The following is a 72,089-nucleotide window of genomic DNA, read 5'->3' as shown; positions in this document are numbered from 1 at the left end:
CGGCCCTTAACATTTGGCCTGAAAGTGGTGTTTATTCGACTTTTTACAATATTTGCCCCTACGCCCCTTTCAAACGCATATGAGGGTCAGGGTTGATCTCATGGCATGTAGAGACATTTATTCTGAGGAAACTAGCCTATTTAAATATTTGAATTTTTTCGGCCAAAATGCTGGACCACCCCGGCCCTTAACATTTCGGCCTGAAAGTGGTGTTTTTCAAAATTTTACAATATTTGCCCCTACGCCCCTTTCAAACGCATATGAGGGTCAGGGTCCATCTCATGGCATGTAGAGACATTTATTGTGAGGAAACTAGCCTATTTAAATATTTGAATTTTTTCAGCCAAAATGCTGGACCACCCCGGCCCTTAACATTTCGGCCTGAAAGTGGTGTTTATTCGTCTTTTTACAATATTTGCCCCTACACCCCTTTCAAACGCATATGAGGGTCAGGGTTGATCTCATGACATGTAGAGACATTTATTGTGAGGAAACTAGCCTATTTAAATATTTGAATTTTTTCAGCCAAAATGCTGACCACCCCGGCCCTTAACATTTCGGCCTGAAAGTGGTGTTTATTCGTCTTTTTACAATATTTGCCCCTACACCCCTTTCAAACGCATATGAGGGTCAGGGTTGATCTCATGGCATGTAGAGACATTTATTCTGAGGAATTTAGCCTATTTAAATATTTGACTTTTTTTAGCCAAAATGCTGGACCACCCCGGCCCTTAACATTTCGGCCTGAAAGTGGTGTTTTTCAAAATTTTACAATATTTGCCCCTACACCCCTTTCAAACGCATATGAGGGTCGGGGTCCATCTCATGGCATGTAGAGACATTTATTCTGAGGAATTTAGCCTATTTAAATATTTGAATTTTTTTAGCCAAAATGCTGGACCACCCCGGCCCTTAACATTTCGGCCTGAAAGTGGTGTTTATTCAACTTTTTACAATATTTGCCCCTACGCCCCTTTCAAACGCATATGAGGGTCAGGGTCCATCTCATGGCATGTAGAGACATTTATTGTGAGGAAACTAGCCTATTTAAATATTTGAATTTTTTCAGCCAAAATGCTGCACCACCCCGGCCCTTAACATTTCGGCCTGAAAGTGGTGTTTATTCGTCTTTTTACAATATTTGCCCCTACACCCCTTTCAAACGCATATGAGGGTCAGGGTTGATCTCATGGCATGTAGAGACATTTATTGTGAGGAAACTAGCCTATTTAAATATTTGAATTTTTTCAGCCAAAATGCTGGACCACCCCGGCCCTTAACATTTCGGCCTGAAAGTGGTGTTTATTCGTCTTTTTACAATATTTGCCCCTACACCCCTTTCAAACGCATATGAGGGTCAGGGTTGATCTCATGGCATGTAGAGACATTTATTCTGAGGAATTTAGCCTATTTAAATATTTGACTTTTTTTAGCCAAAATGCTGGACCACCCCGGCCCTTAACATTTCGGCCTGAAAGTGGTGTTTTTCAAAATTTTACAATATTTGCCCCTACACCCCTTTCAAACGCATATGAGGGTCGGGGTCCATCTCATGGCATGTAGAGACATTTATTCTGAGGAATTTAGCCTATTTAAATATTTGAATTTTTTTAGCCAAAATGCTGGACCACCCCGGCCCTTAACATTTCGGCCTGAAAGTGGTGTTTATTCAACTTTTTACAATATTTGCCCCTACGCCCCTTTCAAACGCATATGAGGGTCAGGGTTGATCTCATGACATGTAGAGACATTTATTGTGAGGAAACTAGCCTATTTAAATATTTGAAATTTTTCAGCCAAAATGCTGGACCACCCCGGCCCTTAACATTTCGGCCTGAAAGTGGTGTTTATTTGGCTTTTTACAATATTTGCCCCTACATCCCTTTCAAACGCATATGAGGGTCAGGGTTGATCTCATGGCATGTAGAGACATTTATCTGAGGAAACTAGCCTATTTAAATATTTGAATTTTTTTCAGCCAAAATGCTGGACCACCCCGGCCCTTAACATTTCGGCCTGAAAGTGGTGTTTATTCGTCTTTTTACAATATTTGCCCCTACACCCCTTTCAAACGCATATGAGGGTCAGGGTCCATCTCATGGCATGTAGAGACATTTATTCTGAGGAATTTAGCCTATTTAAATATTTGAATTTTTTCAGCCAAAATGCTGCACCACCCCGGCCCTTAACATTTCGGCCTGAAAGTGGTGTTTATTCGTCTTTTTACAATATTTGCCCCTACACCCCTTTCAAACGCATATGAGGGTCAGGGTTGATCTCATGGCATGTAGAGACATTTATTCTGAGGAATTTAGCCTATTTAAATATTTGAATTTTTTTAGCCAAAATGCTGGACCACCCCGGCCCTTAACATTTCGGCCTGAAAGTGGTGTTTATTGGCTTTTTACAATATTTGCCCCTACATCCCTTTCAAACGCATATGAGGGTCAGGGTTGATCTCATGGCATGTAGAGACATTTATTCTGAGGAAACTAGCCTATTTAAATATTTGAATTTTTTTCAGCCAAAATGCTGGACCACCCCGGCCCTTAACATTTCGGCCTGAAAGTGGTGTTTATTCGTCTTTTTACAATATTTGCCCCTACACCCCTTTCAAACGCATATGAGGGTCAGGGTCCATCTCATGGCATGTAGAGACATTTATTCTGAGGAATTTAGCCTATTTAAATATTTGAATTTTTTTAGCCAAAATGCTGGACCACCCCGGCCCTTAACATTTCGGCCTGAAAGTGGTGTTTATTCAACTTTTTACAATATTTGCCCCTACGCCCCTTTCAAACGCATATGAGGGTCAGGGTTGATCTCATGACATGTAGAGACATTTATTGTGAGGAAACTAGCCTATTTAAATATTTGAAATTTTTCAGCCAAAATGCTGGACCACCCCGGCCCTTAACATTTCGGCCTGAAAGTGGTGTTTATTTGGCTTTTTACAATATTTGCCCCTACATCCCTTTCAAACGCATATGAGGGTCAGGGTTGATGTCATGGCATGTAGAGACATTTAATCTGAGGAAACTAGCCTATTTAAATATTTGAATTTTTTTCAGCCAAAATGCTGGACCACCCCGGCCCTTAACATTTCGGCCTGAAAGTGGTGTTTATTCGACTTTTTACAATATTTGCCCCTACACCCCTTTCAAACGCATATGAGGGTCAGGGTTGATCTCATGGCATGTAGAGACATTTATTGTGAGGAAACTAGCCTATTTAAATATTTGAATTTTTTCAGCCAAAATGCTGGACCACCCCGGCCCTTACCATTTCGGCCTAAAAGTGGTGTTTATTCGACTTTTTACAATATTTGCCCCTACGCCCCTTTCAAACGCATATGAGGGTCAGGGTTGATCTCATGGCATGTAGAGACATTTATTCTGAGGAAACTAGCCTATTTAAATATTTGAATTTTTTCAGCCAAAATGCTGGACCACCCCGGCCCTTAACATTTCGGCCTGAAAGTGGTGTTTTTCAAAATTTTACAATATTTGCCCCTACGCCCCTTTCAAATGCATATGAGGGTCAGGGTCCATCTCATGGCATGTAGAGACATTTATTGTGAGGAAACTAGCCTATTTAAATATTTGAATTTTTTCAGCCAAAATGCTGCACCACCCCGGCCCTTAACATTTCGGCCTGAAAGTGGTGTTTATTCGTCTTTTTACAATATTTGCCCCTACACCCCTTTCAAACGCATATGAGGGTCAGGGTTGATCTCATGACATGTAGAGACATTTATTGTGAGGAAACTAGCCTATTTAAATATTTGAATTTTTTCAGCCAAAATGCTGCACCACCCCGGCCCTTAACATTTCGGCCTGAAAGTGGTGTTTATTCGTCTTTTTACAATATTTGCCCCTAACCCCTTTCAAACGCATATGAGGGTCAGGGTTGATCTCATGGCATGTAGAGACATTTATTCTGAGGAATTTAGCCTATTTAAATATTTGACTTTTTTTAGCCAAAATGCTGGACCACCCCGGCCCTTAACATTTCGGCCTGAAAGTGGTGTTTTTCAAAATTTTACAATATTTGCCCCTACACCCCTTTCAAACGCATATGAGGGTCGGGGTCCATCTCATGGCATGTAGAGACATTTATTCTGAGGAATTTAGCCTATTTAAATATTTGAATTTTTTTAGCCAAAATGCTGGACCACCCCGGCCCTTAACATTTCGGCCTGAAAGTGGTGTTTATTCAACTTTTTACAATATTTGCCCCTACGCCCCTTTCAAACGCATATGAGGGTCAGGGTTGAACTCATGACATGTAGAGACATTTATTGTGAGGAAACTAGCCTATTTAAATATTTGAATTTTTCAGCCAAAATGCTGGACCACCCCGGCCCTTAACATTTCGGCCTGAAAGTGGTGTTTATTTGGCTTTTTACAATATTTGCCCCTACATCCCTTTCGAATGCATATGAGGGTCAGGGTTGATGTCATGGCGTGTAGAGACATTTAATCTGAGGAAACTAGCCTATTTAAATATTTGAATTTTTTTCAGCCAAAATGCTGGACCACCCCGGCCCTTAACATTTCGGCCTGAAAGTGGTGTTTATTCGTCTTTTTACAATATTTGCCCCTACACCCCTTTCAAACGCATATGAGGGTCAGGGTCCATCTCATGGCATGTAGAGACATTTATTCTGAGGAATTTAGCCTATTTAAATATTTGAATTTTTTTAGCCAAAATGCTGGACCACCCCGGCCCTTAACATTTCGGCCTGAAAGTGGTGTTTATTCAACTTTTTACAATATTTGCCCCTACGCCCCTTTCAAACGCATATGAGGGTCAGGGTTGAACTCATGACATGTAGAGACATTTATTGTGAGGAAACTAGCCTATTTAAATATTTGAAATTTTTCAGCCAAAATGCTGGACCACCCCGGCCCTTAACATTTCGGCCTGAAAGTGGCGTTTATTTGGCTTTTTACAATATTTGCCCCTACATCCCTTTCAAACGCATATGAGGGTCAGGGTTGATGTCATGGCATGTAGAGACATTTAATCTGAGGAAACTAGCCTATTTAAATATTTGAATTTTTTTCAGCCAAAATGCTGGACCACCCCGGCCCTTAACATTTCGGCCTGAAAGTGGTGTTTATTCGACTTTTTACAATATTTGCCCCTACACCCCTTTCAAACGCATATGAGGGTCAGGGTTGATCTCATGGCATGTAGAGACATTTATTGTGAGGAAACTAGCCAATTTAAATATTTGAATTTTTTCAGCCAAAATGCTGGACCACCCCGGCCCTTACCATTTTGGCCTAAAAGTGGTGTTTATTCGACTTTTTACAATATTTGCCCCTACGCCCCTTTCAAACGCATATGAGAGTCAGGGTTGATCTCATGGCATGTAGAGACATTTATTCTGAGGAAACTAGCCTATTTAAATATTTGAATTTTTTCGGCCAAAATGCTGGACCACCCCGGCCCTTAACATTTCGGCCTGAAAGTGGTGTTTTTCAAAATTTTACAATATTTGCCCCTACGCCCCTTTCAAATGCATATGAGGGTCAGGGTCCATCTCATGGCATGTAGAGACATTTATTGTGAGGAAACTAGCCTATTTAAATATTTGAATTTTTTCAGCCAAAATGCTGCACCACCCCGGCCCTTAACATTTCGGCCTGAAAGTGGTGTTTATTCGTCTTTTTACAATATTTGCCCCTACACCCCTTTCAAACGCATATGAGGGTCAGGGTTGATCTCATGGCATGTAGAGACATTTATTCTGAGGAATTTAGCCTATTTAAATATTTGACTTTTTTTAGCCAAAATGCTGGACCACCCCGGCCCTTAACATTTCGGCCTGAAAGTGGTGTTTATTCAACTTTTTACAATATTTGCCCCTACGCCCCTTTCAAACGCATATGAGGGTCAGGGTTGATCTCATGGCATGTACAGACATTTATTGTGAGGAAACTAGCCTATTTAAATATTTGAATTTTTTCAGCCAAAATGCTGCACCACCCCGGCCCTTAACATTTCGGCCTGAAAGTGGTGTTTTTCAAAATTTTACAATATTTGCCCCTACACCCCTTTCAAACGCATATGAGGGTCGGGGTCCATCTCATGGCATGTAGAGACATTTATTCTGAGGAATTTAGCCTATTTAAATATTTGAATTTTTTCAGCCAAAATGCTGCACCACCCCGGCCCTTAACATTTCGGCCTGAAAGTGGTGTTTTTCAAAATTTTACAATATTTGCCCCTACACCCCTTTCAAACGCATATGAGGGTCAGGGTCCATCTCATGGCATGTAGAGACATTTATTCTGAGGAATTTAGCCTATTTAAATATTTGAATTTTTTTAGCCAAAATGCTGGACCACCCCGGCCCTTAACATTTCGGCCTGAAAGTGGTGTTTATTCAACTTTTTACAATATTTGCCCCTACGCCCCTTTCAAACGCATATGAGGGTCAGGGTTGAACTCATGACATGTAGAGACATTTATTGTGAGGAAACTAGCCTATTTAAATATTTGAAATTTTTCAGCCAAAATGCTGGACCACCCCGGCCCTTAACATTTCGGCCTGAAAGTGGCGTTTATTTGGCTTTTTACAATATTTGCCCCTACATCCCTTTCGAATGCATATGAGGGTCAGGGTTGATGTCATGGCGTGTAGAGACATTTAATCTGAGGAAACTAGCCTATTTAAATATTTGAATTTTTTTCAGCCAAAATGCTGGACCACCCCGGCCCTTAACATTTCGGCCTGAAAGTGGTGTTTATTCGACTTTTTACAATATTTGCCCCTACACCCCTTTCAAACGCATATGAGGGTCAGGGTTGATCTCATGGCATGTAGAGACATTTATTGTGAGGAAACTAGCCAATTTAAATATTTGAATTTTTTCAGCCAAAATGCTGGACCACCCCGGCCCTTACCATTTTGGCCTAAAAGTGGTGTTTATTCGACTTTTTACAATATTTGCCCCTACGCCCCTTTCAAACGCATATGAGAGTCAGGGTTGATCTCATGGCATGTAGAGACATTTATTCTGAGGAAACTAGCCTATTTAAATATTTGAATTTTTTCGGCCAAAATGCTGGACCACCCCGGCCCTTAACATTTCGGCCTGAAAGTGGTGTTTTTCAAAATTTTACAATATTTGCCCCTACGCCCCTTTCAAATGCATATGAGGGTCAGGGTCCATCTCATGGCATGTAGAGACATTTATTGTGAGGAAACTAGCCTATTTAAATATTTGAATTTTTTCAGCCAAAATGCTGCACCACCCCGGCCCTTAACATTTCGGCCTGAAAGTGGTGTTTATTCGTCTTTTTACAATATTTGCCCCTACACCCCTTTCAAACGCATATGAGGGTCAGGGTTGATCTCATGGCATGTAGAGACATTTATTCTGAGGAATTTAGCCTATTTAAATATTTGACTTTTTTTAGCCAAAATGCTGGACCACCCCGGCCCTTAACATTTCGGCCTGAAAGTGGTGTTTATTCAACTTTTTACAATATTTGCCCCTACGCCCCTTTCAAACGCATATGAGGGTCAGGGTTGATCTCATGGCATGTACAGACATTTATTGTGAGGAAACTAGCCTATTTAAATATTTGAATTTTTTCAGCCAAAATGCTGCACCACCCCGGCCCTTAACATTTCGGCCTGAAAGTGGTGTTTTTCAAAATTTTACAATATTTGCCCCTACACCCCTTTCAAACGCATATGAGGGTCGGGGTCCATCTCATGGCATGTCGAGACATTTATTCTGAGGAATTTAGCCTATTTAAATATTTGAATTTTTTCAGCCAAAATGCTGCACCACCCCGGCCCTTAACATTTCGGCCTGAAAGTGGTGTTTTTCAAAATTTTACAATATTTGCCCCTACACCCCTTTCAAACGCATATGAGGGTCGGGGTCCATCTCATGGCATGTAGAGACATTTAATCTGAGGAAACTAGCCTATTTAAATATTTGAATTTTTTTCAGCCAAAATGCTGGACCACCCCGGCCCTTAACATTTCGGCCTGAAAGTGGTGTTTATTCGACTTTTTACAATATTTGCCCCTACACCCCTTTCAAACGCATATGAGGGTCAGGGTTGATCTCATGGCATGTAGAGACATTTATTGTGAGGAAACTAGCCAATTTAAATATTTGAATTTTTTCAGCCAAAATGCTGGACCACCCCGGCCCTTACCATTTTGGCCTAAAAGTGGTGTTTATTCGACTTTTTACAATATTTGCCCCTACGCCCCTTTCAAACGCATATGAGGGTCAGGGTTGAACTCATGACATGTAGAGACATTTATTGTGAGGAAACTAGCCTATTTAAATATTTGAAATTTTTCAGCCAAAATGCTGGACCACCCCGGCCCTTAACATTTCGGCCTGAAAGTGGCGTTTATTTGGCTTTTTACAATATTTGCCCCTACATCCCTTTCGAATGCATATGAGGGTCAGGGTTGATGTCATGGCGTGTAGAGACATTTAATCTGAGGAAACTAGCCTATTTAAATATTTGAATTTTTTTCAGCCAAAATGCTGGACCACCCCGGCCCTTAACATTTCGGCCTGAAAGTGGTGTTTATTCGACTTTTTACAATATTTGCCCCTACACCCCTTTCAAACGCATATGAGGGTCAGGGTTGATCTCATGGCATGTAGAGACATTTATTGTGAGGAAACTAGCCAATTTAAATATTTGAATTTTTTCAGCCAAAATGCTGGACCACCCCGGCCCTTACCATTTTGGCCTAAAAGTGGTGTTTATTCGACTTTTTACAATATTTGCCCCTACGCCCCTTTCAAACGCATATGAGAGTCAGGGTTGATCTCATGGCATGTAGAGACATTTATTCTGAGGAAACTAGCCTATTTAAATATTTGAATTTTTTCGGCCAAAATGCTGGACCACCCCGGCCCTTAACATTTCGGCCTGAAAGTGGTGTTTTTCAAAATTTTACAATATTTGCCCCTACGCCCCTTTCAAATGCATATGAGGGTCAGGGTCCATCTCATGGCATGTAGAGACATTTATTGTGAGGAAACTAGCCTATTTAAATATTTGAATTTTTTCATCCAAAATGCTGCACCACCCCGGCCCTTAACATTTCGGCCTGAAAGTGGTGTTTATTCGTCTTTTTACAATATTTGCCCCTACACCCCTTTCAAACGCATATGAGGGTCAGGGTTGATCTCATGGCATGTAGAGACATTTATTCTGAGGAATTTAGCCTATTTAAATATTTGACTTTTTTTAGCCAAAATGCTGGACCACCCCGGCCCTGAACATTTCGGCCTGAAAGTGGTGTTTATTCAACTTTTTACAATATTTGCCCCTACGCCCCTTTCAAACGCATATGAGGGTCAGGGTTGATCTCATGGCATGTACAGACATTTATTGTGAGGAAACTAGCCTATTTAAATATTTGAATTTTTTCAGCCAAAATGCTGCACCACCCCGGCCCTTAACATTTCGGCCTGAAAGTGGTGTTTTTCAAAATTTTACAATATTTGCCCCTACACCCCTTTCAAACGCATATGAGGGTCGGGGTCCATCTCATGGCATGTCGAGACATTTATTCTGAGGAATTTAGCCTATTTAAATATTTGAATTTTTTCAGCCAAAATGCTGCACCACCCCGGCCCTTAACATTTCGGCCTGAAAGTGGTGTTTTTCAAAATTTTACAATATTTGCCCCTACACCCCTTTCAAACGCATATGAGGGTCAGGGTCCATCTCATGGCATGTAGAGACATTTATTCTGAGGAATTTAGCCTATTTAAATATTTGAATTTTTTTAGCCAAAATGCTGGACCACCCCGGCCCTTAACATTTCGGCCTGAAAGTGGTGTTTATTCAACTTTTTACAATATTTGCCCCTACGCCCCTTTCAAACGCATATGAGGGTCAGGGTTGAACTCATGACATGTAGAGACATTTATTGTGAGGAAACTAGCCTATTTAAATATTTGAAATTTTTCAGCCAAAATGCTGGACCACCCCGGCCCTTAACATTTCGGCCTGAAAGTGGCGTTTATTTGGCTTTTTACAATATTTGCCCCTACATCCCTTTCGAATGCATATGAGGGTCAGGGTTGATGTCATGGCGTGTAGAGACATTTAATCTGAGGAAACTAGCCTATTTAAATATTTGAATTTTTTTCAGCCAAAATGCTGGACCACCCCGGCCCTTAACATTTCGGCCTGAAAGTGGTGTTTATTCGACTTTTTACAATATTTGCCCCTACACCCCTTTCAAACGCATATGAGGGTCAGGGTTGATCTCATGGCATGTAGAGACATTTATTGTGAGGAAACTAGCCAATTTAAATATTTGAATTTTTTCAGCCAAAATGCTGGACCACCCCGGCCCTTACCATTTTGGCCTAAAAGTGGTGTTTATTCGACTTTTTACAATATTTGCCCCTACGCCCCTTTCAAACGCATATGAGAGTCAGGGTTGATCTCATGGCATGTAGAGACATTTATTCTGAGGAAACTAGCCTATTTAAATATTTGAATTTTTTCGGCCAAAATGCTGGACCACCCCGGCCCTTAACATTTCGGCCTGAAAGTGGTGTTTTTCAAAATTTTACAATATTTGCCCCTACGCCCCTTTCAAATGCATATGAGGGTCAGGGTCCATCTCATGGCATGTAGAGACATTTATTGTGAGGAAACTAGCCTATTTAAATATTTGAATTTTTTCATCCAAAATGCTGCACCACCCCGGCCCTTAACATTTCGGCCTGAAAGTGGTGTTTATTCGTCTTTTTACAATATTTGCCCCTACACCCCTTTCAAACGCATATGAGGGTCAGGGTTGATCTCATGGCATGTAGAGACATTTATTCTGAGGAATTTAGCCTATTTAAATATTTGACTTTTTTTAGCCAAAATGCTGGACCACCCCGGCCCTGAACATTTCGGCCTGAAAGTGGTGTTTATTCAACTTTTTACAATATTTGCCCCTACGCCCCTTTCAAACGCATATGAGGGTCAGGGTTGATCTCATGGCATGTACAGACATTTATTGTGAGGAAACTAGCCTATTTAAATATTTGAATTTTTTCAGCCAAAATGCTGCACCACCCCGGCCCTTAACATTTCGGCCTGAAAGTGGTGTTTTTCAAAATTTTACAATATTTGCCCCTACACCCCTTTCAAACGCATATGAGGGTCGGGGTCCATCTCATGGCATGTCGAGACATTTATTCTGAGGAATTTAGCCTATTTAAATATTTGAATTTTTTCAGCCAAAATGCTGCACCACCCCGGCCCTTAACATTTCGGCCTGAAAGTGGTGTTTTTCAAAATTTTACAATATTTGCCCCTACACCCCTTTCAAACGCATATGAGGGTCGGGGTCCATCTCATGGCATGTAGAGACATTTAATCTGAGGAAACTAGCCTATTTAAATATTTGAATTTTTTTCAGCCAAAATGCTGGACCACCCCGGCCCTTAACATTTCGGCCTGAAAGTGGTGTTTATTCGACTTTTTACAATATTTGCCCCTACACCCCTTTCAAACGCATATGAGGGTCAGGGTTGATCTCATGGCATGTAGAGACATTTATTGTGAGGAAACTAGCCAATTTAAATATTTGAATTTTTTCAGCCAAAATGCTGGACCACCCCGGCCCTTACCATTTTGGCCTAAAAGTGGTGTTTATTCGACTTTTTACAATATTTGCCCCTACGCCCCTTTCAAACGCATATGAGAGTCAGGGTTGATCTCATGGCATGTAGAGACATTTATTCTGAGGAAACTAGCCTATTTAAATATTTGAATTTTTTCGGCCAAAATGCTGGACCACCCCGGCCCTTAACATTTCGGCCTGAAAGTGGTGTTTTTCAAAATTTTACAATATTTGCCCCTACGCCCCTTTCAAATGCATATGAGGGTCAGGGTCCATCTCATGGCATGTAGAGACATTTATTCTGAGGAATTTAGCCTATTTAAATATTTGACTTTTTTAGCCAAAATGCTGTACCACCCCGGCCCTTAACATTTCACCTGAAAGTGGTGTTTATTCAACTTTTTACAATATTTGCCCCTACGCCCCTTTCAAACGCATATGAGGGTCAGGGTTGATCTCATGACATGTAGAGACATTTATTGTGAGGAAACTAGCCTATTTAAATATTTGAATTTTTTCAGCCAAAATGCTGCACCACCCCGGCCCTTAACATTTCGGCCTGAAAGTGGTGTTTATTCGTCTTTTTACAATATTTGCCCCTACACCCCTTTCAAACGCATATGAGGGTCAGGGTCCATCTCATGGCATGTAGAGACATTTATTCTGAGGAATTTAGCCTATTTAAATATTTGACTTTTTTTAGCCAAAATGCTGGACCACCCCGGCCCTGAACATTTCGGCCTGAAAGTGGTGTTTATTCAACTTTTTACAATATTTGCCCCTACGCCCCTTTCAAACGCATATGAGGGTCAGGGTTGATCTCATGGCATGTACAGACATTTATTGTGAGGAAACTAGCCTATTTAAATATTTGAATTTTTTCAGCCAAAATGCTGCACCACCCCGGCCCTTAACATTTCGGCCTGAAAGTGGTGTTTATTCGTCTTTTTACAATATTTGCCCCAACACCCCTTTCAAACGCATATGAGAGTCAGGGTTGATCTCATGGCATGTAGAGACATTTATTGTGAGGAAACTAGCCAATTTTAATATTTGAATTTTTTCAGCCAAAATGCTGGACCACCCCGGCCCTTAACATTTCGGCCTGAAAGTGGTGTTTATTCGTCTTTTTACAATATTTGCCCCAACACCCCTTTCAAACGCATATGAGGGTCAGGGTTGATCTCATGACATGTAGAGACATTTATTGTGAGGAAACTAGCCAATTTAAATATTTGAAATTTTTCAGCCAAAATGCTGGACCACCCCGGCCCTTAACATTTCGGCCTGAAAGTGGTGTTTATTCAACTTTTTACAATATTTGCCCCTACACCCCTTTCAAACGCATATGAGGGTCAGGGTTGATCTCATGGCGTGTAGAGACATTTATTGTGAGGAAACTAGCCAATTTTAATATTTGAATTTTTTCAGCCAAAATGCTGGACCACCCCGGCCCTTAACATTTCGGCCTGAAAGTGGTGTTTTTCAAAATTTTACAATATTTGCCCCTACGCCCCTTTCAAACGCATATGAGGGTCAGGGTTGATCTCATGACATGTAGAGACATTTATTGTGAGGAAACTAGCCTATTTAAATATTTGAATTTTTTCAGCCAAAATGCTGCACCACCCCGGCCCTTAACATTTCGGCCTGAAAGTGGTGTTTATTCGTCTTTTTACAATATTTGCCCCAACACCCCTTTCAAACGCATATGAGGGTCAGGGTTGATCTCATGGCATGTAGAGACATTTATTGTGAGGAAACTAGCCAATTTTAATATTTGAATTTTTTCAGCCAAAATGCTGTACCTTCCCGGCCCTTAACATTTCACCTGAAAGTGGTGTTTATTCAACTTTTTACAATATTTGCCCCTACGCCCCTTTCAAACGCATATGAGGGTCAGGGTTGATCTCATGACATGTAGAGACATTTATTGTGAGGAAACAAGCCTATTTAAATATTTGAATTTTTTCAGCCAAAATGCTGGACCACCCCGGCCCTTAACATTTCGGCCTGAAAGTGGTGTTTATTCGTCTTTTTACAATATTTGCCCCTACACCCCTTTCAAACGCATATGAGGGTCAGGGTTAATCTCATGACATGTAGAGACATTTATTGTGAGGAAACTAGCCTATTTAAATATTTGAATTTTTTTAGCCAAAATGCTGGACCACCCCGGCCCTTGCCATTTTGGCCTGAAAGTGGTGTTTTTCAAAATTTTACAATATTTGCCCCTACGCCCCTTTCAAACGCATATGAGGGTCAGGGTTGATATTATGGCATGTAGAGACATTTATTGTGAGGAAACTAGCCAATTTAAATATTTGAATTTTTTCAGCCAAAATGCAGGACCACCCCGGCCCTTACCATTTAGGCCTCAAAGTGGTCTTTATTCAACTTTTTACAATATTTGCCCCTACACCCCTTGCAAACGCATATGAGGGTCAGGGTCCATCTCATGGCATTTACAGACCATCGGCGTAAATCCTTACGTAATACCTATTGTTCAGGGGGGGATGAATAGATCATCCCCCCTGAACAATAGGTATTACGTAAGGATTTACGCCCATGGTACAGACATTTAATGTTAGGTAACTAGCCTTTAAAAATATTTTACAATAAAGTAGCAGCAGCATCACTCTCATCATCACCATTAACAACAACTATCTACCAAAATCAACATCAATAATATTTTATTTTTATACTAAACTGCAAGAAGGGGATATGAAACATCAAATGTAGTTGGACCTACCTCGGCATATTCCAGTATTTTTTCTGTAGTTAGAGGGTCTCTGTTCCACAGCAGATCTTCACATAGTTGAAGTAGCTTGGGCTCAATATCTACATAGAGAGGTAAATTTCCTGCATTCACGATACCCATGTCCATACCAGCCTGTTGGTAGATCACAACAAAATGGGAACAATCTAAGTATGAACAATCTGATGTTTAAAAGGTGAAATACTTGATGAAAAGTAGCTTTGATTTGATACAGACAAAGAATGAATAGACATTTTTTAAATATTTGTCAAACAACGATATTTATGCTTCAATGTTACCTCATAAGATGAGGGATGGGAACAGGTATCTCAATAATGACAAGCCCATTATTTTTGTTAATAAACTTTTTAAGACGCGTCTGAAAGTATTCAACAGTATCACAGTTTTTTAGATTTTCCGGTAGTTTATTCCAAAGTCCAGCCGATGTAACCTGAAAAGAACAAGACCCGTAGAATTTAGTATTTATTTGTGGAATGGTGAGAAGAGACTTTGGGAAGATCGGAGGGTTCTGTTTCGAACATGGGTAAGTAATTCCGTTAAATAAGTAGGAGCCAATCCTTGAGGCACTCAAGGTTAGTAGACCTACCTTGATGGCATGGTATAGGAATACACTATGCATGGCTTCACGAATGACATCCTTTCCTCTGAAGGAGAACGACAGATTGGACAGCCCTCCACTGATTCTGCATCCCGGTAGACTTTTCTGGAATGAGACAAAACAAATATCCTGACATTACATACACAGTTCAATTCAATTCAATTCATTTATTTTTCCTCTTTCAATTTTTCATATTTACAATGATGGTACATCTTTACTATATTCACATATTATAGATATACATCAATTTGCACAATACATTACGTTAAAAAACATGAAATCGAAAAGGAAGGAGGGCCGACTAAAAAGCAAAGCTTGTAGGGTGTAGGCCCCCTGTAAAAGTAATTATTAACATTAAAAATAACTGATTCCGTAATACCAAAATCATTTTTAAACGCAAAACAATGATAAATACTTACATAAAAAGAAACAATCAAAGTTAAACAAACATCAAAGTTGCATAAAGTCACAACACAAATTACATTTGATTGGGGAATGCATGATAATTTTTTACATAAATTATTATTTAAATAGAATATTATGCAATCCAAAGATATAACCGTATATTTTTTGTAAGGTAAATGATTCATCAAATCAAATAATTCATGAAATGTTTATTGACATCACTAGAAATGTTGAAGATGTAACCAATGAATGAACTGTTTTCGAGTCGAAAATGCCACCATATTACCAGGGGGAGATCCGGGGAAGATCCATGCCAGCAGAAAACCGCTAACATGGAACTGTGACGACAGGGCCAGATATACAGCATATACAACTGATGATCTGGCCCTGCATGTGAACATGGCACCTGATTGAAAGCACCTGATTGAAGTACGCCCGTGATATTTGGCATATTTGATTTATTTAAAACATGCTATAATTTTTGAAAATTGGAGTGGACTTGGGCATTAAGCAACTGTTTCTTGCATACAATGGCTGTTGTTATGCTAGGAAAAGCTGTATCCAATGCCGCCGCACTAATGTCCATTGGCAAGACATTGATCTACATTTGCCACACTCCACCCAGGTGAAGTAAATGGGTACCTGGTAGGAAGTTATTCCTTGAAATGCTAGAGCGCCGTATGGCAGCCGTGCTAAAGCCAGGGTAATAATCGGGAGCGCCAGGAGGGTCAAATCTGACTGACATGAGCGCTATACAATAACCCATTATTAGTATTATTATTATTATCTAATATCCAGTGACACCTTCAAGGAAAAACGTAAATATCTTTGTGTTTTGAGAATTTTTTTCAGGATTTTTTTGCATGTTAGAGGGTTATTACAGTAAAAGGAAATTAATAAGTAACATTTCATACAAAAATGACGCAGTTTTTTCATCAACCTTCAACAATGTTACCGAGTCACTTTAATGAAACATTAAAAAGAGTGGGACTTCAAAGCATCAACTCTTATAATTTCGTTCTAGAGGCAATGCGGTCCATAAACTGTGATACCCCTTTCAGTCATTGATTTGATGGTTGCACAATGTCTAGCACACATGAATCACTTACCTTGATAATTTTAGTAGCTTCAATGAAGTTGATGCCATACTCATTATGCTCCTCCATTCCTGTTGCTATGGTGAGGATGTTGGGGTCAAAGATGATGTCATTGGGATCAAAGCCAACCTTGTGGACCAGTAAGTTGAATGAGCGAGAGCAGATCTCAATCTTCCTGTCAACCTCCACGGCCTAGAATGAAAAGAGGAAAAGATGTTTAAGGAATTCTAGTTAAAAGCATGCTGTTGGTGTACATCGATTCATCTTTAGAAATCACAACCCCACCCCCCCCCCAAAAAAAAGCAATATATTCACAATATGAACATGTAGGAAGATCTTATTCCTCTTCAGTAGACAAAGCAAGTATTTGTCTCAATAATTCACTAGCTGCCATATAAGTTTTGATTTCTTCTATTTTTGTAATTCATGAATGTCGATGTCTGACTAGAAGATGACAATTATTGGACATTGCCATTAATCATTACAGTATATATAATATTAAGTTAGAGAACAAAATGTGCAATTCTATGACCTACGATGTCTGAAATTATAAAAACTAACTCTAGGGTAAATGGCCTTCTTCATCTCACAAAGCACTCTCACAGTTTGAAGTGCCAGACAGTTCAAAGTTGAAAGAAGAGCTATTACAGCAATTTACACCCTGTAACACTCATTTTCAACTGCTATATAACAGTGCTGTTGACTTACCTGTCCCGTCTCATCAAATGCCATGACAACCACCGCAGCTCCATGTTTCTTGATGACTTGAGCCTTCGCCAGGAAGTCTTCTTCACCTTCTTTAAGACTGATGCTGTTGACGATGCACTTTCCCTGGTTGCACTTCAAGCCAGCCTCTATCACGTGGAACTTTGAGGAGTCGATACACAGAGGCACCTGGATAGATAGATGAAATCAATGAGACAGCTTTTAATAAAAGAAAACACTGATATATTTTCATTCCACTTGTTGCAATATCACTTTCTTTAATTTCAAATTGTACATGTATAGTGACGAATGAAGCCACTTCTAAGGCTTGTTCATATATGCCGCAGTATAAGTGTTATAAGATACAAAGATGCGAAGTGCAGAATTTTTAATTGCGATGTGGTCTCTGTCTTCACTGTTGAATAAGTGTGATAGCGGCTGTGTTGCTCCCATCAAGCAGGTTAGAATTACAGCTGCCTAACAACTACATTTAAGGGGAATCCCCACATGAGCACAGACATTACTGCAGAACATCCTCAAAGCATGTACCCACTAACGATACCATCCAATCAATATCAATTCACCTTGCAGATGTCTGGCTCTGATGTGATGAGGTTGACAAACTTGGTCATAGCCTGGACTCCATCCAGCATGCCTTCATCCATGTTGATATCCAGGACCTGGGCACCAGCTGCTACCTGGTCTTTAGCTACATTCAGAGCTTCCTATAATCAAAGGGTATTACACAAGAGAGATGTATGATGTCTTGGTGGTGCCAATTCTTATTCAAATGAAATCAAATGTGTAGGACATGATTATTAGTGCGGTCAAAAATAAACCCCCATTTTACATACTGTTATACTGTACAGTCATTTTTTGTTTCCACAATTGACATCACATCAGCAATACGAGCAAATTTGAACACTGATAGATGAGACAATGTGTTTGATTTGATGAAGCGATATGCTTTCTTGAGTCAACACATATTCAAAAGAGATTATTTTCATTTTTTCAAACCTCTTGCCCATCAATCAGAATGAAGTTAAGAATAGCCAGAAGGGCAAATGGCAGAAAAATTATGATTTATTTTCGGAATGACATAATGGAATATAAAAGTACTCTATGATCATCACAACTCCCAAAACCTGTCATTTCAATTTATTTGATTGGATGTTACCCCCTTTTTCCCCTTTAAAACCAGGTTTGACTTACATCATATTTGTTCTGCTTGATCAGCTTGGCAAACCGCTTGGAACCACTGACGTTACAACGCTCTCCAATGTTTACAAACAAGGTGTGTTTGCTGACAACCATTGGCTCCAATCCTTTCCATGGTTTATGAATTATGAAATATAAAAAAACATAACATTAGACATACTGTTTTCTTCATAACATTTGTTTCGCAAATCTGTACAGACTACATGAAATTATTAAGAATTCAGTCGGTTAAGAAGACATTATCAGAGCATAATCACAAAATTAAAGTAAAGCAAGCATTCTTGGAACTATTGATGTGTAGAATACCTATAATCAACGGCCTGCATTGTTTCATAGAAATTTGCACAAAATAACATTTACACTGAATGTAAACAAACTGTCCATGATGCTATTTCAGTCATTATATATATTTTGTATAAAATTCTTTAAGAGAATGTATGTTAAGATGGAAAAAATAACTCTAAACATGCCACAAAAAGATAAATTAAGCCACTGAATACAAAGTTTTATGGAAAATGTAGGCCTATGTATATTTAACAATGGAAATGTGTGTATACCAAAATCAATCCGTATACCACTGGTTCATTCGACAATGAAATTTATATAACCCACTTTCCCAAATAATCATCAACAACCATAAACCAACCAACTCACCTGAAAGCATCATTGAATTTGGGTGGACCTCTGTAGGGGGAATCCTTGGTTTATACTGCCTAACAGTGTCTGCGATCGCCTTGATGTGAGCGGGTGTAGTCCCACAGCAACCTCCAACAATGTTGACCAGTCCATCACGAGCAAAGGAACCAAGCTGGTCAGCGGTCATTTCAGGCGTCTCGTCATAGCCACCAAATGTGTTGGGTAGACCTGGGGTCAAGGTGAAATATGTATAAGTTACAATTACACAAGTGACTGTTTCCTATCTATCAACAATAAAATATAAGCATTTTGTGGTTTTAAAAGCAAACAATGTCTAGCAAGGTTGGCAGTTTCCCTCCCGGGTGGGCAATTCTGGTTAATACAGGGAAATACTTGGGAAATACTTTTATGTGTACCATTGAAATGTTATAATGGGCAGTAGCAATCATTGGGATCTGACTAAATTCCATCTGCCGGTATTAGACTTAAACGTTTCTTACTTGTTTATTTTCATTAACTTCATGGGTTTTTTAAAACTTGATATACCTGTAGTCTGTTTTTATATTCTATTCCTATTTTAAAGACAGACATTTTACAAGACATGCTGGACCACTTTCTCTTGTAGGCTACCAATGAGCTGTCAATCTCCTGGCAGTACTTGATCAACAGTTTGCAGCTTCATGTGCATTTTGACAATTTATGTGATTGAAAAATTACATTCAAGTACATACATGTAATTTCAAAATTAGATTTTGATTCAACTACTTTATTTTTATATTTTATGTTTCTGTAAAACAAATTCTTTTCATATTTTATATTCAAGACTATTCATAATCAAAGTGATTAGTGTTTTTTTTTTCTTTCTCTCTCTCTCACTCTCTCTCCACAGTATCATTCCTTTTTTAATTTTGCATTATTTCTGGAAGAACCTCTAATTACTCCAATCACTTTCTGTGACTGGTCTGGAGAAGAAAAAGTCTATATTCAACACTTAGACATGGAGCGGTACATCCAGTAAACTTACACCAAAACCATAGAAATATCATGTGTATACTTCCAAAGTGAGAAGGGGAGGAGTGTGTGAGATATGAGAGAACATTTGAGCATATAATCATGCTACACACCTGCATTAGGATAGCATATGACATATGAAGGTGTTGCTAGACCGATGGCTTCTATGAACGGCCTCATCTCATTGGCCCCGAGGGCGCAATTTAATCCTAGACACATGGGGTTCACATGAGAGACACTGACGACGAACGCTTCGCCCATCTGACCAGACAACGTGCGTCCACTCTTGTCCACTATGGTCCCAGATATCTGCAAGAAACCATGTATATACCTTGATTAACAAATCCACATTAAATGTAGGGAATTTAGAAAGCTGTAAGTAGCACCTACATAGAAAGATCCTCCCCCCCCAAAAAAAAAAAAAAAAAATTAAAAAAATGATTTACTAAAAGTTTAAAGAGAAGTCATCATTGATATTGTTCTAGGCGAAAATGGTTATGTGAGCACAGGCGTGAAAAGGATGGGGTGTAGTTCCCAATAATTTTCACAATGGAACTAAAAGATTTATTTAAACTGGCAATGCCTAAATAACAAGGAGACAGTGGATAATTTGTTTCTGCCTCTACTGAAAAAGCGTATATAAAGTATACACCATAAAATAGTATTACAAAGTCTTTCTGTAGAAATTGGCATAAGAGCTCAGGGAAGAAGAAAACAAACTTTGTATAAAAGTGATATTTAATGTAGCAACAAAGACATGTTCAAGGAAACCTTACCCCAAGAAATAACTTGAGTTATTCTAAGAGACTAATCATATTCTTGCCCATTAATCAACAAGATTTCCCATCAAAGTGTACAAGAGAGAGCCATTAGATAATGTACAGTTTCTCAACACGACATGGGCAACATGACGTCCTATGCGAAGCCATAAATTTATGAAGCAAATTTATTCATATATTAAATAGTTTTGCTGTCAACATATCACATATTGTTTCATATTAACATCAATAATCTTCCATATTTTCTTTATATACTTACAAACACAGGTACTTTTTCATAATCCTTCTCAAAGAGATTCTGAATAGCATAGAGAGCTGCCCTGGCATTGAGGGTATCAAAGATGGTCTCTACTAGGAGAACATCAGCTCCTCCATCAAGAAGCCCTCTGGTTTGCTCTTCATATGAAGCAACCATCTCATCAAATGCTAAGAGAAAAAGGATTAGAACATGAATGATTGTTTTTTTTTTAAATATGGTATTGAAATATGCTTTCACACATTTTTGATCAAACCCCCTTTTAAAATTACTAAATAAGGAAGTTAGAGGCAATTGACCAATGACGCTAAAAAACCTCTTTGATAAAACGATAGATTCGAATCAATTGTACATGGCTATTGGATTTTTTTTTTTCAATGGAAAAATTAAACTCTCCTGTGGACCAAAGATATTTTTCAAACTGATTCTCTACATTCATTAAAAGGTTGTTTCATAAAACTTGCCCCGTTTCATAAAAAAACTTGTTCTTTATAACAGGTTACAACAATTGATTTGGGAGCAAATTTCTCATAGATTTGTGGCAATTTCTTATAGAAATATGGCTATAGTTATTAACTTGCTAAAACTTATTCAATTTTAGAAGAAGAAAGAAGATTCTATAGACGCCAGACCAATTGATCCCAGGCTCAGTATTTGAAGGGTTATAAACAAGGACCCTCAGGGATAGCAGTTTGTTAAAGATAAAGTTGAGTTCTGGTCATGCGATTGTATTGTGAAAGAAACAGTGTGGAATCGTTCAGAAAAGGTTGATCATTTAGCATATAAGTATTGGTGTGTACTGCAAGGTTCTGGAATCATCAAAATGATAAAAAATTTGGCCCAGTTTGGGTACAGTTTGGACTTTGGAACTTAACCTTCTTTTTAACTGAAGAAGCAACCTTGCTTAAATAAAACTGTAAATAAACAGTAAACATACAGAAACATGTCCCACATGTATATGGGACTACACGAACGTGTGGCGTAAAAATCTGTCCCGATTGTTATGCTGTTATGTGCCATATTTAGTTTATTAGGGCATTTGAAGAGCAATACTTTTAAGGGAACATTTTTTATCTGATGTTTTCCACACTTGCATAATAACAATGATAATCACTATGAACATGACTGACAAAGAAAGCGGACAAAATATACAGTTCCTCAGGTAGACAAAGGAACATCCCTTCACTGCTATTATGTAAAAATGTGTAGAACAGGTGTCACATGCATATTCACCTTTTTACATAATAGCAGTGAAGGGATATTCCTTTGTCTACCTGAGGAACTGTATATTTTGTCCGCTTTCTTTGTCCGTCCTATTCATAGTGAATGCTCACAAAATATTTTTCACTTCTTCCCAGAACTTAACCTTCTCTTTAACTGAAGAAGCAACCCTGCTTAAATAAAACAGTAAATATACAGAAAGGTGTATATGGGACTACACGAACGTGTGTCATAAAAATCTGTCCCGATTTTTATGCTGTTACGTGCCATATTCAGTTTATTAAGGCATTTGAAGAGCCATGCTTTTCAGGGAACATCTTTTTATCTGATGTTCTTCCACACTTGCATAATAACAATGATAATGCTCACAAAGTATTTTTCCCTTCTTCTCAGAACTTAACCTTCTCTTTAACTGAAGAAACCCTGCTTAAATAAAACCATAAATAAATTGATAAATATACATAACAGGGCCTGAAAAGAATACATTGTATCCTCACTGATATTTCTGAAGTCAGGTCTTTCTACTGATGGTGAGATGGAGAGGGTTCTGTTGGTTGGACCTATAGCACCAGCTACATAGCGTCTAACACCTGTCTCTGCCATTGATGCATTCACCGCCTTCTTGGCAAGCTCAGCTGCCTGCTTGTTCAGGCGATATACCTAGACATAAAGTAGGAGAGTAAATTGTGATATATTTGTTGAAGATATCAGTTAATTATTACATTTTTTGAAGTCTACTTTGGCAATATTCTACATGAATCTTTTAGGTTTTGAAAAAATACATATTTTTGTTCTCTCATTAAAATATTCTATAACTCACAAAACCTGCCAAGAAACTTGCCATTCATATTTGTATGCCTGTTCATTACAAAATTTTAATGTTGTAATCAGCAACAGCAGCACCATCAACTATCTTCATCATCTAGATCATCATCATCACCATCAATCATCATCATCATCATCATCATCACCATTATCATCTCCATTATAATTTATGTCAATTCTGATTTTTTTTTCTCACCACATGTTCCAGGCCATAATCTGATTGTGCTATTGATGTTCCACTGAAGGTGTTTGTTTCAATAAAGTCAGCACCAGCATCCAAGTATGCCTACAAATAAACATAAGCATTTAAACTTCATATTTGAATGAGCAGATTTGATTTCACTTTAAAAAATAAATACTGTTCAATTGTAAACGATAGCAACTTACAGTATCAAGAGATAATTGTTAACAGCTGGCTAAAGGGATAGTTGAGTTTTGATATATAGAGAGTTCAGTTTTGGTCATACTGAATTTTATTCAACTTTATTCAACGTCATACGGACAACTACGATACAAACATTTGCGCTACATTTGCCGATTTCTCATCAGCATTCAATACCATGATTGCAGCAAAGCTGATTGGAAAGCTTAGGGATCTTGGTTTTGACCCCACACTAGTTCATTGGATTGGTGATTTCCTCGTGAACAGACCCAACAGGTGTCGGTTAATGGTGTTCTCTCGCGACCGATGTCAACGAGCCCTGGGTCACCTCATTCTAACTATTTAGTACTCAATGAAGAGAAAACAAAGGAAATTGTATTCGATCATAGGAAAAGGCAAAATGTTGCCATAACTTATAAGTCCAGTTATCCTCCAAAATTTAGTCATTGAAATTTTTCCAAAACATAAGTATCTTGGTGTAGTAATTGATGAGAAGCTAAATAGGGAAGAACAGAGTAAACATGTTTTGAAAAAAGGTCATGGAAGACTTCACTTCCTGAGGAAACTCCAATCTTTCCATGTTGATAAGACCATTCTAAAACTCTTCTACACCGCAGTCATCGAGAGTTCCATCCTTTATGGCTGCCTCTCTTGGTATTGTAGTTTAAGAAAGTGCGACCAAACAAAAATTCAAAGGTTGTTGAACCAAGCAGGTAAAATAGTTGGTGAAAATTTCAGTCTTGATGATATCTGCTTTGTCCGTGTTCTTAAGAAAGTTAAGAATATCATAAAAGGATTCCTAACACCCCCTTCATCCATGTTTCTGCTGGATGAGATCAGGCAAGCGACTTCAGTCTGCAAAATGCAGGACAAATCATTATTCAAATTCTTTCATTCCATTTCGGAGTGATTGTGTTTCGGTGGGCGGGGTGTGGGTAGCGCACATTGGTTGTTGCTAGGTTTGGCAAACTTTATAGCTTGCCCAGCCTGGCAGTGGCTAGTGTGTGCAATTCGCGCTCTGTCTTTCAGGGTGTGGTCACTCTTGGCAGGTGGGTGGAGTCATTCGTGTCCTGGCGCCTCACGGGGATCTGTGCATTCGGTTTGAATACGTTGCGAATCTGGTCTTTTGTATCTCCTTGACATGCATGAATGAATGACCAAAAACCTGTCCTCACTACTGTATGTGCAATATCCATGTCTTAAACCCGGTAGGTCTGTACTTTCCTGTGTCTTATTAATATTATTAAAATGAGTTCCCATTGCAGTATGTACGTTTTTTTAAAAAAAAAGCTAAATTATTGAATGTAATTGTTTTTACTTGGAATAGCTCACACCTCTATCTTCACATTTTAAAATATAGCCAAATTAGCCAGTGAATGTAAATGTGCAATTATTTCCCGAACTGTGGGTTGGGGTTTCTTCCCTGCCACTGTCTCCTTCCCTTCGACCTCTCCCTCTCTCTCTCTTCTTTGCAGAATTATTATTTGCAGAATCAGTAATTAAGGATATATGGACGTCCTGCACATTTATTTTACACTGTTAATCTGCCTATTTAACCATATACCAGTACTGATATCAGCAGTAGTGATCTCTGGTATGTTTACGGTTATAACTTAGTTGTGTCATTATGTTTCTGTACCAAAGCCTACACCATTCTGTACTATGTTCTATTGTGTGTTGTATTTATTCCTGATTTTGTATTTTGTATAAATTGATAGTACATGTACATGTATGTTAATTGATGTTATATAAATTGAGTAACAGTCGAAAAATGATTTGTATGCCGTGTCATTGTGCATGATCAATAAAATTGAATTTGAACACGAACTTGAACTTTGTCTCTAGTTTTTTCTCACTGTCCCTGTTTCTCTATCTATGTCTCTCTGGGCATGCACCGGCTTGGGATGAGTCTCAAGGGGGCGGGGGGGGGGGGGGGGGTGCAGGGATCGGGGTATTGTGTAGTGTCTACTAACGTTATGTTGAAAATTTTGAGGCCTTTATACTATGTATATTTGTGTATTGTGTGGATATCATGTTATGTGTTACCAATTTTTCACCGGCTCTATGTTTTAATGTAATTATTTCTCATTTCAATGTCATGCTTTTGATGTCTTTTTATGTATGATTTTAATGTAAAATGCAATATGTGATATTGTACTATCATGGCCACTAGATTTTGTAGAATTAAAGGTGTTGAACTACATTAATAATTTCATAATCATTGGTTGGAGTAAGAAATAAGGAATTTTCACGTGGGAAATTCAAGGACTTATTGTAGTCCATGTCATCGGAATCAATATTAGCTGCTAAATTAGGGCCTACATCTATATAATACTCATTAAAAGCTTTTGAAATTTTAATTGGATCCGTTATTTGTTGTTCATTAATTAAGAAACATTTATTACTTTCTGTATTTTTCTTGTCTTTTTTTCCTTTACAGTTTTCCATAATTAATTATTGTTACTTTTATTACTTTCTATGTTGTTAGAATAATATAACTTCTTAGAAAAGGGAAGACACATGCTCCAGCAAGAATTGCTCCATGGTCACTTTCTTACACTATCTAGTTGCATTCAGAAGTTCAACCCTAGACCCAAAATTATACATAACCAAAACACTAACCCAAAACATCTCCTTATCTTTATCTTTGTCAAGTCTGACAGACATGAGTGCCATCCAAGAACCCACTATTAGTATTATTATTATTAGTATTATTATTATTATATCAGAAGAGATGAATGTAACTTAAAGACAACATTCTGTATTCACAAAATAGTTAAAATACCCTACAAATGTATTAATAAGTTATACATTTGTAGGGAGTTTGTGCATGCAGAATAACAGAATAAACAGTTTTTTATAATGAAGGAAATATATTCAACACTATAATCCCTTTGAAAGCTCATCTCTCCCCTCTCTCCCTCCCCTACTAACGGTACCTAGATTGAGTTCTACCTTGTGGATTGCATAGATTGCATCAGGTTGAGTGAAGGTCAGAAGGTCGTTGTTTCCTCTCAGGTCCTTGGGATGATCACGAAACTCTTCCCCGCGGAAAGCCTTCTCGTCAAACTTATAGCCTTGAATCATGGATCCCATAGCACCATCAAATATCATGATGCGCTCCTTCAGAGCTGCAGTTATCTCTGCAAAGACTAAGTGAAAGAAGGAGATATTCATAGGTTGTAAGTCATTATCAAGTCAAAATTAACCATGGAGTGGACACTTAAACAGAGAATGGGAATCCATATACCCACTTTGCACTTGTAAAGATACTGTACATCAGTCTTCAATACATTGCAAACAGCGCTCAAAATACACGGGGGCAGTGGGCGATTTGCCCCCGTGAGCTACATAATCGCCCCCGTCAGGTTGCTCACGGGGGCGATTGCAAAATTAAAAATCGCCCCCCTTGGAATTATAAAATAAAGATTATCTTTTCTGTTATAACTTTAACACAATATTGAGTTTCAATTTTCAAACCTTAAACCAATGAAATGGAACTTAGATTAGCGTGCAAGATTTCTCGTTTTATGAGTAGGCCTAATTATTACCGATTCAGCTCGCAGTGCAGTGCCGCCGTCAGCAGTGGTTATAGGCCTACTGCGCCGTTAGTAGCGGTACCTTTGCACGCTGCCGTGCCATGTCTGCTGGAGCTGGAGGCGATCGCGCAAGGGCAGAAACATGGTCATGGAGAAGTTTTTCGTTGTGAAAGCGTTAACCCGCTGAAATCTGGTGATTTCAAATGACCAGCAAATAATGAACCTCGACCAGTAAATCAATATTAGGGACTTTTAGATTTGCACGATGAGAACGTGGACTGCAACGTGTGACCTCCTTTTAAGGCAGTGCCAGTGCTTAAAAGGACGTCACATGTGACTGCCAGTGCCTTAAAAGGACGTAACACGTCCACGTCCACGCAAATCTAAAAGTCCCTATTGAGAAGAAGAGGAAGACCAAGATGTCGTGGAATGATATGGTAACATGGGCAGATCTACGGGGGGGGGGGGGGGGGGGGGGGTTAGGGGGTTTAACCCCTCCTCCCACCCCCGGCCCCTTGGACTGCCAAGTGAAAATGTGGGGGAGTGAAGCGCATGACTTTCTTTTTAACTCTTACTTTCACCTATCTCAGATAACCCTAAGTTTTTGGTTGCTGCTTTATATGCAAGACTGCCAAGTGAAAATGTGATATTAAAGCAGGGGGGGGGGAGGGGAGATGCTGGAGAGGAGGACTACTAATCTACATGTATTTTATTTTTTTCAGGGGGGGGGGAGTGAAGCGCATGACTTTCTTTTTAACTCTTACTTTCACCTATCTCAGATAACCCTAAGTTTTTGGTTGCTGCTTTATATGCAAGACTGCCAAGTGAAAATGTGATATTAAAGCAGGGGGGGGGGAGGGGAGATGCTGGAGAGGAGGACTACTAATCTACATGTATTTTATTTTTTTCAGGGGGGGGGGGAGTGAAGCGCATGACTTTCTTTTTAACTCTTACTTTCACCTATCTCAGATAACCCTAAGTTTTTGGTTGCTGCTTTATATGCAAGACTGCCAAGTGAAAATGTGATATTAAAGCAGGGGGGGGGGGGGGGAGGGGAGATGCTGGAGAGGAGGACTACTAATCTACATGTATTTTATTTTTTTCAGGGGGGGGGGGAGTGAAGCGCATGACTTTCTTTTTAACTCTTACTCTCACCTATCTCAGATAACCCTAAGTTTTTGGTTGCTGCTTTATATGCAAGACTGCCAAGTGAAAATGTGATATTAAAGCAGGGGGGGGGGGGGAGGGGAGATGCTGGAGAGGAGGACTACTAATCTACATGTATTTTATTTTTTTCAGGGGGGGGGGGAGTGAAGCGCATGACTTTCTTTTTAACTCTTACTTTCACCTATCTCAGATAACCCTAAGTTTTTGGTTGCTGCTTTATATGCAAGACTGCCAAGTGAAAATGTGATATTAAAGCAGGGGGGGGGGAGGGGAGATGCTGGAGAGGAGGACTACTAATCTACATGTATTTTATTTTTTTCAGGGGGGGGGGGGGAGTGAAGCGCATGACTTTCTTTTTAACTCTTACTTTCACCTATCTCAGATAACCCTAAGTTTTTGGTTGCTGCTTTATATGCAAGACTGCCAAGTGAAAATGTGATATTAAAGCAGGGGGGGGGGGGAGGGGAGATGCTGGAGAGGAGGACTACTAATCTACATGTATTTTATTTTTTTCAGGGGGGGGGGAGTGAAGCGCATGACTTTCTTTTTAACTCTTACTTTCACCTATCTCAGATAACCCTAAGTTTTTGGTTGCTGCTTTATATGCAAGACTGCCAAGTGAAAATGTGATATTAAAGCAGGGGGGGGGGGGGAGGGGAGATGCTGGAGAGGAGGACTACTAATCTACATGTATTTTATTTTTTCAGGGGGGGGGGGAGTGAAGCGCATGACTTTCTTTTTAACTCTTACTTTCACCTATCTCAGATAACCCTAAGTTTTTGGTTGCTGCTTTATATGCAAGACTGCCAAGTGAAAATGTGATATTAAAGCAGGGGGGGGGGGGAGGGGAGATGCTGGAGAGGAGGACTACTAATCTACATGTATTTTATTTTTTTCAGGGGGGGGGGGGAGTGAAGCGCATGACTTTCTTTTTAACTCTTACTTTCACCTATCTCAGATAACCCTAAGTTTTTGGTTGCTGCTTTATATGCAAGACTGCCAAGTGAAAATGTGATATTAAAGCAGGGGGGGGGGGAGGGGAGATGCTGGAGAGGAGGACTACTAATCTACATGTATTTTATTTTTTTCAGGGGGGGGGGGGGGAGTGAAGCGCATGACTTTCTTTTTAACTCTTACTTTCACCTATCTCAGATAACCCTAAGTTTTTGGTTGCTGCTGTATATGTAGTTGATAATGCATGATTAAAATAAAGAGAGAGAGAGAGAGAACCACCATCATTTTGCAATGGTTCAGGGTTCGTGTAATGTACATTTGAAACCATTTCTTAGCGTCTCAACCCTAAAAAAATAACATAACTATTTTTGAGGAAAAGCATTATACTGAATTAAATAAAGAATAATAGCTTCCCATAGGAAAGAAATGAGCCTGCCGCATACTCCTGCGGCAGACTTGCCGCAGATCTGCAGCAGACCTGCCGCAGACAGTCATCTTTTTCACATGCAAATTAGTTTTGCCGCAGACTTGCCGCAGACTTCCCGCATACTCTTTTAGTATGACGAAGAGTCTGCGGCAGGTCTGCCGCAGACTTGCTGCAGACTTGCCGCATACTCTTTCAGTATGATGAAGAGTCTGTGGCAGGTCTGCCGCAGACTTACTGCAGACCTGCCGCATACTCTTTCAGTATGATGAAGAGTCTGCGGCAGGTCTGCCGCAGACTTGCTGCATACTCTTTCAGTATGATGAAGAGTCTGCGGCAGGTCTGCCGCAGACTTGCTGCAGACTTGCCGCATACTCTTTCAGTATGATGAAGAGTCTGCGGCAGGTCTGCCGCAGACTTGCTGCAGACCTGCCGCAGACTCTTCGTCATGAATATTCATATCTCATATAGACCTGCTGCAGACCTGCCGCATACTCTTTCATATCCAGTAAGTGGCAATAAAGTATGCATGTAGAAGAACCAGTGATAAACTGATTGATACTTCATAATCGATATTGGCAATATCTATATTACCAGTTAGGTAATACCAATATATCGATATTACCGATTAGGTATATTCTATTCTCAATTGTATTAACTTCATCACATTGATCATTTGAAGTGTATTTAAGAGTAACATTTAAAGTGACACAGGCTCGTACACATATATATACTAAATATGTATATTGTTTCTTGGTTAGTAATCATAGTTTCTTGGTTAGTAATCAATATATCTATTGCTTAATAATGGCAAAAGAAAAAATAGAAATCACAAAAATGATGTGCATTGTCTTAATTTGCTTAACAAATCATGATAAATGTATTTTTCTGTCACACGTGTAAAGTAATAATGAATATGCATGAGATGATTGGTTTCAATTGGCCCTATTAGACTTTAATGGGATTTCCTGTGGCAGACCTGCCGCAGACTGTTCCTGTGGCGTACTGGTATGCGGCAAGTCTGGAGCAAAGTTTCGCCCTGCCGCAGATCTGCCGCAGACTGTTCCTGTGGCATACTAGTATGCGGCAAGTCTGAAGCAAAGTTTCATCCTGCCGCAGATCTGCCGCAGACTGTTCCTGTAGCATACTAGTATGCGGCAAGTCTGCAGCAAAATTTCATCCTGCTGCAGATCTGCCGCAGACTGTTCCTGTGGCATACTAGTATGCGGCAAGTCTGGAGCAAAGTTTCATCCTGCCGCAGATCTGCCGCAGACTGTTCCTGTGGCATACTAGTATGCGGCAAGTCTGCAGCAAAATTTCATCCTGCCGCAGATCTGCCGCAGACTGTTCCTGTGGCATACTGGTATGCGGCAAGTCTGCAGCAAAATTTCTTTCTGCCGCATACTTCGGCATACTCTTTGCCGCAGACTAAAAGTCTGCGGCAGGTCTGCGGCAGATCTGCGGCAGGTCTGCGGCAGGTCTGCGGCATACTTTTCACTTTCCTATGGGTTTATATTGGATCATACTAATACTGATACGGGCTAAAGACAATGTGGTATTTGTATAGAGGTATTCAAAAATGGCATTCTGATAATCAACATTTGTTCTGGTATCATATGTATATACGCATAATACAAATGATCTTTATGATTTCTTACAAGGTTATTACAAGGTTATTTAATAAAAGGATCATGTGACAAATAATCATTGTGATTCAAATTGATGCAAGGATTTTTTTTGGAATAAGTAATGCTTTTCAGTTTTCACCAGAATCTTCTTTGTAAAAACAAATCTGCCACTGTGTTGTAAGATCACTTTCAGATTAGGAGAAGTGTATTCTTTAATGAGTATTTTACATTGAATGGAACGTCTCAAGTCTCAACTCAGTAAGCATGGCTGAGATTTGTAAAAGTTGTTTTTACAAAGAAGATTCGGGTGAATAGCAGTGCTTATTCAAACAAATATTTGCATCAATTTGAATCACAATCATTATTTGTCGCTTAATCCCTTTTAATGACCTTGTTTTCTTTCTCGTTTGCAAGGGGAGAAGAAGATATGTCACGTTAAAGACATCATAAAGATCAGTGTTGTATGCGTACATATTATATACACAGGCCAGTAACAGCGATGTAGCTTGTAAATTTGTAAGAGGGAAAATGCTGATTGAAATGATAATGATGAAATAGCAAATAATTGAGGAGTATCATAGGTACCAATTCAATGGATATTTGTATAAAAAAGAGCCCCCATCAGTACTAAAATAGCCCCCGTGAGAAGGCTCACGGGGGCTCTTTTTGGGGGGGAAGAGCCCCCGTGGACAAAAAATTGATTTGAGCCCTGATTGCAAACATTACTGTAACAGTAGTACAGTACAGCAAATAACAATAGCATGCAGCATACATGTATTTATGCGTCAAAAGAAAAGGAAAAGAAATGAATGTTCAACTCGCTGAGATTTAGATGAAGCCCCTTCCGAGTTTTCTGACATCTAGGTGGCTGCATATCAAAGGTAACTACTGTATACGAAGTTTACACAGACTGTTTTGACAAGCTGATAAATTAGGTTCAAGTAATAAATTTGTTATCCTAGTCGAAGTTCCAACTCTTGAATTTATACAAACACTGGACATTTCTTTACACACAAGTGATATCATCGAAAAAAACAATTATTTACATCAGAGAATCTTTAATTCTGAGATATTACAGCGAATAGTCTATGTTGTTGTTATTCTTATAATTTGATAAGGGGTATAAACAAAGTTATAGAGTCTAGCTAGACCTAGTAAGAAAGTAAACGTTATTATTATTTATGACAAAACTCAAAAAGGTCTGATTTCTAAGAAGTTATTTTATAATCATCCAAATTATTTCTGACATAATATGACACAATTGACACAATTGACAACTAGACGTAGACATAGCATTAGATGACAGCTTAGCCCCTTTTTTTTGGGGGGGGGGTTCTTATTAAAAATTGCTCATCTTCTTTCAAAGTGGGTCAAGATTTAACAATTTCTTAAACTAAGTTTAAAAATAATAAAATTAGATTTCTTCTTCTTCTTCTTTACTCGGACAATCAATTAGTCTACCTCCATTTATTTCTCCATGACCCTGTCCTTGTGAAAGTGTTGGTGGCATTTTGGCAAATTAGAAGTGCAGATATTCCAAGTACTTTCCAGTGCAATGCTGTCGTCTGTCGAGGAGTCGCGTCGAGCACTGCGGGAATTGAAGAGTTTATCGGGAACCCAATTTCAATCTCGCCTAGTCCGTAGGGTTGGTTTTATGCAACGAATGCTCCGTCGCGAACCACTGTTTGTTTACACACAATCGCATGGGATGGCCTATGCACGGCTAGATCACTTTCGCAATAGAGGTCATGGAAAGAGTTTGGTCGAGCCTATATCAAGATCCAGGACAATTCGTCCTAGGATTTATCGTAGCCAAAAAAATCGTCCCCAAAAGATTAATGTGCCACAATGGAAATGAATTGTTTATGTTTTTTTCACTAGGCTTTTTATAATTCATTTAGAATTTCAAACAAGATTACAACAATTCTATGAAGACATTTTTCCTCTGGCATCCTTTTAGATAATCAAACAATGTAGGAATATACAGAATATAGAAGGATAAAAATCTGCTTATTTTTACGATGAAAAATGTGTTTACAGTGAAAATCATAGGAGGCTGCAACTCCCTCCTCCAAGAATTTTAAAATTCAATACACTATTTTATGTCGCATAGAAATTATGTTTTGTAATATATGGTCTAGAACTCTAGGCCTACATCTAGACCGAAAGCTTCAGTCTCTGATATCGACGGTTATTCCGCTGATCGAGATTGCATCTGGCTCCTCTGACTGCAAATGTCAGTTTTATTAAAGAAATGACCCATATCAGACGGTTATTTCTGTTTTGTCTACATCATGCTTTTTCACTATTGAAATTGCCTTGATTTTTGTTTTAGTAACTAAATTATTTGATTGTATACAACGCTAATGATAATTTATATACCTAGTCTATGTATGATTGCATTCTCCAATACCCTGCTACAAAGTGCTACATTGATATTGGAAGGTAAAAAAGTCGTTCCTGTGAGAACAGACAGAGAGAGTTTGCTTGAGGACGGCTTGGTTTTATAAGAGACTATCCCATGATACACTCGAAGATTGCTACGTCAACCACTCGGACTCGGATCGGAGTGCATATTGTAAATTGACAACTGTACAGTACACATCGCAGCACCGGTAAACTTTATACACTCAACACTGCATCTATTTCAAGATGTTTGCATTTTAGATTATAACATTAACAGTTACATCTACTCTACATGCTGACAAAGTTATTGCCGTGTAATTTGTCAAACACCTGCATTTGTCTGCTTCAGAATTAATAAAGAAGTCGTTTGAAGGATTCACATAAACCTGAAAAAGTAAGACCGTTGTCACTATTTTTGATTCATGAATGCTCAATTTGACTTTTCCTTATGCCAATGCCATGGGATTATGTTGTGCCTAATACTATAGACTGTGTACGAAATATCATGAATTGACTAACTATGATGTGTACAGTAGACTATATAATAAGTTCTTAATAGAAATCTATTATCAAATTCATGGTCTAGATCTAATTAATTCTGAAAATTTAAACATGGACTGTCAGTGTCACTGTCATCGAGCGTTTACACAGTAGGGGCGCTTGCCTTGTCCGAGAATAAGGGCAGAGCTACCAAGTGTCACGCATTATGCGTGACGTCACACATTCGAGGGTCTGAAAACGCTCTCACGCATGACGCGCGCATGTGCTCGATTTCGAAACGTACGCTATACCCTGTAATGTCACGCATACTAGCTTATCTTTGAACTTGGCATCTTGGTAAGAGTCGTCCGCATAAACAAGGACATCCTAGTAATTGCAGACAAATTGTAACCTAAAAAATAAGGTGCGGACATTTTATTTCTTCGGTGCCTTACGGGTGTAGGGTTCCCAATCCGCGCGCTGGCAATGCGAAAAACGGATCCAGCGTAATAAAATACTCTTTGAGAGCCTGTGAAAAGGTTCTTGGGTTGACGTACTGCTTAACCATAGTATTGTAATTACTGTTATTCATTATTTCCTCAAATTTTGCATTGTTTCCCCCCAGATCTTGGCAATGCCAGACACCACCAATGTACAATAGGCATCGACACCCTTCAACTGAAGACAGCAGCAGCGGTCAAAGCAGGTCTACCAGTAGAAGTGGGTACCACCAGCAGCGCAGCGGTTGGACGGTCACTACTCACATCCCCCAGAGACTCTTTCCACAGCAGGAGGAGGAGTGGACACCGGCGACATGACTTGCCGAGACCGCACCCAGGAGTTTCTCTCCACGATCAAGTCCATGCAGTCAAGACAGGTAATTGTTGCATCTAGTAGAGAATTTCTTTTTGAAATTAATCCAGGTTCTTGAGGAACTATCGGTAAAGGGAAAATTGATGCATAACAAAAGCATACAAATAGCAGTAACCATGGAAGAATCCTGGATCGATGAACAGGCTATAAGACCTACAACATTGTGTATTAAAGTAAAGTAAAGTATAAGAATATTTTTCAAAATACCAACATGATTGGCTTTAATGCTATGTTGGTTTTTACTAAAGCTTTGTATTGTTGCTTTAAGCCATAAGGTCATTGCACAGTGAGTTGATTTCCTTGTAGCTCAGAGCAGATGGTATACATTTGAAATAATATATGGTGGTCATTGACTCATTTTAATTGTTAACATTTCTTGTGAAAATGACTTTGAAATTCTATGATTTCAAAGTCCACAAAGAGTAGATAAAAAAAAATTGAAATTGTCCTTGTTGCTATATTTTATACTTGTTTATTGTTATTTCTTTATATCTACATGTATGTTGAGTATGATGTGTAGGTTGGATGACTGATAATAAGCTTTCTTTACACTTGGGAAAAACAGAAAGCATTTTATTTTGTTCTAAAAGTAGTTCTAAAAAGTCATTTGAATTCAAAGTGACACACAATAATCAAGCAATCAAGAGAAAAGAGTCTGTGAAGTATTTAGGCATTGAGTTGGCTAGCGCAATTTCATTTTCATCTTTAGTAGAATCAGTTGTAAAAAAAGCAAATTCTCGTCTGAAATTTTTGTACAGATATCAAAGTTGTATGGATTTAAAAGCAAGACGTACACTCTGTTTTGCTCTTATTCAATGTTTATTTGACTATGCTAACCCTGCATGGTATAGTAACATAAACAAGTCAGATCAAAAGAAGTTGAAGATTATACAGAACAAAATGGTGAGATTTATCAACTGTTCTGGTCCAAGAACTCATGTTGGCTACAGCGAACTTTCTAAAGCTGGTTTTCTTGAAGTCGACCAAAGATCAAAACAACTCGTATTGCATCATGTGCATAAAATATACCATACTAGGTCGAATCATTATATTCGATCCAACTTCGATCTTGTTACTGACGTACATGATTATAATACAAGAAATAGACGATTCAACTTTAACTTACCTGAAAGAGTAGGTAGTATTGGAAATTCGTTTTATTACAATGCCATAAAACATTGGAATTCCCTTCCCAATGGTGTAAAAGAAATAGGAAACTATGATCATTTTAAGAGGAAATTAAAGGAATACCTAATACTTGACAGTCAGAGAAGAGAAGTGAATGACATGTTATATGATTGAAATTTTTATTCTTCTGTCGGTTCATACTTTTTCATGTTGTATATACTTATGTTTTCGTACGTTATAGAATTTCTACAAATTCATCATTATTTTCCTCTTCTTCCTTCTCCTCTTTTTCTTCTTCTCCTTCTTCTTTTTCTTCTTGTACTTAATATCATTTCTATCATCAGTTTAAATGTTGTTATTATTATCTTTAATAAGTAGTTCTTTTAATTTTCTTATCTGTCTGTAAATATTACTATTTTAACTTATTAATTTTATACATGTCTGTAAGGGACCCCACTGGAAATAAGCTCTCGAGCTTTCGTGGGTTATCCTGTTCAAGCTGACTTTTTTTTTTGATCTGTTATTATTGTATATTGTTGTATGTTGGAAGCTTGTCGAATAAAAATCAATCAATTAATCAGGTATTATCAGCAAAGTTACTGCAACATGGCAATTTCAGTAGTGTTCAGCTTGCATAATCTCTAGATGAAGGTGATCCTGGTATATGCTTTAATCTTAAATTTAGGTTTTCAACCTTGAGATTGCAAGCTGTTTTATTTGAGAATAATTTTCTCTGCCAAGTCGTTATGTTATTGAATTATCCATACTATACGCTTTATTATATATGTAATACATGTAATTAATATAAGTGATTTAGGACATCGTGTACATGTCCAAAAGAGATTCAAAAAATTACAAGAAAAAAAATGAACATATTCTATTTTACAGGGCAATGGAGTGGCAGCCAACAAACTGAATGGAAAGCCACAACAATACACAGATTTCATGAGAATTGCAAAGTAAGTTTAATACTATGACATATTTTGTTACAAGTTTGTGGACAGTATCTGAGATTGTTATTCAGGAACATGAGAAATTGCTAATTTTTTTATTGTGAAGTGACATAATTAATGTGATATTAAAAGGATCAAGTTGATTTCTTTTTTGTCTCGTGGTCCTTCATTTAATTTTCTCTCTCTTTTTACTTTTTTCTTGCAACAACTGTCAATGTACATTTACATGTGTCATGTACTGCGCATATATACATAATTTCTTCTCTTCTGTCTTCATTGCTGTTTCTTTTCTTCTCTTGTTTACCTGAAACACGATGCTACGATTACTTGTTTATAATCATTACATTAAAGAGAAGGTTGAGTTCTGGGAAGAGGTGAAAAATAATTTGTGAGCGTTTTCATTCCTATTACATGTATGCAAATGTGGAAGAACATCAGATAAGACATGTTCCCTGAAAAGCATGGCTCTTCAAATGCCTTCATATTCTAAATATGTCATGTAACATCGTAAAACTCAGGGGTAGGATTTTTACGCCACATGTTTGTGCAGTCCCATATACATCTTTCTGTGTACAGTGTTTGTAACTTTACCAAGACTTGGCCAAATTTCTTATCATTTTGATGATTCCAAAACCTTGCAATACACACAAATTCTTATATGCTAGATGATCAACCTTTTCTGGTCGATTCCACACCGTTTCTTTCACGATGCAATCGCATGACTAGAACTCGACTTCATCTTTAAAACTGAAATTGATTTACTTATTATCTTGTTCCTATTTCCATTATAGAAAAATTGGCAAGGATCTCAGCAATACGTTCTCAAAACTGGAAAAGTTAACATTATGTGAGTAGATGCTTTTCACTTTTCTTCATATTTAGATTTACCTAACATTGATGCCATAGCCCTTTGTTGTTAATATTTACAACTTTATATAAACAAAATATAAGAAATATCATTTTGAGAAGCAGTTATGAGGGTCTCAACTGGGAAGAATGAACTTCTAGAATAAAATGTATTCATTTGCAAGAAGAAAAAGTTATCTCTTTGTAAAAAGCTTAAAACTGAAAATGCTTAATTGATTTGAATTGCAATGCTAGTTGTGCACAAGCTGATATATGTTCACAGAAGTGTGCACTGGTCATGTCATTAGGGACTTTTAGATTTGCGTGGACTGTTACGTGTGACGTCCATTCAAGGCAGTGCATTAAAAGGACGTCGATCGTAGCATAGACCTATTGTTTTCGTGCGAATCTAAAAGTCCTTATTTTTGAGCATGCACCATAATGATAGAAATGTTGTGGTTACCATAACATATATATAGCTGTTTAACCACAGGCCAGAAACCCTATTAAGATATCAAAAGGAAAACTGCACCTTCAAAACAAATCCTTTTTTCGAATGAAATATGATTAATCATTATTTTGTTTTGTTTCTTTCAATCAGTGGCAAAAAGGAAATCTTTATTTGATGATAAATCAGTAGAGATTCAAGAACTCACATATATCATCAAGCAGGACATCAACAGTCTCAATAAACAAATTAGCCAGTTACAACAGGTGAGAAGAAAGAACATTCTAATATCATTCTTATTGTGTCAAGATTTTTGAATCAAGAACATGTAACATGAGTGTGTCTTTCCAGAAATGCATATTCATTTCCATGCCTCACCAAGCAAACGTAGCAAACTTGTGCTAAAGGCATAAGATCTTCAGGATTTTGTCTGTTTGTCCTTAACAGGTCTTGTCTATCACAAATAACTTGAGAATCATTTCAAGGCTTTCATTGGTAATAGTACTATGCATCTGCATAAGGAGATGATTTTAATCGATGTGAAGAAACCAGGTTGGAGTGTTAAATGTAAATTATATAAATTATCGGTATATCATTGAGATAAAAAGAGATGCACATTGATACGAAAGTCACATTTCTGCAATGATTCTTATTTAGTTGATATAAAACTGTAATGTTGTATCCTATATTATTAGAAAAAAATAATCTAATTTGTGTATCTTGATGTTAATTAAATGTTTTCTTTTGTTTTGGTGTTTCTTCTTTCAGCATGTAAAAGGAAGCTCACAAAATGGCCGTCACATGAAGTCACATTCAAACACAGTTGTTCTGTCCCTTCAGTCAAGACTAGCCAACATGTCAAATTCATTCAAAAATGTTCTAGAAGTTAGAACTCAGGTAAAGTGGATCAACTATTTATAGGAATATTTACAGGAATTGTTGTAAAGTTACTTCAGTCATACGCAATTTCTGTTGGATATGGATTTCAGGCTTAGTTTTAGTGAGTGAAACTTTGAATCTGAATTTTATCTGCCAAAGTTGTCAAGTTAAAAAGCAATTTGCTTACATAATAGTAACATGTTTGTAGAAATATAGAATATATAGTAAAATACAATGTATTAGTTATTTAGTACACTGTAGTTAACTCATCAACAGAATCACTTTAACAAAATACCTGCCATTTCTTGTTATGAAGATAGAGACAATTTTTCTTGTAAGCAATTATACGTTCCATATTTTCTAAATGTTTAAGAGCCCGTAAAAAAAGAACAAAATAGTAGAATAATGTTTTGCATTTTATAAGTAAATATAAAATATTTTGCTAAAATAATAACTGTATCGAGTATTGACAAAATAGAAACGATTAGGAATGAGAGCTTCTATAAAAAATCTTCATCTGTGAACAAAACATTACGTATATTTTGCCTTTCAACTATGACAAAATTTGTAGAGTTTTAGAAATTAATGAAGTGATGAAGATCAGTAAACAATAGATTTTCCTTTATTGTTTTCATCATTGGAAATGTTACAAATTGTGCTGTATGCCAGAAATTGTCAATATTGTCTTTCAAAAACCCTAGGTACTGAATTTCTCTAGCTGTTGTAAGGGATAGTAATAAGTAACCTTCTATAGCTACGGGGCATGTTATTTCTCTTCTTTTTTAATCAACTTTTTTATATCATATTTCTTATGCTCCTATCTCATCAACTAATTTGACTTTTGTTAATGGGCGTTCCTTATTCCACCCATATCTTAAAATATCTGAAACACAATTTTTTGGTAAGACGAAATAATGCAGAGGAAAATGTTGTTTAACTGATTCCCCTATGGCTTTGGAGTTTTTCTTGTGATCATCCTTCTGTTAAAATTTGTTTCTTTCTCTGCAGAATTTGAAGGAGCAAAAATCAAGAAGAGAACAATTTTCATCAAGTCAGACGCCATCATCGGCCCGATCAAGTGAGTTTTGTAACAATTTAATTTATGATAAAAATTGTAAAATCCTAGCCAGTATTCTGAAATTGATGTTATCTTTTGTGTTTCATTGCTTCCTTAACATAAAAGATAACATCATTTTCAGAATATGGTCCCGTGAGCTATTGTTGTGATAAAACTCTTGTTTTATGATAATTCAAAGCAGTATTTTGGTGCTATATGGCTTCATATTGCAATGCTTACTGCAAATAAAAAATCATTCATACAGATTCTGCCACAGACTTGTTGATATCTAAAGTTCAGTATATTTTATGCCTCCCCCTCCCCATTGTGAACTGTTTTAAAGACCTCACATTTACGTTTATTCCTGTTACTAAGGCATGGTAACAAAAAGTATTATCATCTTCGATGATTTACATCAAAAAGTTTAATCCATAGTGTACACATACAACATAAGATTTGCTCCTTCTCCAATATTACTGAAACATCCTGCTAGTTGTCACCTTTCTCTTTCATACTCATTGTCAGGTTCAGTACTGGATGAGCAGCAGTCAAACGGACACATGACCATCGACATGGGCGGCTTAGACGGCGGACCCAGACATAGAGGGCAGCAGTCCATGCAGATGGTGGAGCAGCAAGATAACTACATCAAGAACCGAGAAGAGACCATGCACAACATTGAGAGCACCATCGTAGAGCTGAGTGGTATCTTCCAACAGCTTGCACATATGGTCAAAGAGCAGGAGGAGCAAGTTCAAAGGTCAGTCAGTTATTTTTAGATTGGATGCTTTCCTTGACCTTGAACTTTCCTATCATTATAACTTGAGATAAAGAACAACAAAATGTATGTTAAAAGAAGATATTAGAAGTTTATAGGATGAAATAAACCAGATAATATAATGATTACCAATTGATTTTAGCAGCTGCATTTCTTGTTAAGTGAATAGGCGTGTACCCATGAATAATCCAATCTTCAATTATCTAGTGAACCAAAGAGAGAGGACTGTACATGTACATGTAGGACCTTACACTCAAGCATTTACTTTTCATCTTAACACTTTCAAGAGTAGGATGCACAAAGTGGTCTGAGATCAAATCCTAGTCACTGATTACTCCTCTTCAGTTTTAGCAATTTAGTAGCTGTAGATAGGGTCATGAAAAGTGTATGGTTAATGTGGTAGAATATGAATGCATGAACATATTCATGTAAATGTACCCTAATGTTGTTTGTTAAATGTGTGGTTTCATCTAAATGTATTATTATTCATTACCCATCAGCCTACATTAACACATATTCTCCATTTTCTATTTTTGTCATTCCTGTGCAGGATTGATGGCAATGTTGATGACACAGTGGCCAATGTAGAGGCTGCCCATGGAGAACTCTTGAAGTATTTCCAGTCGGTCACGTCCAACAGGTGGCTGATGATCAAAGTATTTCTAGTCCTCATCGTTTTCTTCATTGTCTTCGTCGTCTTCGTGGCTTGATGATCGGCAGCCGCGTTCTCTTCCAGGACGGACATATGCTGCTGTTCTGTTGCAGCCAGTGCCTTGGATTTGTAGCGAAGAAATTGAATTAAAAAAATAAAAACGCTTTCAACGCGAGATATTGGAGTAGAATCATTTCTGCATTGTTCATGCGTAATTTTGCCAATGAAGGACAGGAGGAGGATATCATGATCAATGAATATCTGGATGTGTAATCACCTGTTTAACCCACTGGCTATCGGAACTGGTTGGCTCCTGCATGAGAGCATAAAGGAGTAGAAGAATTTGGTAGTCAATGGGTTATAGACATAGAGTGCTGGAGGACAGGTGACACAAATGACAGATTGGTAATCATATTTATAGTCTTATTACACAGACTTTTAGTAAAATTGAGCAGGTTCTAGGCAAAATGCCTCAATCTGACTGCTCGCATGTATCCAAGCTAATATCAATCTCGTCTTTAAATGCAATGTACGCATCTTAATAGACATGGATATCTGAAAGTATTCATGATGGGTAGTTCGTTCAGATTTATTCATAATATCCCATGAAGTAGTTTGCAGGTGCAAACCCTTGTTATATATGATTCTGGGCCTGAGCTGTCTCAGGTGTACAGGAAAATCTACATGGGCCCTGTAAGATAGATTCTTGCGCCATTTTATGATCACGATATTGATCTGACGATTACAAATCTGATCGAGGCCCAGCTAGAAAAGATTCTCTGCCTGCAGACTATATAAGACCTATGGTGAACCATTTTGTATACTGTAAAGAAAACCTGAAACTTTCACAACGTGACATTTTCATGATCCGTTAGGAACAGCCATTTCCGTCTCAAGGAACTTTAGCAAACTGGAAAAATTTAGCATTGCTCATGATGTTAATCAACAATTTTGAAGTATGAAACTTTCTTAGTAAATTTCAACATCACAATGCATGGGAATGTTCCTGGTTTAACAATATGGTGAATACATTGTTTCAATGTTGTTGATTTTTCATTCCCACCTCTGATGAAGTCAATATGAACGTTGACCGATAGCTTCATTTCGCTTTTAATGTCGGCACCTGATTTGATTGTTAGTAGCTGCCAATCTCTTTATTCAGTATTACGATAGGATTAAATGTAAACATTTTGATCAGCAATTTCCAAGCCTTAATTTAAGCCCCATTTTGATTTGTGTCATTTTCAAGACTTTCCAGATTATATTAGTATATTAGTATATTATGAAAGCACTTTGGAGCAGGAAGTATCTCTATTGCATTTCATTTTCACTTCCTTGTGACTCACCTTTGAGAAATCAAGTGTCCTGTTAATAATCATTTCCAGAATATAATCATATGCTTAGCATAGAACAGTATTGACTGCATAAAACAATTTATTTGGAAATCAGGAAGTACATGTACATGTACTTCCTATGTTTCCATGGTAACATACGTATAGAATTTCCAAATTTTGCACAATATCTCAATTCTGTGCTTGAACTTTTTTTTAAATTTAAAAGATATCTTTTAAATCTAAGATTGTATTCTGTGTTGATGTAACAGTCACATATGTGTGATATCATCATAACTAAAGAGTAGGCCTAGTAAAGAGATAATTTATTTATATTAAAATTCTTATCCTTTAAATTTTATGGTAAATGTATGATTTGTGCATTGATATACTATTATTGCCTTATCTTACAAGAACTGAATTACTTGCAATACAAGTATTAATATGTACACTGTATAAGTAACAGGGAGATCACTTTGTAGTGAACATATGAAAATTATTGAAAATAGGGAGAGTAGGTTTTAATGAATGTATTTCTAAAAGCTTCCATCTCTATGCTTGTGTAGCTGTGTGTGAAATCATTGACATTTTATCTCATTCAAAACTACAATGGAATCTCATTATAAAAAGCTCTGTGATATAAATGATAATGAAAAAAAAAAAATGTTATTTTTACAGCGCACATATATATATATCCACCATGCCAGGTCAATGCTTAAGGCACTCCAATATTACCCTAGCTACAGGTACATGTATGCTAGGCTACCGATTTCAGTGCTCACAGCATTTAAGGAATTCATTCCTACTGGTAGTCTGGTACCCATTTAACACCAGGGTGGAGAGTGGCAAAAATAGATTAGTGCCATGGCAGAACTCAAACTGTGAACCATGTGAACCACAATGACATATCCACTAGACCACGACACGTCAAAGGAATTTTGCTGATCCCACTTCTTTGTAGCCTATTGTTTTTATGTTTTGCTATAACACTGTAATTTCCTTCTCCCACAGAGATTATTCTAATGAGATTCCACTGTACATGCTATTTCATAACATGCATAACTTGTGTCATTGAAATCTTCATATAGACGAAGAGAAATAGGGATGATGTCTGTATGAAATTTTTTTTCCTATTAACTGCTTTGTGTGAAAACTTTACAAACAAAGAAGGTGGAATTATGAAAATGATTATGTCATATGGATGTCCAGTTTCGGTTAGTAAATTCTATTTGTAAATAAGAGTTTAACCATTATTTTCAATTATCTTGATATTTAGTTCATAAGTAAATTGTTTCAAAGCATTCATCATTAGATTATAGTCTTAATTCTTGAGATATTGTGTTTTTATAACCATTGATGATGTGAGCACCATGACAAAATGTCTAACATTCCACTGAATGTCAAGAAATGTATGATGCTTATTTTTTAAGCAGGGGTGGCATTCTGTTAGTAAAACAATGTTAATTTTCATAAAAATCAATATTAGGACAAGTGATTGGTTAATGCCTGTTTAAGCTGGCTGCGTATGCGTACAGTTAAAAGAGACATCTACGCTAGCACCAATGGCAAGTGTTAGGTCCGTGCAATTTGAATTTGTTATGAAAAATAACATTGTGTTTCTTAAAAGATAAAATATAACATCATTTGCAGAATGTGGCCCCTGGTGTTTTTGCATTTGAGAATTGTTTCAGTTTTAATTTGAATTATTTTAAGTTGCACATTTTTAAAATACTAGACTTCAAGCAAGCAAATATTGAGTTCTTTCTCTATGGCTCTTTTATTTTACCATATTAAAGTGTCCAGTAAATATTTGCTTTGTTCCTCTCTTAAGGTCAGGTAGGTATGAGGAGTTGTAACCAACTTTGAAATCTTACAATAACAAATAAGAAAATAACTACAGGAGCATAAAAAAACACATATTTCCCACGCATGGGTGTATTTTAAGCTGTGGTTTTGATCTGAAAATCACATCTGTATATGGAAACACTAAAAATACAAGGGGCCCTAATGGTGGTTGTCCCCCCCCCCCCCCCCCCTATTCCCCATCCGTCACTGAAATAGCCCCTGTAGCACTCTTTAAGTAAGTGCCCTGCATAATTTGTTCCTGTTGATATATAAATAATTATGTTAAAAATGTTGATGGGAGTCCCTATAAAAAAATTTTTTTTATATATTTAGAGGTGATATATGTGCAAGGCTATACTTATGATTTATATTATTCCATTTGTACTTTAGCACTATAACCCCCTGAAAAGTATTTTTTGTGCCAATGGCAAGTACATAAATGTAAATATGCATCATCGTAGGACGTGGTAATCATTCCTTGTGAGCTAAACTCAGCTGATAATTAAGATTGCTTGCCTCATATCGATCCATATAAGCTAATCAAAATGCATGAAATTTTGTTTCCTTAAAATATTTGTGATTATACTTTTCAAATGGCTGGCTCTTCGTTGTTCCATTATATAAAAATCAAGTTCTTGTTTTTGTTACAAGTATTTAGTATGTGTATCAAAAGCAAGCAGGAAAACAAAGTGTAATGTATTTTGGAAGTGATATGTTCCAAAAGTAATTTCACATTGCCTCTATCATATTTACATTATGTATGCTTTCTTGCCTGTTAAATATTATCCTTACAACTTAAATAACTGGGAATATTTAAGGGTACAGCTATTATCCATGTTCAAGCACATTTTTGTTGTATTACCAACAGTTCTACTTGTGCTTTATTTCAATTTAATTGTTGTATATGGTGATTCTTGCTTTGTTAAGTTGTAACTTTTTTCTGAAGCAGAGTATCACATTAACTTTCTGTTGTCTTAGATACCATCATAGATGTTAGACTGTAGACCCATGTTAGTCTCCCTGTTAGTCTTCATATGCAGGCACGTAGCCACGGGGGGCATGTGCCCCCCCCCCCCAAAAAAAAAAAAAAAAAAAAAAAAAAAAAATTCCAGGATCGGTTGACCTTTTTTTTAGACCCCTCCCCAGGATGTTGATCGATTACATGTATGTGCCCCCCCCCCCCCAAACATCAAACTCTGGCTATGTGCCTGCTCATATGAACAATATTTGTTGAAGAATGGCCGATGGCATAGCATGCTCCTGGTATTATTCTGAAGCATAGCACCACTAATAGTGTTCTAGCAGTCTTTCTGATGTTGGAATCCCTTTGTTTTATCTTCATAACGAATAGAGAAGAAATGGCTCAATATCTAAACTTTTTTTCTTTAAGAGAGAATACGATCATTTGGACTTATACTGTAAATGTGGGATAAAAAACACAATTCTACATGTACTTCTTGATTAAGAGTTGATGTATTTATTTGCTCCCAAAAGAGTGTGCACTGATGTTTCATTTTGTTTTGTTATTTTTTGTTATTGATATTATTGTTATTATTTTTGTTACCTTTCTGTATCTGTATATGTGACGGCGACATGCAAAAGACGTTGCCTCAAAAAAGATTTTAAGAATACTGACCAATTATCTGGTTCGGATTGATCACTATAATGGATGTATATTCTACATTTCTCTAAATACATCCTAAACGTTACAAGCTGACTTGGATGTATTAAATATTACTTATACAAAAATTGTAAATTGATTGCTTCTTTGATGTATTTACATCTTATGTTAATATTTCAATGTAATATATGTAAAACTCAAAATATAAATAACTTGATCACTATCTTAAACTGTTGTGAAGTCCTTATTTCTTTGATTATTCATAAAACAACATATTTCTACAGAATGTGTGGTATATATTTACACATAAAGTAATATTTTGAATTCACAGACTTGATCTGTAGCTGAGGAGTCTCTGGGTCCAACGGTGGGTGGGGGTGGGGGTCGAGGAGGGTCGAGTATTGCACCACTACATCAATGTTCCAACAAAGCATTTCTGAATCATTAACAAGGGTAAATAGGGGTTACAAAACAGTTTTCTGACATAAATGTGAACAAGTAAAATTGAATGAATAAATGAATAAATGGATTTTAAGCACTCAATTGTTTACATTTACTTATAAAGCTAGGTAGCAACATTTTCAGACAGCTATTCTTGAAGTTGAAGAGGCGAGTTGTCACCAGAATAAAAAAAAAAGTAGCACCGGGTCTTTGATTCAGACTAAAGGGTGTCTATTTGTTTACCCATAGCTTTGTCAACCCCACCCGACCGGATAAAAATAGCATTACATCATAAAGTACATGCGGCTCTTCCGCTTACTATACTACTTGGTGAAACCAAACCGAAACCAATCTCTCTGTTATGAAACTAACTTATCTAATATCGTACGAGCGTGTGCGTAGATTAATAGCGCAGGTATTATCCGTGCGTTCTGCGATTCCCATTAACCTCTACGACACCGCTTTGTAATGCACGCTGTACAAGCCTATCCAGCGCTATTTTTTTCATACATTACGCGCGCGCACTGTATACAGTTTTGGTCGAACGTTCACCATCCGATGACCACAAAAAATGGCCCTCCATCGAAGGAATGGAACTCCTTTTGGAAAAGGAAATCATGACTTAAGACAAAATGGATCAGTAGCGTATACCAATGGACATCATAAATCGAATGGAACTGTTCTGACAGATGAAACAGCGCATCCCAAGGCCAGCAAGGTTTGCAATTGTAGTTATTTAATTGTACCGTAGTGTAGCTCCAGCAGTCAGTTGTTGCTACGGCTCAGCGCTGCGGCAAGCTCAGGCCAGACCAGTGGGCCGCTTGCATGGCGATGCCTGTGAGTGTGAGCTGTGGGTCGCGTCGTGGGGCGTGGGTACGGACTACGGGTAGACAGAAATAAATGGTATGGGTCATTCTTTAATAAAACTGACAGAATTCGTCAACATTCCCCATACACAGACGGTACCCCTTACGGCTCGCACAATACTTCTTTTTACTAGCGATTTTGTACCACATTCGGAACAAAAACTTTTCCCCCCATTTTTCTTTCTTTACCGGTGGTAGACTCTAACTAGGGTGTCTGAACGATTTTTCAATTTTCAATTTGGGATCGTTTTTCACCATTTTTGTTTGATATTTGAATAAAAAATGTTATCAGAATAATACATTTCAAATTTCAAGTCTCACCGATGTTTCTATCAAAAGTTACAGCCCCTCCAACACGCTGGTATATTCATATCATTTTGGTCAAAATCGACGAAAAAGACGTCTACGCAGAGTGATGTTGTTTTGCTAAATTTAGCCAAACAGCTGTATCGCGCGATATGCAAGCGTATGCATATCGTACGCATGCTGCTAAGCCAATCCGCGACTTGCAGCTTGAGCTACGCTGTCTCCGCGACATGTGCGATTGACTAGTATGGTTGGCGTTCGTCGCACAATAAACCCGGAAGTGAATGCACGTTATAGTCAATGGCAACATCGCGGAGACAATCTCCGCGATATTGCCATTGACTATAACGTGTATTCACTTCCGGGTTTATCGAGGGAATTGCCAACCATAATTTCAGTCACTATAATGTGTAATTGAATTTGGGGTTTCGTTCGTGCGCGGAGATGTTACGCGATGTAACCATGGTTTGGACTGAGCGGAGCGCACGCCTCCTAATTAGCTGATCCACCAAATAGCGAGAAGGGTATTTTTAAACTGTTATCAGTTGTGATCCCTGGGGGCTAGCGAAAATATAATCACATAGAATTGTTCCTTAGGACTGGGACTACTTATCGATCGGGGCGTCATATCTCAAAAGTGACAAACCTCAGAGTTAGCCAGGACACAATGTTTAAATTGCTGTTTTGACCAAGATAGTTTTAGAATTTCGGGGGCTACGCCCCTTTGGAAATATTGGAATTCACCTGCTCTTTCATATGACACCTCATTCATTGATTATCACCTTCAGGATCACAACTGATTAAGGTTTGAATCTCGATTTGAAAAAAAAAAATTGACTTTTTTTGCATGGTCGCGCAATGCACGTAGGCTGCATAGGGATGCGTGTAATCTCTATGGGAAGAATTTTAGCACACAACATCGGGTGCGCGATCAGACACCCTACTCTAACTGGTATTTTCATGATTTTAGATCTGGGTCTAAATCTAGATAAGATCTAGACTAATTGTCATTTTTAAATTCCGTTGGCGAAATTTACAGGCTTACTTTATAGTATAAAAATTATCCAATTTGTATTGTAGAACCAGTGAGTTGTACCGTTCATTTAATATGTATTCGAACATAATATAAGACATGACCAGCCAAAATATTTCACCAAAACAAAGCTGATGCTGCCCAATTTAATTACTTTTAAATATCACTTGAAACATAAACTTCTTCTTCAGTATAAAAATGCTTAAGATTAAGAAGGTCATCGTGATGGAGACAATCGGTATTATCAACACTTGTTGGTTGACTGCACCACACACCCGTTTTGTTCTTCTTTTGTTTTGTTTTTTGTTTCCTTTTATATATTAGACTATGTAACAATTATGTAAAGGGAACTTTAATTACAAGCATAATGTTTCCAAGGTTTTCTCCTCATTACTACAGATTATTGTTAGCATCATTTGTATTACTATTTAATGACTTGCCATTAAATCATTTTTACTGTTGTATCAAATATATGTACATGTTTTTTTACCTTGTATATAATATGCATTACTTTGTAAATTCTTTTATATGCAGTGGAAATAAAACCTAAATTAAAAAAAAAGATAATACACCAGTTTACAGTTGTATCAGTGCGCATGCGCAGACAGTTGACCTCGGGTCATTGGCCCCAAAATTGGGGCCAATAACCTCTGACCTCTGGTATTTATGCGTAAATTAAAATTGCGCCCATGCAAATGATGATGTGCGCGCACAACGCAGCGCGCAGGCAGTGATGTCATCATTATTTGCATGGGCGCAATCTTAATTTACGCATAAATACATGACTCCTAGGTCATTAGCTTTGTTTAAAATGGCGCACACAACTGTAAACTGGTGTATTCGTTTGATATTGGGTTTATGAATATTAAAATATCAATGGGCCACCTGGGCTGGTGTTGTACATAGCTATTGGACTTTCGAAAATTTGTTAATGAATATTCTTTATAATCATGTTGACAACAAGTTTTTCTTAAATTAACATCAATTTAGGAGCTAAATGAGCAAGCTCTCGTAAGTCAAAGTACATATTTCTGTTTTTAGCTATTTTGTACAATAAGATGGAGTGTAATATTGCAGTCAAAGTGGATATATGAAGATGTAAAGAGTGAAAAAAATTGTAGCATCTCATTCATCTCGGTCCGGCCGAACGGACCCATTCCTTCCACATACATGTACTTCAGTCTTTGTATAGAGGCGGCCAGCGGAGCCAGATGTAATCTTAGCGGAACAACTGTCGATATCAGAGACTGAAGCTTTCGGTCTAGGTGATCATTTGAAATAAGATATTGATATCACCTATTATTGACCTAGCCTTTATTGAGGCCCACCGGCCAATACCCCTGCATGAAAAGTGATGTAAACAAAGTTTAACAAATCTAAAAATGTGTTTGTAATCACCCATTCTCGCACCAGACAAATGTTGCACACTGGCTTCGGAGTTTGCTAGTGGACTCTCCTTTCTTCTCATACAAAGCACTTTGAAATATGTCCAGAATTTAACCCAAAATGTGAAATATTGATAATGAAGTGAAAGCAATTTGCTTACCTTCCATGTGTTCCTGATGATAATGAGCGTCCATGCGATTTACTTAAAATATTTCATAATTTATTTATTTATTTATTCCGTTTTATTTAAACAGGGTAGCCCCGTCAGTAATCGCAGTACTGTTTTCCAGGGGGCCCTGTACACAAATGCAACATATATTAGAAACAAACTACTTGAACAATATAAACATCATGGAAAACATCAATACATAGTAACATGATATATCAGAAAATGAGTAAAGAATAAGAGTGAATAATGAAACAAAGCCGTAGTAAGAATGAGCAATTTCAATGAGCAATTTCAAATCGATAACAATATACTCTGATTATTATCAATGATCTGTTTAGATTTTAACACATTATTATATTGAGAAATTTATGTAAATATTCATGAAGGAAATAAAGAAAGAAAGGCAAATTTATCTTTAACATCGCTGCTTAAAATAGAGAGAACAAAAAGTATTCTTGGTCGGGGCATTTCGAAGTGAGTGGGGTAGGCTATTCCACTGAAGAGCACCATCAACTGAGAAGGCACGTTTTCCACATTCTGTTTTAATTCTTGGAATAATAACTCCCAAATTGTCAGCATTCCTTGTTGAGTATCTATGAGTATGGGCGGACAGGGTGAACATACATGTATGATGGGGCACTATTATTCATAACATCATACATTAATTTACTTTTATTGAACTCCCATCTCAATCCATCTTAGGGTACTAAACATTTCGGATGTAGGAATCAAAGTATTTATTTTCAAGACAATTCTTGCCATCTGCTTGTGTTGCTTAATGAAGATCTTAATCTTTTGTTCTTGTATTACAAGTACCCCATGAGACACTACAATAGTCATAGTAAGGAAGGATAAGAGAATTGGCAAGTAGTTTGGCACTATCAATTGTGAGATATTTCCTGACTCTACGAAGTAGGGCCAACCTAGAGGCAATTTTATTTGAAGTGTATTTCACATGATCCTGCCACGTTATGTGCTGGTCTAGACAAACTCCCAGATATTTTACACTTTGAACTTGCTTGATTGGTACATTAGAAACTTTTATTGCGATTGGTGTGTATTGCAAGTTCAGCAATTTCTGCGGTGTTCCAAAAATCATGAAGCATGTCTTGTCCGTATTAAGTTGGTTTCTTTCTAACCACTTTCTCACACAACCCAAATCATAATAATAGCATCTGAAGAGAATGAACACCTGTTCTGAATGAGGTAACTACTCATTAGACATTCATGGAGTACATTGATAGAAATACACTAATTTGCATACCAATTTGAATTACCTTATTGATTTCCTCTAAAATGTTTTAGAGATCTTTTAAAGCTGTCGTTTCTTTTCATGCCCAGATTATACTGCCATAGAATATGCTTTTGTATTTTATTTTTTTAAAACTTTTATTCTTTAAAGCTAGCAGCTTTGGAGCAATTATTACCAAAATATTGAAACCACAGTAGGGATTGGGCTTTACTTTGTCACTCACTAATAATGTGTTTAAAAGCTTCTGAAAGGCTGCAAGCATTGTCTTTTTAAGACATCAAATAAAAACCTCAACCCCAAAGTTGAGGTCTTGAGGATCTTTAATGAAGAAAAAAAGCACTTTACAGTACATTGATTTAATTGATTGTTTCAAACACAAATTGGCAATTCTGTGACATATCTACATGTATCAAGGTTCTTCCCCATTTTCTCTGTACTTATGAAATTATACATTTTCTTCTTTTTTTCTGAAGAAAATATTCAGTCATTAGACACCCTAGATCTTTGTGAATATGTTTTTATGTATATCGTTTATAAAATATTTATATTCCATTATCAAAAAATTCTCAATACAGAGCAGATGAAAGGTAACCTCTTAAGATACATCACAGAGATGCAAATTTGTGTTTCATTGATAGCAACTTTGAGAACTTGGAACTTACTTAATTTCAGTTTGATTTATCCGTTCCCCTCCTTTTTATGCTTTTATTAGAACCTACTAAATATCAGATAAGATTTAATTTAATTGTTCATTTTTTTCTTTGACTCTCCACAAAATTTGAAGAACACTAATGCAAAAAAAAACTTTAATTTTTCATTTTAATTTTTCTGCAGGTTGGGAAGAAGGACTTCTCTGAGTCTTTCGAGGAGGTAGAGCTATTGACTGCCCTTGTAACATACATGAGTTACATCATCCTAGCTTTAGTGGGTTATTGCCGGGACATCCTGATGAGACTGGGAATAGATAAGGATAAAGCTGCCCAAGAGTCACCAAAGCTTAAGGTAAGATTTCAAAAAATTAGGGCTTTCATTATTCCAGTGACCTTGTTAATGAAAAAATTACTGAATGGATCTACACAAGGAACATCTTTGTCATCCTTTGGATGAGCTCTTGACCTGCCATGCATGCAATACCTATTCATCCTTTATATAACTTATGAGTGTCAATAGTGTTGAAAATTTCCCTCATGTGAATCTTTTTTTGCTTCCTTGCTTGGCTGATTTAGATATTTTCGCCGCCTTTGGCTCTCAACTACAAACAATTAGTGATTTAGAGATGAGACAATCGCCAATGCCGCTCCAGTGGTCTTGTGATAATGTAACCTTGAGAACTATGGAGCATGCAAGCAACCAATGATGGAGCGTGATGTTGCACAGTGTATGATTAATTAAGCACCAGCTGTATGATAATGATATCTTTCCTTTGTCTTTATCCAGGCTTTCACTCCATTATACCAAGACTTTGACAGTTTCTTCACTCGTCACATGTACCGAAAGGTACGAGACAACTGGAATGTCCCCATTGCTGGTTTGCCCGGTGCAGAGTCAGATCTGCTGGAAAGATACAGCGATGATAATTTTTGGTCATTCAAGTATGTTACTCTCTTTCCATTCTAACATAAATATTTTTTCTGATCTATCTTTTCTACTTAAAAAACAACATTAAAGGCAGCTACCGGTACTGATTTCTTTGGGCAATCATCCCATAATCTGCCTATGTAACTTGTGCAAAATAACTGATCTTTCAAAGTCATGACTTGAGAAAGAGCATGAAACTTGTGTCATTTTTTTTAGTACATCAAATAAAAGACTTTTCAATTACTATATCAATTGCTCTCCAGCTAACAGAATTACAAATTATACTGGTACTTTTTTCTAACAATGATGTAAATCCAGAGTACTTCCTGCTTTGTGTATTGATTTCTATTTTAAATCTCTATTTTGAATCACAATTGTCTATGACCCCTTATTACCATCCGGTGTTTGTATGTTTTTACCATTTGCAATATTGTATTTTTATGTATTTTTATAATTTGCTTGTAAAATGTCAACAATTCAGCCATTGACTGCTTATCATGTCTTGTATTGTACCATGAGTAAATAAATGAATATTTCTGTCATTGCTAATTTAATTCTTTGACTTTGTTTGCCTGATAGGCTCACCGGTACTACAAGGAAGGTGATCAACATTGGTTCATACAATTATCTAGGGTTTGCAGAAAACCATGGCCCACGATCAGATGCAGTTGTAGCTAGCACACAGTACTACGGCAATGGAGTTTGTAGCTCCAGACAAGAATTAGGTAAATGATTTCTCATTTCATTCTATTGTGTCCTGTATGGAATGGTTATGAATACCGTCTATTGTAACCTTTTTTTCAAATTATTTCCTAAGTTCAATTGGTTAAGTGCTTGACTTCTGCTCAAAGGATTGGCATAGGTAAAGTGAATGAGATATATTAATACGTTAGAAAATGGAAGTTCACTAGCCTGTGAAGTTTGATTTTTATGCTGTATTAGAGTAAAGGGCTGGTGCAGACTATTCTCTATTTGGGAGTCTAAAGTCCAAAACTCATCAAAATATTGCAATAGACCTCAATTTATTGAAAGCTATTAAAAGCTTAATATCATTCCTCTCTTATACTTGAAAACATTTGATGTAGAAAGGAGGATTCCATCCCCCCCCCCCCCCCCCCCGGCTCCCCACTCAGTGTTATTTAGGGTACCGTAATTAACGGTGTATAAACCGCACCTTTTTGGCGCCAAAAAAAAAAATCAGTCGGGGTGCGGTTTATACACGGTACACCAAAAAAAAAAAGTTTTGATTTATGCCCTCCACCTGGCACTGTGCCTGGCGATGTCCTCTAGCCCAGTCATACCACTCGGAAACTAGAACAACACTACCTGAATGTCCAGATTTCTGTTTGGACTTACATGTACAGGAAAATTTGCCTGTCATCTTAAGTTTTAAAAACTAATTATCAGAATAATGAACACTGCAATGAAATGTTCTTGAAATGTTCATTATTCTGATATGAAGATTGAAATGTGCATTGTTCTGATATAAAGATTGAAATGTTCATTGTTCTGATATGAAGATTGAAATGTGCATTGTTCTGATATAAAGATTGAAATGTTCATTGTTCTGATATGAAGATTGAAATGTTCATTATTCTGATAACTTCATTATTACTAAATATTCATTATTGTAATAACTTCATTGTTACTAAATATTCATTCTTGTGATAACTTCATACTATTATTTGTGACAAATCTCACAGATCTCAATATGTAGTTTATAATAATAATTCTTCCAATTTTTCTTCTATTACATGGCGTAGCAGAAGGTTCTATCCTAGGTCCTCTACTGTTTGTTTAATTTACATTAATGATCTTACACATTCAGCTGCACCTTGCAGTTAGAGTAAAAAGTGCAAAAGACCTTATGGCATTCAAATTCTTTAAAATAGTACTACCTTCTTGCTTTCAGGTACTCTTGCTCTCACGGTAGAACTGGAGAAGCTTGTAGCAGAGTTCTTAGGTCAAGAGGATGCTATCACATTCGGCATGGGTTTCGCTACCAACTCACTCAACATTCCAAGTATTATGGGCAGGGTAATACAATAACTATTGTTGATTTTCTGTAGTACTTGAGTATGTAACATGTGATTTACATACATATTTTGCTAAGAGGGTCCCACAATTTATTGTACACATGTAAATCAATGATTCAAATGAGTATAAAATAGTACTAACTCAACATTTCACTTTATCGAATGATAACATACAGTTCCCTTTTGTTACAAAGTAAAAAGATGTTTTTTTTTTTATTTAATTGATTTTTTCTTTCTTCACAAGAATATGCTTTTGGGGCAAAAATTTTACATTTGAACACCTTGTGTTTTGTTAGTTTTAAAGGCCTGCTTCGTACTTAGTAGGTCCTTCTTTCGCATCAATAACAGGTAAATAGGTAGGAAAAGCCATACTCTTTGTCCTTCCTTTCAACAATTAATGTATGTAATTCACATTCTGACTATTGAAAATACACTTATTGAATTTATTTGTAACATGGCACTTAACAAAGATTTATGCCTTCAACTTAATTACATTACGAAAATGGTCTATTCACTGGTGTCTTTGTTCCCATGTTCTGTATTGTTAGGGCTGCCTGATTGTCAGTGACAGACTGAATCACGCCTCACTGGTTCTGGGAGTAAGGCTATCAGGTGCCACTGTCAAAGTGTTTGAACACAATAGTAAGTACCTAAAGACGGTTCATTGCACTGTAAAATCACACTCTTTCACGGCATAGAAGCTTTATGAGTCTTTGATAATGGCCCTTTCACGGCAAATCACATTTTGGAATCGCAACATTTTAGTGTTGTTTTTTTTTTTTGCTCACTTGAGTTTCTAATTTGATTACATTTGAAATCTCTCCGTTGGTACATTTATCATGGAGTTGGAATCGCTACATATTTTGGAATCAGAAATCTCTTCTTTAGAAGAATCGGATGCTTTACAGGTTTATTAGCTCTATGTAGTCCATGTACTTGCATTAACAGTGTCAATTTTAGGGTTAATTGTTTTCCTACTTAAAAAAAAGAATATCATGACAAACTCAAAGCATTGACAAATTTTGAAATGAAACAAATATATTTCTTTTATTGTGTCATGCTGCACCCATCGTGTATTAGCTTTTAACCATTCAGTATGGGTATGATTATGTCATTATTAACTTGGAACTAACGATCACCAAAGGCATTTTAATTCCAATTTGTGGGCATGTTCCTATGTAGTGAATGTACATCATTGATCTACATTTGCCACTCTCCACCCAGGTGTTAAAATGGGCAACCGGTAGGATGCGAAAGCTAATGTGGTTTGATAAGCAATGGCGCTTGTAAAATGGCGACTGGCTGGAATGCTCCCCAGGAAGTGGAGAATGTGCATACCTTGTGTGCGGGTAAGCCTGAATCCGATGACCAGGGTAAGAATATGTTCCGCGCCTAGAAACAAAGTATTAGGCGCATTATAAATGTGAGCTATTATTATTATTATTATCATTTCTATTGTAAATTTATTTTATATCATGGAAATACCATTTATGAGTTTTGCAATGAAAACCAATAAGTGGAATTGTTTCATTCATCAATTGACAGATATGGAGAGCTTAGAGAAGTTATTGAAGATGGCCATTGCTGAGGGACAACCAAGGACGCATAGGCCATGGAAGAAGATTCTTATCATCGTTGAAGGAATTTACAGGTTGGTTTTCGGTTTCTTCATCAAACAACTGTCGGATAAATGTTTTCAAATTGTGGATCACAGATGATTGCTATTTTTTTTCCTACTCTTTCCTGTCCTTGTGCATTCTCGCTGCTGATGCCTTCTCAAAGTCATTTAGGTTATCTTCCAAACTGATTCACGGCTTTCCTCTTTGTGTAGTTGTTTGAAATTATTTTCATGATTGTTTGATCGTTCTTTTCTGTAAATAATTTGATTTACTTTCTTTACACTTATTTCCTGTCCATATTTCTGTTCCATGAATTGGAACTGACAGCTCAGTGCTATTCATCACTTGCATTCTTGCATAGATTACATAGTATCACACAATTTAGCTATGGATAAAATAATGTTTTTAAATGGGGGGAGGGGGTAGGATCCTGACTGCAAGCCTCCTTCAACAGCTTTTTGGATTCACCATCCCAAGCAAAACCCATAAAAATGTGTTAACTGCATATTGTGCTTTGGTCTACATGGTGTATTTTTATTCTCTTTTCTAGTATGGAAGGGTCGATTGTAAAGTTACCTGAGGTGATCGCCATCAAGAAGAAGTACAAGTGTTACCTATACCTTGATGAGGCGCACAGCATCGGAGCCCTGGGACCCACTGGCCGAGGGGTGGTGGAGTACTTTGGTTTGGATTATCGGGACGTTGACGTCATGATGGGAACATTCACCAAGAGTTTCGGCGGATCTGGAGGTTACATCGCCGGGTCAAAGGTCAGTTACTCCATGCTGTCATCCTCTGTTCGACCTCATGTTCGGTGTGATTGGAAAACTTTTTTACCATGTCAATCTGGATTCTTCATTGTGCTAATGTGCTTATTTGAGTGTGGGAGTGTTAGTTTACTCGGTCTCAGGTAGCAACAAGGACATCCCGATAGACCGACAGCCCACGAGACCAACACGTTAGTCTTGTGTGCTGTCAGTATGCAGTCGTAGCAACACAATATAGTGGCTGTATACTTCATTTTGCTTTCTGATTTAAAAAAAAATTAAGTTAGATAAAAGCAGATACTTTCTAACTTCTAATTCAAATTGGTTTGATTTTGTATAATTTGATGTATTTAGCTTACTATTACACTAGTTCAGTATTTTCTAAACCATATGCAAATGATGAACAGTATTGTGGTGAAATCTTAGTATGTTTTTATTTCCAAAAGCATAAGATAATAAGGTATTATCTTTATCTGTCTTTCAGAGATATGTCTGTTGTTACATGGCTATTTTTTGTAATAATAGCTCGATATGGCTCCATGCCAGAGGAGGCTTATTTATATTCCTCAAGATGCAAATTATATAAATCACCAGTACAGTAATGTAAAGTATCATCTCAATGTATCAAATCCACTTTGTATATTTGTTGCTATATCACTCAAGCCTTTTGTTTTAAGGTTGTTGGGAGCATGGTTAGGCTCTGAAATAATTGGAATACACTCTTTCATTTGTTTACCGGTACTGCTGTATTCCTTTTGATTTCAGGAGTTGGTAGATTACATCAGGGTGAACTCCCACAGTGCTACCTATGCCAGCTCGACCAGTGCACCGGTGGTAGAACAGGTCCTGAGTACACTCAAGACTATCATGGGAAGGGATGGTACCACTGTAGGTAAGGCAAACAACAACTCTGATCCAGCACTTGCTCCGGTAGCAATCGCTCCAGGCTTTGTTTCATTTGACCAGTTACTTCAAGGCTTATAACTTAACTTTCAAAATTTGATTTTGTTTTGCTTGTGACAACCCCTCTCAGAATACCTTTACTTCAATATCATACTTATCATGTAAAAAGCTCTTAAAATGTATAATGTGTAAAGAAATATACATTGGAACAGGAGACAGTAAAACATCTGTTGAGAGAGACAGAAGGATGGTTACTCTTTTATACAATACCCCTCTGACTCTCAACAGACTTGAAGATGTCTTCTGTGGGTACACTCCCCACTGTATGTACCTGGGTCTGTTATTTTTAGGGGTGCCCATAGCACTGAAATACTTCCTACATAATACCTCTTTATAACTGCTTGATATTAGTGCGTATTGCTCTGAAATGGTCTTGTATTGCTACAATGTACTTGTATGTATTATGTGAATTGTACCTAACTGTTTTTATTGTTTCTTCTTGTTCATCTTTACTCCCTCTACCAAACAGGACAAGATAGAGTAGAGGCATTGAAGAGGAACACACAATACTTCAGGAGGCGTTTGAGGGAGATGGGCTTTGTTGTGTATGGCAATGATGATTCCCCTGTCGTACCTGTTCTCATGTATCTTCCAGCAAAGATGACGTAAGAATCGCCTCTCAAATGATTATATGTATTGCAAAAATTATGCCTCTTTTATAGTAGAAAGCATGTCTGCTCTGGTTTGTTTCGTTGACTAGAAGGAAACATACATCAGTGAATGGCTTGTTTGATAACTGAGTATTCAGCTTAAAAGCATGACAAAGTATACATAAACAATTAATAATTACTTGATATTACTGGAGAGGGATGTAGAAAATCAATTGTGATATAAAGTATATTTTTATTTCTATTAATAACAGGCTTTTGATAAAAGAAAAGAAGATGTACTGTTAGAAACTGTGTTAGGCTTTTCAATGCTAAAGAACAAAGTGATTCTTGAAGGACATCTCCAATATTCATTTTGTTATGACAGCGTATAGTCTACCCTCAGATCTAACCAACAGTATTAAAATAATATATAGGATGGATATATCCTATGCGACCAAACATGGCACTGATGTCAATAAAGCTTCTTTGTGCGTTGATGTCGTTTTTGTTGGGGAAAAAGCTCTGTTATTTGCATATCCCCTCCTAATTTCACATTTGAAATGTTAAGCTGCCATTAGTGAGGGCACCTGTCATTCAATATACTCTCCTTGTATTGACTTGCAGGTGTTTTGCCAGGGAGTGCCGCAAGCGAGGCCTTGCCGTCGTGATAGTGGGTTTCCCTGCCACGCCCATCATTGAAGGCCGAGCAAGAATCTGCCTTTCGGCTGCACATACCAGACAGATGCTAGATGAGGTATGTCAAACTCGATTGACTATTGATTTTTCACTCTTGATGGTTTGATAGCTTATTTGACCTGATAGCTTTATTTCCTCTCCAAGAGACTTGGTTATGAGGATTTATGGGCATTAATGGTGCCCCCGCTTGGTTTTGAACCCAGGTCCTTCCAGTTACAAGGTCACTACTCTACCACTGAGCCAGCTCACTTTCTATATTGATAAACAATGATTACCACGTGTTCATGAAGTCATTTGAACATGTGTTGTAGTTTAAAGGGACTTTGTAACATTGTTCAGATGAGAGATAGTGGTGCTAAGGTAGTGACTTCAATGCTAGATGTACAATTAAAGATAATCTGAAAATTTGAGTGAAAACGGATCATTATTCATGTTACAAATTGGGAAAAACTGATCAGATCGATTCCTTAATTCTCCCAACTATATTATTCTACTTTTATTCTGCTACTTGTCAAAGCCTGTTCAGCATCAAGACAAGGACAATTTAATTACATTTTAGGTGAATGTAAATCGTCACAAAGCAATAAAATGGCTCTACATTCCATTCCAGACAGTTAAGTGTTGACAGATTTTTATAGCCTGTTTTATGTATTTTTCTCATGGAAAAACGGTTGGGAAAATTCAAAAATGGTTGGGAGAATTTACCGTTAATCACTGTTAGAGAGTGCCTCACATCGACGCCTTCAAAGAAAACCATAGATATCTTTGTGGTTTGAGAATTTGTTCAGGATTTTTTGCATGTCAGGGGGTTAGTATAGTAGAAGGAATATAGTAAGTAACATTTTATACAAAAATTAAGCAATTTTTTTCATCAACCTTCAACAATGTTACCGAGTCACTTTAATATGTTACAACCTCTCTTTGTTTATTTCAAATATGATATCCAAATAAATGCTGATGATGATTTTGATTGAGAAACAATTTGCTTTTTTTTAAAGTCAATTTCTTTATAGAAAGTAAATTTTGTTATATCACTTATGTTCTGGTAATTTAGATGATGTTATACTAAAGTACTACTAAAGTTAAGTAGTATAATCAAATATATGATATTTCCAAAGGTGATAACTGATGTCATGAAGATGATGTCCAGATTCATTGCCGTTTTGCCCTTTTATGATCATTTAAAATGTATATATATATCTTCTCATTATTTCTCTTTCTTCCCCCTCATTTCTTTATCTTTTCAGGCCTTAAAGATAATGGATGAAGTCGGTGAAGAGCTGGGTGTGAAGTACTCCAGGCACCCATTACCTCCACTGACTGACAAATCAAAGATGGAGTAAAATACAACAACAATTATTTGCCTTCTTCAAACCCCACGCCTACACAAGGATGCATTATTACACCCACCAAATATATTAATGTTTGCAATTTCAGGAATATATTATTACACACATCAGTGCTTCAAATTTTATATGATTTTATTTTGAGTAATTTGTTAAATATAAAATTTCTGCCTTGATGTTGATTCTAGCACTGCTAAAGTCTGTAAAATATTTGTAATTCATATACCTAGGATTTGTGTTAGAGATGTCTGCAAGTGCACAGTGAGTGCTTTGATTTTTGTTTGATTTTATCTTCTTTTGACATAAGATCATTTGGACTAAAGATAATTTCTGTAAATATAAAATTATTTGTCTTTGATTTATTATGTAAGCACTGTTATTAAGTCTGACTGCAATTTTTTTTCAACCGATAACCTAGGATTCATGTTAGAGATAAACCAATATATATTGTATCTGGGGTCAAAGGTCACATGTCAAGAGGTCACAAGTCAAGTAGCAAGAAACTATACATATTGACGGTCTTGTTATCCCCGATCTCCTGAAATCATGTCAGGGCCCTTTACATAATACAGTGTTGATCTTATTATTGCTCCCTGTTTATGTGCAAAATCGCAGGGCCACGTTTTATCAAACTTGTTATTTATGACAAGATCCAATAATTGTTAAGCTTCTGAAATCCTTGCATTTGACAGCTGTGAGCAGATTTATTTTAGATAAATATAAGTATTGAACACTTTACATGAACATGCATCAATATGTGGCACACTGCTTAAATGACGAATTAGATGAATTGAGTAATATCTACTTAGTACTACTTAAATTAGAATGCTGCCTTACAAACTATGTACAGAGAAACCATTTTTGTGTGAGGTTCTTTCACATTTAAAAGTACTTTTAACTATAGCTTTGTGCGTGAAGAGGTCGTTCTTTCATCTTTGTTCATCAGTTGGGACATACTATTCTGTATTCGGTAACTTTATATCATATTTTTTGCAATAAACTTGTCACAAGGATTATTCGGAAGTTGCATCCCAGTGACACTTATAACATAAGACAAGCACCGGTGTGACACCTAACCTAACCAAAAAATTACATTGCCCTGAATGGCCAATAATCAGTCGGTGTGGAGTCCATGTTGAGTAAGGTTCAGCAGTGTACTTGGTGTTTATTGCCAAACTGATGGCTCATAAGGCATTGGACGTTCATATAATAACCTTTTTACTGAATTCAATATCAAACATGTATCGCAGGACAGAATAATATCGTCTTTCACAATTTCTGTATATATCGACTCACTGTGTGCATAGAGTACTTTGATGGTTTTAGCTCTCTAGGTGTGTAGGACATTGTGATATTTGATGTGCTGTTGATGCCTTCTATTTTACTGTATAAAAGTTTTGTCGAGGCTTGCATTAAGGTGTTAACTCTCTCCTTAGGCTCCCTCATATAAGTGTATCACCATCTATTTCCACAACCATTGTCTTTCCACACATACTTTACACATTCCTGTGGTGACTGATGGGGACTAAAAGTACATAGCCTTATTATTTCAATGTTTTTATGCCTCTGCTACCGAAGGTGGTGCCAGATGCATTATGTTTTAGAGTTGTCCATCCGTTCCGTTTTTCGTTACCGCGATAACTCAAGAACCATTGAGCGGATTTGAACCAAACTAGTATCAAGGATAAGCTGATTATATTTTGGGCGGAAAAGGTCAAAGGTCATGTGATCTGATGGTCATGAAGGTGTTAACAACAACCAAAGAATATCTTTTTACTGCAATAACTTGAAAAGCATTGAAGCAATTAAATCCAAACTTGGATAGAGTATGTATTCAGTGATATATAATTTCACAGCACTTATGGTTATAAGCTCCTTGTTAAAGTGTGCAGAAGGCAGAATTGCACGGAGGGGGGGGGGGGGTATAATTGTTGATTGCACGCCATCAAATAGCTTTCGTTTAACCTCTTTTTCAGGCCTTATGGTACCAGCATCAGCTAGTAGCGGTGTCATGCATGGTTTCTTTGCTCTGTAAATACCCAGATTAGTATTGCTATGATGCAAACAAGTTATTAAACAAATATCATAAATGAGATTTCATTCAACACGTACTTAATCATGGTTTATATTTACTTTGTGCTATGATATCAAACTTTATATGTCATGAGCCTGTAAAGACAACATTTTTTTCTCCCAAAATAGACAGAGGTATATTAGAATTTGGTTGTTAAAATTGCGTTTGTCACTAAAAGGATAAATGAAATCATGGTGTGAAAAGACTATTCTAAATAAATTATGTCTAATATGTTCACTGTCAAAATAGCATAGAAAGTAAACATTTAGGTACCGGTGTTCACTTTTGTCTTGCTGAGAGTTCTTCTGCAGTGGTTTTATTTATATAAAATGTATAGAGTGTGTATATAATGTTGCAAATAGTTTGACATTTAAATGTAGATTCTTATCCGAGATCAGGATTTGTTATTGCAAACTTAGTGTAGATGGCCTTTTTCATTGGTTCATCTTCAATTTGGTTGAAAGTACTAGACGAGAACAATACTATTGAATTTAAGTAACAAATGATGCAATTTTTTTTCGTCTTTAGTTGCATCTGTAACAATTTTTTTGTATTGCAAAAAGGTAGTATATATTCCAAGCAAGATGCAAATCTTCTAAAGAGAATCGAGGGCCAGAATGGCATAACTCATATACTTAAAGTTAGTTATTACTAGTAGTACTATCCAAGATGCCTTGATACGAAATGGAGTGGAAAGATTCCAACACTGTGGTCTAGTGGACTCAGCAAATAAATGTGTTAATGATGGTATAATTGTTTAGCAATATGCCTGAACTTCACTTCTTATGATATCACGATTGAGGAAGTTTATACAGACTTTTGTGTAATGATCATTCTGACAGTCATTAGATAGTACTTTTGTAAAAAATTATTGTTAGAAAAGTGTAAAAATTATTTTTGTGTCTGAAGAAGTTTTTTGAAAGGCGAAGAGTAAATGTGTTTGTAGTTCAGTGCCTTTGTACTAGTAGTCTTTTGCAGGTGGAAAACTTAAATGAACATATTATATTCTCTCATGTACATGGTGTCATTTAGATAATTGATTGAAATACATTTTGTCAGCTTTGATCTCATATTAGTTATTTAAAGAGCAGTACTTTTTGAGAAGTAGCAATTCATGTCTATTTATTTTGTATTCATTCATGTAGATCTACCGCTACAGTTCAAGTGGAATATGATTCATTGATTGGATTAATTACATAGTGCTTTCGCTGTCATTCCATATATTTTTTTGAGCTTTTCAAAGCATTTGTTTCTTTGGTACTGTAACATTGTGATAAGAAGAAATTTTGTATTTAGAGCTTTGTGTTTTATGAGGGGAAAATATGTTGGGTTTCTTTTTACCAAGCAGCAATCTTATGTTAAAAACCCTAAACATTTAAATTATTTTCTACTACATGATAAATTTTGTTAGATGTTGAGTCTTCTTTGCTGCGTCATGTGCAGATATTAGATGAAAGGATATTACATTTATTCTACTTATATTAAAGTTCAGGTAATTTTTTCAACAACAAACTCTAAATGCCTTCAGTAAAATTTTGCAAACACTTTCAATCACATCCTTATCCAGTGATTGGCTGTGAGAAAGAAAAAAAATTATGTTCTCTCTTTCAGGATGTTCCCCAAAGTACTATATTTCTACTTTGTAACGATACCACAAGATGCATGTTTTGGGGCATGCATAAGTGCTTATGGCAAATTCATCTATTGTAATGCTACATGTATGTTTTTAATGATTTGAATGTGTGAAAACAACCCTCCATTTATCCTTACATGCCTTACATTTTGGTATTTTGATATTTAATCATTCTTTATTACATATGATGTATAATATTTGCAGGTGATGTCTTTTTGGGTAATTTGAAATCATTTTATATGAGTATATGATATATTTACTATGGATTACGTTACTCTAATCATATTCTATTTGTAATGGTTTTGGATTGCAAGTGGTGGCAGGGTGTGAAGTTATGATTTTTTTTTTTTCATTTTCAATATATATATATTTTTTTTGCTTTAATATTATTGTTAACCCTTGGCTGTATGATGAAACCATAAATTAGAATAATGTTGAAACAATAAACAGAAATATGGAATGATTGAGCATGTGCGTGTATCAAGTTTGCTCCTTTTTACCCTCCTCGTTATCAAGCTATGATAACTGTATATCATTCCGCTTAGTATTTCCATCCAAATCATTCCAAAATCTACCAAAGGGAAATTTTACATCCCATCTTTCAGTTAGCCTTTGCTTTGTTTTGTTATTTGTTAGTAGATTGTTTATGTTTGCATCATTTTACAGGCAAATTTTAGTTTTTTGTAAAATAGTCTTTACTTTCATTTTTTTTCTTCAGAGATGCTTAAATCATCCATGATTATTTTTTAACTGCTATCGTTGCTGGGTATTTGGTTACAGACAAACAAAATGTATTATCAATCTTAAGTACATCAGCGATTGTTTTTAACTGCTGTCATTCCTGGGTATTTGTGTACTGAAAATATGAATCATCAATAATTATTGATTTGATAAGACACACTTCAAACTTTTTTAATGGTTTTGAGGGGAAGGATGAATGTTATGGTAGATTTATTATTTTGAGAATGACCAATATATAGCATTAGTGGATAATGTGTAATATTATGGTGTAATCACATCTAGTTTGAACTTTGAAATATGCATAACCTTTGCGCTTGAATAATAATATTTGCTTGAATGTGAAAATGGAATTGTAAAAAGTAAGCTGTATTTCATATGTGCCATACTCTATACAAATTATTCAAAATTTGAGAAACAATTTCAAACCAGTGGTAATCTAATATATTTGCTGTTTCAACCCTAACGACCCATTCAGGTAATGATTTCTAGATATTTATATACTTTTTTGCTTTCATTTCGTCTCTTGTATGTAAACACATTGCACATTATTATGGTTTTATGAAGTATATTAGACGTCATTGACACCGAGTCAGATTTTATTATCAAGTATTTCTGTATGATGGGTTATTCGTTTACTTTTGTAATGTCATTTTTCTCATTTCTTTGAATGATACATATTTCTTGACACAAGATATATCTTTCTTCTGTATGGTGTGTCAATAAAGGTATTTATGCAAGGGATTCTAATTGATACTGTTTCAAAAAACTATTATTAATTCGTTGTCAATATTTGTTGTTCTCTTTTAAATAATTTGATAAGAATGTTCACCAACTGAATTGATGCCCCTCTGATTAGGAATGATGTAGGAGGAAGTCCTATGTTGTTTTTTTCTCTCTCTCTTCTCCTTTCTAATTTCGACCTTTCCTTTTCTCTCTTTTGGTCCTTTTCCTTTTTTCTTCGTCAGTAGATATTCGATGAGGCGGGGGGGGGGGCACGATGGCCACTGCGTGCCCCCATAAAGCTATGCCACTGCCCGAGACTATTGAGGTGACTTCTGACAGTTTTATATTTTAGGCAATCTAAGCCTTATACGTTCTCTTCAGGGTCCTCGCCAGACCGATTTAAAGATGTCAAGCCAAATTTACTAACAAGCCGAATTGTATAGGAACCCCGCCTTCCCCTCCCTAGCTCAAAAAAGGGGGGTCATGAGACTTCCAATTTGATTTCTGACTTTTGCCGACAGATGTTCATTTTTTTTACAAAAAAAGTAACACTCATATGATCATTAGTCTCTTTAGATTTTACAGTAGCCTATACAAATGTCTTCTAGGGATTTTTGTTTCAATTAGAGGCATGACGTCCCCTAGCCCCCCCCCCCCCACCATTGTATCTCTCTCTCTCTCGACGCTAATGTGTCTTATGAACATTATGATTATCAGTAGAGCAGTATGGCAACGTGATTGACTCTGACTTTGTCACGTGTTACAGAGCGTTTATCATTTGGAAGCATTAATGATTTTGCGTCATTTGGGTATTTTCTAGAATATAGAAATAGAAATAAGAAAACACTTTTATATCCACACAGCAGAAACAATAAGCAAAAAACATATTCGAGAATTGTGATTTATTGTTTAAACTTGTTCTTTAAAAAAGTCCGCCTTCAGCGGTCCAGCCCCTCCCACTCCCTCCCATGACCCTGACGTCTGTGACGAACGCGGGAAGCAACTATTGGCCCGAATTCACAAAAGAGGTTTGTCGACAAACCTAGCCTTATTTGCGTCATAATGTGGCGTTTTGACGCGTTTCAGACCAAGGTTTGTCTGAACCTTGGTCTGAAACGCATCGAAACGCGTCATATGACGCACATAAACCTAGGTTTGTCGACAAACCTCTTTTGTGAATTTGGGCCTTTATCTATAGAATGAGATGGGATCAATGTTGTAAAAAGTTATCAAAAAAGAAAAGAAAAGAGTTTATATGCATGTACACTAGAAAATATGATGATATAATTATTGTTCCTCAATGCAAAGTTAAATACTGAAATGAGAACAATGCTTTTCTATCGCTCGGTCCCGTGCTCACTCGGAATAATGGAATATAATACAAAATTTAGAAGCACTGTCTGATGATTTACTTGGTAAATTTTCATATACATGTGTGAATAAAAAGTAATAGGCCCTATATCAAAAACTAGGAGCAAAATTGTCTCTTTCGGTTGCTTCACTCCCTTGCATAATAACTCACTAGAAGCTCAATCTATAAACCATGGGAAACGCTTAATCTTGTGAAAGCTTGAAGCAGGCTAGATTTTACCTGTTTATGAAGGCAAAAATTTCAATATCAAATATAGGTTCGGTCGCTACGCTCTCTCGCATGATAATTACCTTATTTTTTTTAAGGTCCGCGCAACAGGTTATATACTATACAGGTACTACGCAAAAGTAACCTGCGTGAGTCTTAAAAAACATTTCAGTCTAAGTTCAATCTGCAAAAAAATGCAGGATTATTCTTCCATATGTAGCCGTCTTCTTCCACACCCTCCCAGCGCAGGAACTATAATGTGCTACCTTTGTCGAATATATCCACTAGAGATGCCCCCTAAGAATCACCCCCCCCCTCTCTCTCTCTCTCTCTCTCTCTCCCTCTCCCTCTCCCTCTCCCTCTCCCTCTCCCTCTCCCTCTCCCTCTCCCTCTCCCTCTCTCTCTCTCTCTCCCTCTCCCTCTCCCTCTCCCTCTCCCTCTCCCTCTCCCTCTCCCTCTCCCTCTCCCTCTCCCTCTCCCTCTCCCTCTCCCTCTCTCTCTTTCTCATCCCAGTTAAAACATTCCTCCTCACTTTCTATACCAGTTTACACCTAGAAGATTGCTAATTATTGTAAAAATCATCTATGTACAGTAAATTATGATACATCTCATGAAAGAGCGTTTTATCCTAAACCATTTGGTATCATTGTGTGTGGTATGTCACTTGGATGAACAGTAGGCATTGTTTGCGAGAGTGCAAAAATCGACTTGCGCCAAAGTGATGCCTACAGTATGTGATATGTTGGGATTAAAGTGAGAGAATGAATTGAATGTATCAAATGAGATGCATTGCATAATTCTTGCAGAAGCAAAGTCACACACACACACACACACACACACGCGCGCGCGCACACAATGTTCGTTGATATTTGATACTCGATATTTGATATGTGTGGCATGATCAATTTTGGTAGGAATGTTTTTTTGTATCTGCAATGACCGAATTAATACCCTAATCCCAATTGTTTTATTCAAACATCACGTAAGCAACTTTGGCGCAAGTCGATTTTTGCACTCTCGCAAACAAGCATGAACACACACACCACACAAAAACGATTCGGGATAAAACACTATTACATAACATGTATAATAATTTACTGTTCATATAGATGATTTATAAAATAATAAGCAATTTTCTAGTAATTTTCTGTAAACTTTTTTTGGACTCACACTGTATAAATTAGCAGGCGTTACACACTATACAGCTTTTCCACAACAAATATATTTCCCCTTCCTCCATTAATTTGAACATGAAAACAGTGAAAATGTATATAAAACCCCTGTTTATAGGCCTGAATAATTATTGACAATTCCTTGGTAAAACAAATCGGACAGCATTTCAAAGAGGGTGATGGGGCGTGCTTGTCAATATGCATTGTTAATAGCGGAATATTGTAATACTCTGATAAAGAATATATATATTATACCAATACGTTAAGTATTTTAATTCGTGATATATGATTTTCTCTCGTTTGCTTTGCATTGTAAACTGGACCCCCCCCCCCCGGTAGAACAGCTGTGCTGCTCTGACACAGCTGAGCGGGGCGATCCATCCAATGTTATTTTCTCATGTTATCATGTATGTTGTAATTTATATGTTTTTATATTTGGTAAATAAAATAAAATATAAAATAAAAAAATAAATACATAAATTAATAAGAAATAACTTTAATATTATTCTGATTTCGCGGTGATTTAGCCAAAAGACTCTCTCTCTTTAACTCTGGTGGTCAGAGCATATCCAGAGGTTTAGATAAAAAGGGGGAACCTTGTTTCCTCGAAGAGTGGAGGAGTCATGCATTTACATTTTATGGTGAGTGCACACCTGGATTTTTCGTTTTTCTTTTTCGTCTTTGATTTCTTTTTCCCCTTCTTGATTTAAAAAAAAAAACTAATGACGTAAAACATTTTTGACGTGAGCAGATAGTAAGATTATTTTGCACGTGTATTGGTGTGATATCCCCGCACGAACAAGACCATACGACCTATAATGATGACGCATTATATACAAGGCTTCCCACGTATGCCTACTGCTCGTCCAGGGACATCGATGAATCTTTATTTTAAAAAACCCACAGAGGTTTCATCATCTATATTGATTTTACTTCTTGACATTGAATATTTTCCTATTTTTGATTCATAGGCTTCATGTTTAAATTAATGTATAGAACATGGAGTGGCTTATATAGGCGGACGGGGGGGGGGGGCACACCTGTGAACCCCTATTCTCACTATGAGAATAAAACAAGCGCTTGAAAATGATCTTTTTAAGGATTAAAAAAACACAGCAATTGAAATTCGGCGAGACACTGATTCCCGGGATTATTTTTGTCCTCCTACCATCACCCTACCCCACGATGTCACGTACTCAAGCCCTATGTTTTAAGCTGTGGAGGGTGTAAACTCCGAAAGAGAGCGTGTTTTTTTTCAAACGGAGATTATTTTGTTCATTTTCGCTCACATTAAGTCAAATTGAGATGTAAGCAAGAATGATGATATGTATGTCCACTAATGAAGAATCATTTAATAAAAGCTATAGGGTAATAATTTCCAAAGCTCTTTGGAAGCGCATAGAGCTGTTATTTCATGACGTATTATGCGCTATACAAGAATTATTATTATTATTATTATTATTAATATTATTATTATTATTATTATTATTATTACTTCAAGGTAATGTTTCCTTTTATGTTTCCTTATTTCCACGGTGACCCAGTGGCGAAATGAGAAAAATCTTTGGGGTAGGTGGATGGGAGGACAGAAGAATTAAAAAAAACAAGGAAAACGCTCTCGGCGGTTTCGCCTGCATTACGCAATTCGATATGATGAAAATTTTGAAGTGAATATTGATTAAGAATCATCAGAAGAATTATTTACTATTAAATGTACCACGATTGATAACTTGAATGAAATATGAACAGATTAATAAAAACAAATTATTAGTTCTTAATTAAGTTGTGAAAACATAATCTAAGTCTACTGACCTTTGACATTGTGACCTGGAATTTGTGTCATATGATTTGTGATACTTGATAACCCTTGGGTACAATTTTCATGGAATTTGAACAATCAATTTTGAAAATATGCTAATAATTCAGAATCTTGATGTTGATGCCACAACAAAGTCTAAGTTTATTGACCTAAAATGACATTTGACCTTAACTTAGTGACCTGAAATACTACTTACATGATTGGGGATACTTGATAATTCTATAGTCCAAGTTTCATTGACTAGGAACTTATACTTTCAAAATTATATCAACAATTCAAAAAGTTAACCCTTAAGTTTTCGATGATGATGCCACAACATAGTCCAAGTCTGTTGACCTGAAATGACCTTTGTCCTAGACTTTGTGACCTGAAATTCTACTCACAAGATTGGGGATACTTGATAACCCTAAAGTCCAAGTTTCATTGACTAGGAACTTATACTTTTAAAATTATATCAAAAATTCAAAAACTTAACCTTAGGTTAAGTTTTTGATGTTGACGCCGCCGCCGCCGTCACCGGAAAAGCGGCGCCTATGTCTCGCTTTTTTGCTACGCAGGCGAGACAAAAATGGAAAATCATGTAATTTCAGCGACATTTTGTAAGTCACTGGTATCGAATTAGAAATAAACCACGTTTAAATTTTATTTTTGGGACAAATGCCCCCCCCCCCCCCCCCAATCAGTACGCCAGTGGACCTGCATCACCCCACCAGCGTGCATGAGGCTAATTATTTACATGTA

General features: G+C 37.0%; 3 protein-coding genes across 3 annotated transcripts; 2 read left to right on the top strand and 1 right to left on the bottom strand.

The window, feature by feature from the left end:
- Window positions 1–14,266: 14,266 nt before the first annotated feature.
- On the bottom strand, window positions 14,267–33,036 carry LOC579215 (methionine synthase). The gene is made up of 13 exons (XM_030999619.1): window positions 32,724–33,036; window positions 26,506–26,702; window positions 23,365–23,454; window positions 22,841–23,003; window positions 21,126–21,292; window positions 20,201–20,396; window positions 19,095–19,304; window positions 18,435–18,547; window positions 17,807–17,947; window positions 17,226–17,411; window positions 16,530–16,709; window positions 15,004–15,120; window positions 14,267–14,531 (listed from the first exon to the last, which is right to left on the bottom strand). The coding sequence occupies exons 1-13, from the start codon at window positions 32,770–32,772 to the stop codon at window positions 14,343–14,345; spliced, it is 1,998 nt and encodes a 665-aa protein (XP_030855479.1). The 5' UTR covers window positions 32,773–33,036; the 3' UTR covers window positions 14,267–14,342.
- Window positions 33,037–33,830: 794 nt separating this feature from the next.
- LOC579153 (syntaxin-5) lies at window positions 33,831–42,447 on the top strand. The gene is made up of 9 exons (XM_779284.5): window positions 33,831–34,062; window positions 34,774–35,025; window positions 37,038–37,108; window positions 37,894–37,949; window positions 38,550–38,662; window positions 39,165–39,293; window positions 40,284–40,353; window positions 40,858–41,092; window positions 41,661–42,447. The coding sequence occupies exons 2-9, from the start codon at window positions 34,963–34,965 to the stop codon at window positions 41,818–41,820; spliced, it is 897 nt and encodes a 298-aa protein (XP_784377.4). The 5' UTR covers window positions 33,831–34,062; window positions 34,774–34,962; the 3' UTR covers window positions 41,821–42,447.
- A 5,067-nt stretch (window positions 42,448–47,514) lies between these two features.
- On the top strand, window positions 47,515–66,802 carry LOC579033 (serine palmitoyltransferase 2). Its single transcript, XM_030998391.1, has 12 exons — window positions 47,515–47,718; window positions 52,847–53,014; window positions 53,450–53,604; window positions 54,170–54,315; window positions 55,503–55,627; window positions 56,175–56,268; window positions 57,172–57,277; window positions 57,796–58,015; window positions 58,778–58,904; window positions 59,445–59,580; window positions 60,190–60,319; window positions 61,509–66,802. Exons 1-12 carry the CDS (start codon window positions 47,572–47,574, stop codon window positions 61,602–61,604), a joined length of 1,650 nt encoding a protein of 549 aa, XP_030854251.1. The 5' UTR covers window positions 47,515–47,571; the 3' UTR covers window positions 61,605–66,802.
- The last annotated feature ends 5,287 nt before the right edge of the window (window positions 66,803–72,089 follow it).

The sequence above is a fragment of the Strongylocentrotus purpuratus genome, unplaced genomic scaffold, assembly GCF_000002235.5.
Source record: "Strongylocentrotus purpuratus isolate Spur 01 unplaced genomic scaffold, Spur_5.0 spur5_scaffold_5, whole genome shotgun sequence".
Lineage (NCBI taxonomy): Eukaryota > Metazoa > Echinodermata > Echinoidea > Camarodonta > Strongylocentrotidae > Strongylocentrotus > Strongylocentrotus purpuratus.
This window is presented reverse-complemented; position numbering and strand designations above follow the sequence as displayed.

Coding starts and splice junctions, on each gene's coding strand:
- LOC579215 (XM_030999619.1), bottom strand. CDS start 32,772: ATGCCACCAACACTTTCACAAGGACAGGGTCATGGAGAAATAAATGGA. Junction 19,305..20,200: donor CATATGCTATCCTAATGCAG/GTGTGTAGCATG, acceptor CCTTGACCCCAG/GTCTACCCAACACATTTGGT. Junction 16,710..17,225: donor CATTTGATGAGACGGGACAG/GTAAGTCAACAG, acceptor TTTTCATTCTAG/GCCGTGGAGGTTGACAGGAA.
- LOC579153 (XM_779284.5), top strand. CDS start 34,963: ATGACTTGCCGAGACCGCACCCAGGAGTTTCTCTCCACGATCAAGTCC. Junction 37,950..38,549: donor ACTGGAAAAGTTAACATTAT/GTGAGTAGATGC, acceptor TCTTTCAATCAG/TGGCAAAAAGGAAATCTTTA. Junction 41,093..41,660: donor CAGGAGGAGCAAGTTCAAAG/GTCAGTCAGTTA, acceptor ATTCCTGTGCAG/GATTGATGGCAATGTTGATG.
- LOC579033 (XM_030998391.1), top strand. CDS start 47,572: ATGGCCCTCCATCGAAGGAATGGAACTCCTTTTGGAAAAGGAAATCAT. Junction 47,719..52,846: donor CGCATCCCAAGGCCAGCAAG/GTTTGCAATTGT, acceptor ATTTTTCTGCAG/GTTGGGAAGAAGGACTTCTC. Junction 58,016..58,777: donor GTTACATCGCCGGGTCAAAG/GTCAGTTACTCC, acceptor TTTTGATTTCAG/GAGTTGGTAGATTACATCAG.